Source organism: Monodon monoceros, unplaced genomic scaffold (assembly GCF_005190385.1).
Source record: "Monodon monoceros isolate NGI ecotype Baffin Bay Population unplaced genomic scaffold, NGI_Narwhal_1 Super_Scaffold_17, whole genome shotgun sequence".
NCBI lineage: Eukaryota > Metazoa > Chordata > Mammalia > Artiodactyla > Monodontidae > Monodon > Monodon monoceros.
Genome location: NW_021703773.1, coordinates 1901987 through 1973907, shown reverse-complemented (window position 1 = coordinate 1973907; position 71921 = coordinate 1901987). Strand labels below are relative to the sequence as shown.

The following is a 71921-nucleotide window of genomic DNA, read 5'->3' as shown; positions in this document are numbered from 1 at the left end:
GAGAGTCCGCCTGCCGATGCAGGGGACACGGGTTCGTGCCCCGGTCCAGGAAGATCCCACATGCCGCAGAGCGGCTGGGCCCGTGAGCCATGGCCGCTGAGCCTGCGCGTCCGGAGCCTGTGCTCCGCAACGGGAGAGGCCACAACAGTGAGAGGCCCATGTACCACAAAAAAATAAATTAATTATATAAATAAATAAATAAAATAGGGAAACTGAAGCTTAGGAAGATTGAGGGGCTTGCCAAGCTCTGGGAACAGAGCTGGGTCCCAAGTCCAGAGAGTGACTAACTAGGTTAGTGTAAGAAAATCGTTCTCAGTCTAATCAATTCTGGTCACACTGACAACACTGACTTCTAAAACAGAGGGTTGATGTCGCTCCCTTGACCTTGCAGATCCCACGGGGAGGAGCCATCTCTGGGGCCAGCGGAGACTGGACTCTGTTCAGTCTCTCCAAAACTACAACACCACTTTCTGAGACTGAGTCAGCAGGGAAAATCCTCCATTCTTCCTTCCTCTCAACATGTCTCTATATGTTCTCTTCTCTTGGCCTTTTTTCCCACAAGAAGAATTACCTCCTCCTGTCTGCTTGGATCTCGTGGCCCTTCCTAGCGCTCCCATATCGCTCCATCAATCTTGCCCTTCTCTTCTGTCTTCGGTTTCTTCTTCCCTTCAGTCCACAAATATGCTCAACTCTTCCTACCCTAAAAGAACTTCTCCCCTTGATCCTACTACTCTCTCCAGATGCCATTACTACTTCCTTTTCCTGACGAGAAGAGTGCCTGTGACTGCTGGAGCAGGGGCAGCCCTGCTCTACTGTGAGATGTCATCTGGGTGGCGGGAAGATGGTGCTAAAGGGGAAGCACCCAGAGGCCAGGACACTCATTCAACACTACCTTCTGACTCCACCCATACTTGGCTTTGACCTTCACCCCTCTTTATACTTTTCTGCAGTGGGTGGGCGGTCTCCTAGAAGCTAACGCCTACCACCCACTCATTCCTTTAGCGTCTGGCTTCTGCCTACACCAGTCTTTCATTAGTGTCATTACTAGTCTCAGAAACATCAGCACAGGTTCTTTGGAACCACTACACCATGTTGCTTCTCCAAGTAATTCATGGTTTGGTAGGAAAAACACACTACGTCAGTTGGGAGTTCATCTCACTGCAAGTAATGGAGTATCATCAACAGTGTCTTCAATTTATTGCTTACTTAACAGAGGTGAGCTGTTTGGGGCTGGTTTAGCAGTTCAGCAACATCATCAAGGACCCAGGCCCTTTCAGACATGCTCAGTATATTGACATTTTGTCCTCATGCTTGTTGGTTACTAGTCACAAGGTGGCTGCAGTTGAGCCAAGTATCATGGCCTCACACTGCATTCAAAAGCAGGAAGCAGCAAGGAAGGAAGTGGGAAGAAAAGGACTTTCCCTTTAGTAGGGAGAAAAACATTTTCACAGAAGCCCCCCAATAGTTTCACTAGCCAGAACTGAGACGTGGCTGTCGGTCTCAGCTTCCCTTTTTTCTCGGGTCTCCTAAATCAGAGCATTTCTCTGATCTCTTCAGGCAAACTTAAAAGGTCCTCTGCGTACCCACTGTACCTCTCGGGTACCTTGATGACAAAATTTAATGCTTTTATGTCTTTGTTTAAGTGCCTTTCTTCCTCACTGAACCCCACCTTTCATCTTTTCATCCCCAGGTTCCGATACCTTATAAGTACTTTTCACATGCATTTTTGAATGAATGAGTGGGTGAAGAGGCTCTATCTCAAGTCCCTGCTTTTTTCTTTTCTGCCCACTCTTTTCCTACTCTTGGTGTCAGCCCTGATACGTCTTCCAGACTGGAGTCTTGCATTTTCAACTCCTCCTGGAACTGGGAGTCTCAAATTCAACATATGTAAAATGGAACTTATCATCTTCCATCAAAAATAAATCCTCTGAAATGGAGATAATATTTTGGAAATCTGTCGGCTGCTTTTCTCCATTACAATCCCTCATGTGTGGTTTCTGACCACTCATTTCCCCTCTGGAGGGTTTGGCTTGCTGTAGGAGGAATGCAAAGTGGAGGTGGCTAATAGCTTTAGAGGTCCTGAGCAGTCTTTCAAAAACAATCATTTATTATGGAAAATTCTAAGCACATGCAAAAGTAGACAGAAGAGGATAGTAAGTCTTCGCATACTCATCACCCAGCTTCAACAGTTATAAACTCATGATCAATTGTGCTCATCTATAACTTACCTATTACCATCCTAAAAAAAAAATCATTAAATATCCAACCAGTATTCAAATTTTCCTGATTGTCCTGTAAGGGAGAATAATTAGCCACCTCAAAATGTGTCTCTTGGGCTTGAGAATTATTTTTGGGCTAATTGTTTTTAAGAAACAAAAGGCTCAGGAAGAGTTTTATCTACTCCCCTTAACTGAGGAATTTTGATAAAGGGTCTGTTCAGGAAGAAGTATCACCATAGAAAACTAAAGTATAATAAGGATGAGGCGTGGTAGCCTGGGGGAAATCAAAGTCCTCTCTGTGTCCCATTGTCTCTGTGTGGCCCGCAAACATTTGTTTGCCAAACGTTTGCTCTTCCTCCTATAAACTGCCTTCCTTCTCTTTGAAGTCCCAAGCCCCTACCCGCTTCTCCTTCTCTCAGATGGCACATAAACCTCAATTGCCTATCTTGTCCTGGAGCCCCATTCTTATGGACCCCCCCCATACTTATGTAATTAAGTTTATTTTCTCCTGCTAATGTCTCATGTCAATCTAATTCTAAGACCAGCCAGAAGAACCTAGAAGGGTAGAGGGAAAGTATTTCCCCCCCCACCTCCCGCCGGTGATCCTTGATTGTTTTACAGTTTGTATGAATTGTGATGCAATTAAGACCCACACATTGCAATTGATTGATGTCTCTTATTTTAAAAAACCTATTGGTTCCCTCTCATCACCCTTTTTTCCCCTTATGGTTTCTTTGTTGAAGAAACATGAAGTTTCTGGTTTTTCTGATCATCCCCCTAAGGGGTGGATTGACACATTCCTCTGTCTTCTGCATTTCCTATAAGTCGGAGGTTAAAGCTATGGCTTGTTCAGATTGAGGTGGACTTTTTGGGCAAAGAGGCACACTCGTTCAGTGATGTCAGCAAATGTTTGTGATCATTGCATAGAACCATTAATTATGTGTTGCCAAATTATGACATCCTATCCTTTCTTCTTCATTTATTTGATAGACTACTTCTTTAAAGAGCTTTCCCCCATCAACTATTTGCTTACGATGAGTTACAATTTGATCAGGAAAGGCCACATAAATGAACTCTCCTCCTGGTTCCATTTAGCAGGAAATGGTATTTAGATGCAAAAATCTGGTAATAGGAGTGCTCACTCTTTGTGGAATGATCATTGTTCCTAGGTCTTTTCAGTGGATAGAATTAAGAAACACATTTTTAAAAGACAAAATGCATCCTGAATTTGTATTTATACATCTGAACTAAAATCAGGATGACTTTTTTTTTTTCTTAATCTTGTCAGTCTTACATCTGTGTCTTCTTTTTCCCATGCCCAAATCCTGATTCTCAATGACATCACTATAATTACTGGTTTTGAAACCAAGTAGGACCCTGTGGGGCCCTCCTGGGTGCAAATCCTTTCCATGTTCCTACATTTCTTGTTTGTAGGAAAGAGGCTTCGTTCAGCTTCCTTGACCTTTCCTGAGTTCCAAAGGGCAGATTCAAACAATTGCTAATCAGGGAAGGGAGGGGATGCAGAAACAAAGGAGGAGCAGTCAGGAAACCACTGTGCAGAAGATGGCAGAGTAGGAGGACGCGAGTTCGTGTCTCCTCACAAATAGGGCACCTACCAGGCACTGGTGGGGGACCTTGGACACCTAAGGGGACAAAGGAACCCCTGTGTGACCAGGTAGGACATGGTGGGGGGAGAAGAACTGGAGGCAGGATGGGACTGGCACCCCTGAGGGGTGGCTGGGGGAGGGGGTGGTTCCCACACTTGGAGAGGCCCACGCACAGTGAGGGGATCTGCGGGGACCAGGAGAGACCTTCGGGGAATCGGAAGATAGGAAGGGAATGGGGCCAGTGTTTCCCCAGCCCGCTCAGGCCCTGGTGAGCCTGCTGGGGTCCCAGGCCTAAACCTCTGCCCTCCAAAGCCCCCTCCAGCCTTGCTGAGCCTAAGCCCCTACCCACCATCTTACTAGGACGTTTTCCAGCCGAGTGGGTCTGGAGCCTAGGCCCCATCCCCTGCCTAAGGCCCGCCCTGCCTAAGCCCCACCCTCCCTTCACAGCCAAGGCCTTTCCTGGCCCTTATTTATTTATTTGCTGTTGTGGTTCTGTTTTGCCTTGTTGTTTCATTTATATTTTTTTCTAATATAATTTTTACTTATCTAGTTTTATTTTATTTTTTATTCTTTGCTATTGTTCTGCTCTTTTTTTTTTTTTGGACTCACTGTGCAGCTTGCAGAATCTTGGCTCCCAGGCCAGGGGTCAGGCCTGATCTCCTGTGGTGGGAACACCGAGTCCAAACCACTGGACTAACAGAACCTCAAACCCCAGGGAACAGTAATCAGAGTGAGGTCTCCCAGAGGTCCTCATCTCGGCACCAATACCTGGCTCTACCCAACCACCTGCAAACTCCAGTGCTGAACACCTCAGGCCAAACAACCAGCAAGACAGGAACACAGCCCCACCCAGCAAAAAAAGTGAAATGACAAAAAAATATGTTACAGATGAAGGAGCAAGGTAAAAACCTATAGGACCAAATAAATGAAGAGGAAATAGGCAATCTACCGAAAAAGAATTCAGAATAACAAAGATGATCCAAAATCTCGGAAACTGAACGGAGGCATGGAATAAGAAAATACAAGAAATGTTTAACAAGGACCTAGAAGAACTAAAGAACAAACAAACAGTGATGAACAACACAATAACTGAAATGAAAAATACACTAGAAGGAATCAATAGCAGAATAACAGAAGCAGAACAAGTAGGTGAGCTGGAAGATAGAATGGTGGAATTAACTTCCAAGGAGCAGAATAAAGAAAAAATAATGAAAAGAATTGAGGACAGTCTCAGAGACCACTGGGACAACATTATATGCACCAACATTCGAATTATAGGGATCCCAGAAGAAGAAGAGAAAGAGAAAGAGTCTGAGAAAATGCTTGAAGAGATTATAGTTGAAGACTTCCCTAACATGGGAAAGGAAATAGCCACCCAAGTCCAGGAAGTGCAGAGGGCCCATACAGGATAACCACAAGGAGAAACACACCAAGACACATATTAATCAAATTAACAAAAATTAAATACAAGGAGAAAATATTAAAAGCAGCAAGGGAAAAGCAACAGATAACATACAAGGGAATCTCCATAAGGTTGTCAGCTGATTTTTCAGCAGAAACTCTGCAGGCCAGGAGGGAGTGACAGGACATATTTAAAGTGATGAAAGGGAAAATCCTACAACCAAGATTACTCTACCCAGCAAGGATCTCATTCAGATTTGACAGAGAAATCAAAAGCTTTACAGACAAGAAAAAGCTAAGAGAATTCAGCACCACCAAAGCAGCTTTAGGACAAATGACAAAGGAACTTCTCTAGCCGGGAAACACAAGAGAAGAAAAAGACCCACAAAAACAAACCCAAAACAATTAAGAAAATGGTAATAGGAACCTACATATTGATAATTACCTTGAATGTAAATGGATTAAATGCCCCAACCAAAATACACAGACTGGCTGAATGCATACAAAGACAAGACCTGTATATATGCTGTCTACAAGAGACCCACTTCAGACCTAGGGACACATACAGACTGAAAGGGAGGGAATGGAAAAAGATATTCCATGCAAATGAAAATCAAAAGAAAGTTGGAGTAGCAATACTCATATCAGTTAAAATAGACTTTAAAATAAAGACTGTTACAAGAGATAAGGAAGGAAACTACATGATGATCAAGGGATCAATCCAAGAAGGAGATAAAACAATTATAAATATTTATTCACCCAACATAGGAGCACCTCAATACATAAGGCAAATGCTAACAGCCATAAAAGGGGAAATCAACAGTAATACAATAATAGTGAGGGACTTTAACACCCCACTTACACCAATGAACAGGTCATCCAGACAGAAAATAAGTAAGGAAACACAAGCTTTAAATGACACAATAGGGGCTTCCCTGGTGGCACAGTGGTTGAGAGTCCACCTGCTGATGCAGGGGACGCGGGTTCATGCCCTGGTCTGGGAGGATCCCACATGCCGCAGAGCAGCTAGGCCCGTGAGCCATGGCCACTGAGCCTGCACGTCCAGAGCCTGTGCTCCACAGCAGGAGAGGCCAAAACAGTGAGAGGCCCCCGTACCCCAAAAAAAAAAAAAAAAAAAAAAAAAAAGAAGTAAATGACACAATAGACCAGATAGATTTAATTCATATGTATAGAACAATCCACCTGAAAGATTGAATACAGAATACACTTTCTTCTCAAGTGCACACAGAACATTCTACAGGATAGATCACATCTTGGGTCACAAATCAAGCCTTGGATAATTTAAGAAAAATGAAATCGTATCAAGCATCTTTTCCAACCACAACACTATGAGATTAGAAGTCAATCACAGGAAAAAAAAACTGTAAAAATCATAAACACATGGAAGCTAAACAGTGCACTGCTGAATAACCAATAGATCACTGAATAAATCAAAGAGAAAAAAAAATACCTAGAAACAAATGACAATGAAAACATGATGACCCAAAACCTATGGGAAGCAGCAAAAACAGTTCTAAGAGGGAAGTTTACAGCAATTCAATCTCACCTCAAGAAACAAGAAAAATCTCAAATAAACAATCTAACTTTATACCTAAAGCAACTAGAGAAAGAAGAAGAAGAAGAACAACAACAAAACCCCAAAGTTAGTAAAAGGAAAGAAATCATAAAGATCAGAGCAGAAATAAATGAAATAGAAATGAAGAAAACAATAGCAAAGATTAAAGTTGGTTCTTTGATAAGGTAAACAAATTTGATAAACCTTTAGCCAGACTCATCAAGAAAAAAAGGGAGAGGATGCAAATCAATAAAAAAGGAGAAACGAAAAGGAGAAATTACAACTGACATCACAGAAATACAAAGGAGTATAAAGACCACTACGAGCAACTATATGCCAATAAAATGGACAACTTCTTGGAAAGGTACAACTTTCCAAGACTGAACCAGGAAGAATAAGAAAATATAAACAGACCAATCACAAATAATGAAATTGAAACTGTAATTTAAAATCTTCCAACAAACAAAAGTCCAGGACCAGATGACTTCACAGGTGAATCCTATCAAACGTTTAGAGAAGAGCTAACACCCATCCTTCTCAAACTCTACCAAAAAATTACAAAGGGAGGAACATTCCCAAACTCATTCTACGAGGCCACCATCACCCTGATACCGAAACCAGACAAAGATATCACAAAAAAAGAAACTTACAGACCTATATCACTGATCAAGACAGGTGCAAAAATCCTCAACAAAACACTAGCAAACAGAATCCAACAACACATTACAAGGATCATACACCATGATCAAGTGCGATTTATCCCAGGGATGCAAGGATTCTTTGATATATGCAAATCAATCAATGTTATACACCATATTAACAAACTGAAGAATAAAAACCATACGATCATCTCAATAGATGCGGAAAAAGCTTTTGACAAAATTCAACAACGATTTATGATAAAAAGTCTCCAGAAAGTGGGCATAGAGGGAACCTACCTCAACATAATAATAATATATGACAAACACACAGCAAACATCATTCTCCATGGTGAAAAACTGAAAGCATTTTCTCTAAGATCAGGAACAAGACAAGGATGTCCACTCTCACCACTTTTATTCAACATAGTTTTGGAAGTCCTAGCCACGGCAATCAGAGAAGAAAAAGAAACAAAAGGAATACAATTTGGAAAAGAAGACGTAAAACTGTCACTGCTTGCAGATGGCATAATACTATGCACACAAAATCCTAAAGATGCCACCAGAAAACTGCTAGCGCTAATCAATGAATTTGATAAAGTTGCAGGATACAAAATTAACGCACAGAAATCTCTTGCATTCCTATACACTAACAACGAAAGATCAGAAAGAGAAATTAAGGAAACAATCACATTTACCATTGCAACAAAAAGAATAAAATACCTAGGAATAAACCTACCAAAGGAGGCAAAAGACCTATACTCAGAAAACTATAAAACACTGATGAAAGAAATCAAAGATAACACAAACAGATTGAGAAATATACCATGTTCTTGGATGGGAAGAATAAATATTGTGAAAATGACTATACAACCCAAAGCAATCTACAGATTTAGTGCAATCCCTACCAAATTACCAATGGCATTTTTCACAGAATCAAAACAAAAGATTTTACAGTTTGTATGGAAATAAAAAAGACACCAAATAGCCAAAGCAATCTTGAGAAAGACATATGAAGCTGGAGGAATCAGGCTCCCTGACTTCAGACTATATTGCAAAGCTACAGTAATCAAGAGAGTATGGTATTGGCACAAAAACAGAAATATAGATCAATGGTACACAATAGAAAGCCCAGGGATAAACCCACACACGTATGGTCAGTCACCTAATCTATGACAAAGGAGGCAAGAACATACAAAGGAAGCAAGAACATACAATGGAGAAAAGACAGTCTCTTCGATAAGTGGTGCTGGGAAAACTGGACAGTTACATGGAAAAGAATGAAATAAGAACACTCCCTAACACCATACACACAAAAAAAACTCAAAATGGATTAAAGACCTAAATGTAAGACCAGACACTATAAAACTCTTAGTGGAAAACATAGGAAGAACACTCTTTGACATAAATCACAGCAAGATCTCTTTTGACCCACCTCCTAGAGTAATGGAAATAAAAACAAAAATAAACAAATGGAACCTAATGAAACTTAAAAGCTTTTGCACAACAAAGGAAACCATAAACAAGACAAAAAGACAACCCTCAGAATGGGAGAAAATATTTGCAAACAAAGCAGTGGACAAAGGATTAATCTCCAAAATATATAAACAGCTCATGCAGCTCAATATCAAAAAAACCCAACCCAATCAAAAAAATGGGTGGAAGACCTAAATAGATATTTGTCCAAAGAAGACATACAGATGGCCAAGAGGCACATGTAAAGATCCTCAACATCAGTAATTATTAGAGAAATGCAAATGAAAACTACAATGAGGTATCACCTCACACTGGTCAGAATGGCCACTAGCAAAAAATCTACAAACAGTAAATGCTGGAGAGGGTGTGGAGAAAAGGGAACCCCCTTGCACTGTTGGTGGGAATGTAAATTGATACAGCCACTATGGAGATTCCTTAAAAAACTAAAAATATAACTACCATATGACCCAGCAATCCCACTACTGGACATATACCTTGAGAAAACCATAATTCAAAAAGACACCTGTACCCCAATATTCACTGCAGCACTATTTACAATAGCCAGGTCTTGGAAGCAACCTAAATGCTCATTGACAGACGAATGGATAAAGAAGATGTGGCACATATATACAATGGAATACTACAAAAAGGAATCAAGCTGGGTCATTTGTAGAGATGTGGATGGACCTAAAGTCTGTCATATAGAGTGAAGTAAGCCAGAAAGAGAAAAACAAATATTGTATATTAATGCATGTATGTGGAATCTAGAAAAATGGTACAGATGAACTTATTTCCAGGGCAGGGATAGAGTCACAGACGTAGAGAATGGATGTGTGGACACAGTGGGGGATGGGGAGGGTGGGATGAATTGGGAGATTAGGTTTGACATAAATACAGTACCATGTGTAAAATAGATAGCTAGTGGAATCCGATGACCTAGATGTGTGGGATGGGGGGGTGGGAGGGAGGTCCAAGAGGGAGGGGATATATGTATACATATAGCTGATTCATTTTGTTGTACAGCAGAAACTAACACAACATTGTAAAGCAATTATACTCCAATTAAAAAAAAAAAAGGAAACAACTGTGCAGTGATAAAGCAGGGTCCTGGTTCCTCCTCAAGGGCTATAACAATATCTTTGAGTTCTTCTGCAGGAACTAAAGTCCCCACCCAGGTGGAGGATGGTAACTTCAGACTGAGCACAGGAGTCCTGGAGCACCGCCCTGTTACCTCACCACCAATCAATCAGAAGAAAGTTTGCACACAGTGCAAGATAACAAAGATTCTGACCCTCTCCTCAAACGTTACTGTGATTAAGTTTCCCTTTCTCCCTTTAAAAACTTTCATGGTAGAGCACAGTCTTCGGAGTTGGTTCTTGGACATGAGTTCAACTTCTTCCTAGGGTGCTGGCCTCCTAAATAAAGCAAGCTTTCCTTCCAACCAACTCCTGTCTCTTGAGTATTGGCTTTTGAACAGCAAGCAGCTGAACCTGAGTTCGGTAACAGTTTGCTTCATCTCACAATTCATTGACAACAATCTCAAAATAATAATACCAATACCATTATCAATAATATGATTACTGGACTTCCCTGGTGGCACAGTGGTTAAGAATCTGCCTGCCAATGCAGGGGACATGAGTTTGATCCCTGGTCTGGGAAGATCCCACATGTCACGGAGCAACTAAGCCTGTGGGCCACAACTACTGAAGCCCACGCACCTAGAGCCCATGCACCGCAATGAAGAGTAGCTACCACTCAACCTGACTAGAGAAAGCCCGTATGCAGCAATGAAGACCCAACACATCCAAAAATAAATAAATAAATATATTTTAAAAAGAAATATGATTACTCAATGCAGGTTTTGGGTGTGGATTTTTTTGGGGGGGTACTTTGTCATCAGGATCTATCTGACTACAGATGTACAGTCAAATTACTGTGAATTAAAGTCCCTTGAACTATCTCATCTCTGTGCATTATGCCACCAACTCACTATACAGTTGGATTCATTTCTTTCCATTTTTAGAATATTTCTCTTTTCCTTTTTAAATTTAATTTTGTTTTATAATTATACAAAATATTTACTTGGTTTCAAAATCAAATCTACCAGACGAGGTATAGTCAGAGAAGTCTAGCTTCCACACCTGTTCTTTCAACCCCATTCTCTTTTCTCCCTATCAGTAACCTTTTTTTCCCTCTCTTTATGGTTTATCTTTCCATTTTTAAAAACACAAGTTTAGATATATTTATAGAAAGAATATGTGTGTGTATATTCACATCCCTCCCCTTTATCATATAAATGATATATTAATGTTTCTCCACTTATTGATATAATCCAGAAAAAACTATGCAGTAGTAGTATATAGAAACATTTCTTTTTTCTTTTTTTCATTTGAATACCTCCTCATTTTGTAAATGTAAGTAGTTCAACCAGATCCCGATCCCTGTTGACAGACAGTTGCTTTGTTACCAAACTTTTGTTAATCTGTGCTGCATGAATAGCCCAGTGAATGCGTCTTTTCATAGTCATGCTACACTGTCTTTGGGACAAATACCTAAAAGCAGGAAAGCCAGTTCAGTGAATAAAAGCATATGTAGGGCTTCCCTGGTGGCGCAGTGGTTGAGAGTCTGCCTGCCAATGCAGGGGACACGGGTTCGTGCCCCGGTCTGGGAGGATCCCACATGTCGCGGAGCGGCTGGGCCTGTGAGCCGTGGCCGCTGAGCCTGCCCGTCCAGAGCCTGTGCTCCGCAACGGGAGAGACCACAACAGTGAGAGGCCCGCGTACAGCAAAAAAAAAAAAAAAAAAAGCATATGTAATTTTCATAGATATTTCCAAGCTTCCCTCCATAGGAATTATACATTGCTGGTGGGAATTTTGCATTCCCACCAGCAATGTATCAGAATGCTTGTTTCCCCACAGCTTGGCCAACAGCATATGTGGTCAAACATTTTGCCTTTTGTCAACCTGCTAGGTGAGAAATAGTATCTCAATGAGTTTTCATTTGCATTTTTCTTATTGTAGGCAAGGTTGAGAATCTTTTCATATGGGTAAGGCCCATTTGGATTTTATTTTCTGTGACTTCTCCATTTCTCTAGTCCATGTTTCTATAGATTTTTTGGCCTTTTTCTTTTTTAATTTAGAAGCTATTTTTATATCAGGGATAATAACACTTTGTCTATAGTATTTTTTCCTGGTTTGTTATAATTTGCTTATGGTATTTTTTGCCATGCAAACTTTTTTTTATGTAATCAGATTTACTAATCTTTTCTTTCATTGTTTCTGGATTTTAAGCTTTAGGAAAGTTTTCTCATTTTTCAAGTTACAGAGGAATTCACCCATGTTTTCTTCAAGTAGCTGTAGGGCTTAATTTTTCACATTTAAATCTCTGATTCATTTGGAACTTATGTCAGTATACCATGTGAAGAAGGGATCTAATTTCATCTTTTTCCACATGGCCATCCAGGTATCCTTAAACCACCTATTGACACTTCGATTTCTCCCCCATTGACTTGAAAGGCCTCCTTCATTAGAAACTGTCACAGACAAATGGATCTTTTTCTAGATGTTCTAGTCTGTTCCTTGGTCTGTGTGTCTATTTCTGTGCTGATACCACACTGATCCAGTTACAGGGTTTTATAATATTTTCCTGTTTCCCCCATTGTTCTTTTTCAGGGGCTTCCTGACTATTTTTGCTTTTATGTTTTAGTGAATAAACAAACTATTCATTCTTTTTATAGTTTATATGGTCATAAATTTTATAATCAGTTTAACCTTCATGAGATTATCAAGAGTCCTGGCAATGCAGCCAGTTCCAACACCCCATACCTACATGACTCTCAGAGGAAAGGCAGCTGGGGGATGGGGTGGGGTGGGGGTGGGGAACTGAGCATTTGCCCCAGACAGCGAATCATCCAAAGACACTAAGACTCCACCTGGCAAGCTGGAAGTCCAGGTGTCCTTTCCAGAACTTTCCAGAAGGTGAGGTCTCACGATTGGTTATGGAGAAATAAAGAGGATACATTTTGTTTATGCTTGAGCACAGGAGGGCAAGTAAATGTTGGTGCTGCGCCTCTTCCTCTTGATTTTCTCGCTTCTCTTTTTTTTTGTCGTTTGTTTTTTTTGCGGTACGCGGGCCTCTCACTGCTGTGGCCTCTCCCGTTGCGGAGCACAGGCTCTGGACGCGCAGGCTCAGCGGCCATGGCTCACGGGCCCAGCCGCTCCACGGCATGTGGGATCCTCCTGGACCGGGGCACAAACCCGCGACCCGTGCATCGGCAGGCGGACTCAACCACTGAGCCACCAGGGAAGCCCTCTTGCTTCTCTTAATAGCATAAGCATCCTCCTCCTCCTCCGGATTGGAACCTCGGGTTGTCTTTGCCCCCCTTCTTCCCATGCTTCATCCCATCAGTCACCCAGGACTGTAGGTCCCACCTTCACAGTGTCTTCACGTTTTCCAGGATAACAGATCAGCAGGACCTCAAGGCTCTAACCACTGGCACCCAGCTGTCATTGTCAAAAGAAACACATGCTTTCCAGAGCCAGCTCTGTGTATACACATACACACGGGCTTCTAACCAATTAATTTTAACCAATTAACTTTAAGGAACAAAGGACACCACTCCCCTTATGGTCTCACCTGTCCACTGTGTGACATAAATGTCGATGTTGCTCGTTGTGTGATTTTATTTGTTACTTATTTATTTGTTTTTGGCCGGACCATGCTGGCTTGTGGGATCTTAGTTCCCCCACCAGAGATTGAAGCCAGGCCAGCAGTGAAAGCGCTGAGTCCTAACCACTGGACTGCCAGGGATTCCCCATCCTATGATTTTAGAGCAAAGCAGTGTGCCCTGCCCAGAGTCGGGTCACTCACAATCGAAAATCCATTTTCTGTGGGCTGCAGATAGCTGTCTCTTTAAGAAACACACGTGCTGTATACACGTACATATATATGTATACAGATATATAAACATCTGTATACATATTCAGAGATGAAAACCTAGTGTGTGTGTTGTGGTTTTTTTTTTGCGGTACGCGGGCCTCTCACTGTTGTGGCCTCTCCCGTTGCGGAACACAGGCTCCGGACGCGCAGGCTCAGCGGCCATGGCTCACGGGCCCAGCCGCTCCGCGGCACGTGGGATCCTCCTGGACCGGGGCACGAACCCGCATCCCCTGCATTGGCAGGCGGACTCTCAACCACTGTGCCACCAGGGAAGCCCCCTAGTGTGTTTTATCTAGGAACATTTTTAGAATCTAAAAATACTCTCAGAGTCTACTCTTATGTATGTGTCAAGAGTAGTGTGCACCAAAACCCATGTGCATGCCTTGTTAGTCATAGTACCTCAAACTGCAAACAGCCTAAATGCCCATCAGTGAGAGGATGGATGAATAAATCAGAGTACGTTCCTTCAGTGGAATTCTGTGGGACAGTAAAGAGACCGGACTAGCGATAAACGCATCGATTTGGACGATGGCAGACATGAACATGGACCAAAGAAGCAGACTCCCCGCTCCCCAGAAAAAAGAGTACATATGCATAGTTCCCTTTTTGTGAAGTTCAAGACAGGTAAAACCATGTATGATGATAAAATCAGAATAATCCTTGTGGGAGGGGGTGTAGTCTGGGAAGTGGCAGTAGGGAACCTCCGGTGGTTGGAGATGCTCTGCATCTTCACCTGGGTTGTGGTCACCTGAGTGTGTAGCTGTGCAAAGATTCACTGAGTTGTGTATTTAGTATTTGTATACCTTCCTTGATGTATGTTACCCTTTCACTTATAAAATCTCAGAGAACCTTCCCTCCCGAATCCTCCAAGACTGCAAACTTCTCTAAAACTCCCTGATCCCCAAATATCTGGCGCAGGGAAAGCCGTGTTCTTACTCTGCCGTAAGCCCCCCATCTAAGTGTGTTCGATGTGATGGCGCCCCCTGGAGCACAAAACAGATCCAGTTGAAAGGGAATTTCTCAGCCTCTTATTTCCCATGTGAGTGAGGGAAATCTAGCTCAGTTTATGGATCATAAGTTGGAACACGACAGAGTGAGATCAGAACTCCCATCAGGAAAACAGAAGTTCTCACGTCAAAGCACACAGCCGGCTTCACAGGCAGCTCTAAATTTCTTGAGGGTGGGAGTTATCATCTAATCCTTGTTTTATCCTTTGTGCCTTCAGCACTGGCTTCCCTGAACAGAGTAGAAAATCAGAATGAATGAATGCATGAATGATGCGTAGTGGACGGAGGGGTGGATGAAACCTTACATCCTCAGTAAAACAGCTTAATGATCCTTCCTAAATGTGTGTTTTCTTGGTGGTAGGTCCTCCTCGTGGTAGGTCCTTCTCAGGGCTTCATGATTAGAACAAGCCTCTCTCATCCCCTCCCCTCCAATTTGTGTCTTTGATGAAATATAATTATATCTAAGTGGTATTTTTCTCAGTGTTCCTCCTTGTTGGAATTTGTCCTGTTCTCATGATTTGTGTCCCATGGTGAAATTTTCCAGTGATAAGGGCTGGCTTATAATTTCACATTTTCTTCTCATGGGAATTGGCAACATTAAGAGTCAAGTTAGTTTGAAATACACATACAAAAAAATATGGATACCTGGGTTTTCACCAAAGGCTTAATATAAAAATCAAACTGCCAAGCTTTTCCACCTGAGAAGAGTGAAGTTCTCTTTGAGAGCCAGCCCGTGCCAGCCTGGGACCTGGGCAAGTCAAGGGCCCTCCACCCAGGGGAGGGCTGTGGGATGACTGGGAGTATCTTCCAGGCTGGTGAAAGCTCAGCCTGGGACAGTGGAAGGGAACTGTTTGGTGCAAGGCTGCTGCTGTGTCCCTAGAGTTTGTTAGAACAAGAGTTGTTGTTTTAAAATTGTATTTTATTGAAGAATAGCTGATTTACAATGTTGTGTGAATTTATGCTGTACAGCAAAGTGATTCAGTTATACATAAATATATATATACATTTTTTATATTCTTTTCCATTATGGTTTATCACAGGATATTGAATATAGTTCTCTGTTTATCCATTCTATATATAATAGTTTGCATCTGCTAATCCCAAACTCCCAATCCATTCCTCCCCTACCTTCCTCCCCCTTGGCAACCACAAGTCAGAACAGGAGTGTTTTTGAAGATACGCTTGTCCACTTAAGTACTGCTGATGTCCTTAGGCCACAGGCTGAGGAAGGAAGACCCGTGGGTACCTACTCTTTGCCACTTCCTAGAACATCTAGAACGTTCTTTCACTTTATCTGACACCTATCCTTAACCCTCCAGAGAACTGGACTCTTACTGCATGTTGGATCAGAACCAGAACTTGCCCTCAGCACATTGACTGTTGGGGCAGGACCCCCATTGTTGTGGGGTTTTCCTGCACACTGTAGGGTGTTTTGTAGCATCCCTGGCTTCTACCCATTGGAGGTCCCAGTACGACAACTGAGATGGCCCCCAGTTGAGAAGCATTGGATTAAACTGACCAGATATGAGGGCCTATACTCAAAACCCAGGAACAGGCTCCCACTTGTCTCTGCCCCAAACTTCCAACACCTTCTACTGCTAAGCCCCTGGGAAGGGGGCAGTAAAGCATGAACCCCATGACTCCATGATAGCCGTTGGGTGGGGTAGGGATAGAGGCTGTCAGATATAAGAAGGTAACAAAATGCAAATTTTATGACAATATTTGGTGTCCAGGAACTCTTCTGCCTGGAGCCAGGCCACAGAGGACTCACACAGGATTGCAGAGCTGGTGAGATCAAGAAGTGCATTTAACCAAACTTTCTGAATCAAATCTAAGAGCTATAGCATCTCCTTTGTGGTCACTCTAATGTAGAAGGAATCGAACATGAAATCTCCCTAATTAAATGCTTTCTGTGATTCATTTCCTGGATTCAGAGATGACCCTGCATGTCTGCAATGCCTGGGTAGCCCGAGAGCCACAGTGGGTGTGGCAGCATGGGCTGGGAGACGGCCCTCGCCTGTGCCGCTGCCCCTTCCACGGCCACGATGGCAGCTCTCACTGCTGCTCCGTGCCCCCATCTCATCTTGCCACAGTGACTGTGGGGACTTGACTCTGTCTGACCCCAAATCCTTTCTCCTTTTTAGAAAGGACCCTGCTAGTTCCTTAGCTACAGAGGGGGCAAAGGACCAGGCCGGATGCATCATAATACCTCACCCCTGGCCACAGTGATCCTCGGCCAAAATCCTTTTTTGACATCTTCAAAGTTGGGAGAGAAGCCTCCTCTCCCCTCTGGTCAGGGACTGTTGAAAGGCACACGTGAGGCTGAGTGTCCCACGTGCTATATTGTCCATCACGCGGAGAAACCCGTCTCCATCGGGAGGACCAAAGCATCACCTGGGGAAAGGACGTCCTGCTGACTTTGAGCCCTGGTCCTGGCTTCCACGCTGCCCAGTCCTGACCCCAGGCTTCCTGCATATGCAGAGCCTCATCTGAGTCCATAAGATCCCCAGGGTCACTCCAGCAAGTGCCCCCTGCTTTTATTCTAAGCAGGTGTGAGCTGTAGTCTCGTCCATTGTAACCAAGAAAGTGCTGGTGATTCTAGACTGGAAACGCCATCAAGGACAGGACCCTGTCTCACCATTTTTGTTATCACTCACAGTTTCTATCACGGATGGATCTCAGAACTGGTTTTCAAGGGACACTTGTTGATTAATTCTGAATGTTCTAGTCTGAACAGTGGCAATTTGTAAACAACAGTCTTCACGTGGTTGAATAAGCCAGACATTTACCTGCTTTACTATCCCCAAACCAACATGGCCTCGCCTTGCCTGAGAGGAACTGTGCTCGCAGTTAAGGACAGCCTGTCTGTGGCAGGTGACCCTGCTCATCTCCGAGGTGACTTGGCTGACATCCTGGACATGGTGACCTTCCTCCCTTCATGAGGGTCATTCTGAGGCTGGTTAGTCTAAGAGGACAATCTTTAAAGCATGGAAGGACTGTTGCATCATGGGTATATCTGCCTATATTCCATGGATAATATTACTTTTTAACACCTATATTAGTATTTAATTAGCAGTTAATACATACATTATATACACATATAATTATGTCTAGTTAGATGGCACATGGAAATCGAGAACTCATTCCACGACCCTCAAGTTCCAATTATTTGAATGTTTCTCATATCACTCATGGGGGCCAAAAAGCTTGTGTTGGTGGGTGGTCTCTGTGGTCCAGCTTCTTCATCTGTTGAGACCATTTCTCCACTGTTGGGGTTTTTGCCGCCAGCCCTTTAGGGACAGAAGACTTGACATTTCCAGTCTCATCCTTCAGTGGTCGGTTGAGTCCTCTGACCACTCCAGAATCCACAACTCACAAAAAAGTAAAAAAAAAAAAAAAAAAAAAATCAACCATGAAGAAGAAGGACAATCTCTGTTTTCTTTTCTATGAGTTGCCATCTTTGTTTTTCGGATATTTATGTCTTAACTTCTTATTTAATGCAAGGGAGAAGCAATTCTAAGATCTGTGCCTCTGAGCTGCAAGAAATTATAAATTGTTGTCAGCAGTTGCAAAGAAAATAAGTATTACCTTAGACTCCCATATTATCATGCCTTATTCATCCTTTTATAAACCAAAGTGCAGTTGCTTTGTCATTTTGGAAAAAGATGGGTGGGGTTTAAGAAGCTCCCAAGGACTCACCCAAACTTCAGGTTTAAAACCTGATTAAGTGAGTTCGTTCTGGCTCTTGGGTCAGAAAAGATTTGAGTAGTTTTGAGAGGGACACGCTGCCTTGTGGGTAAGATGATTATCCTATAAGATGGAGGGTTGGATAGAAGCTGTTGAATACTAAGGAATGCACAGATATGGGAACAGAATAGAAGAAGAAAAGTAAGTAGGGAGAGTAAAGGCAAAGGGAGTAGATGAAAGAAGTCTCATCACAACATAGGTCAGAATGTTTCTATTTCAAAGTACATTTATACTTTCTCCTGCATTAAGTTCCCATTAAGGATTTTTTTAAATGGCAATTTCTCAAATTTCCTTAATCATGTAGCTTAAGCTCCACAGTCCAGCATGGCTACTATCAAAAAAACAAACAAACAAACAGAAAATAACAAGGGTTGGTGAGGATGCGGAAAAACTGGAACCCTTGCGCACTACAGATGGGAGTGTAAAATGGTGCAGCCACTGTGAAACACAGTATAAAGGGTTCTCAAAAAATTAAAAACAGAAACACCATATGATCCAGCAATTCCACCTCTGGGTATACACTCAAAAGAACTGAAAGCAGAGACTCAAAGAAATATTTGCACACCTATGTTCATAGCAGCATTTTTCACAATAGGCAGAAATGACCCAAGTGTCCGTCAATGGATGAATAGATAAGGAAAACATTGTCTATACAGCCAATGGAATATTATTCAGCCTTAAAAAGGAAAGAAATTCTGACACACGCTACAACATGGATGGACCTCGAGAGCTCTGTGTTAAGTGAAATAAGCTAGTCACAAAAAGACAAATGCAAATATAAGCTCTATCATTCTGCCTATATGAGGTACCTAGAATCATCAGATTCAGAGAGAGAAAGTAGAAGGGTGGTTGGCAAGGCTGGGATGGGGGGAACGGGGAGTTACAGTTTAATGGGTACAGTGTTTCAGTTTTGCAAGACGAAAAAAGTTCTCGAGATGGAGGTGGGTGGTGGTGATGATTGCACAGCACTGTGAATGTACTTAACATGACCAAACTGTACACTTAAAAATGGTTATGACAGTAAATGTTATGTTGTGTGTATCTCACCACAATTTTTTTAAAAGCCCACAGCTCACGTTCCCCTTCTGGAGTCCAGGGTCCCAACTGCCAGATCTCCACGCATCACCCTGAAATGCAACAGGTAACACCTGGGACCTTGTTGGAAACGCAAATAATCGGTCCCACCCCAGACCTCCTGAGTCAGGAACTCGAGCCCTGGCATTATAGTTGTAACAAGCTTGCAGGGTGACTCTGATGTCCCTCAAGTCTGGGAACCGCTGCCCGAGGGTGATAGATGTGGGGCAGTCAGAAGGGATATGTTTGAGATTCAGAATATGTCTTGAAGGTGGAGAAAATACAACTGGGTGGTAGGTTGGACGCAGAGTAGAGAAGAGGGATCAACAGGCAGAGGCTGAATAGATTTGAGTGAATGAATGTCTTTTAAAACTGTTCTGCTGAGGGGGAAGGGTAAGCTGTGACAAAGTGAGAGAGAGACATGGACATATATACACTACCAAACGTAAAATAGATAGCTAGTGGGAAGCAGCCGCATAGCACAGGGAGATCAGCTCGGTGCTTTGTGACCACCTGGATGGGTGGGATGGGGAGGGTGGGAGGGAGATGCAAGAGGGAGGAGATATGGGAACATATGTATATGTATAACTGATTCCCTTTGTTATAAAGCAGAAACTAACACACCATTGTAAAGCAATTATACTCCAATAAAGACGTAAAAAAAAAAAAAACAACAACTGTTCTGCTCTTAATTTTTCTTTGTTTCACTAGAGTCAGAAAGAAAAAGTAAAAGTCTGCTTTCTCAAAGCATCAGGTTGGAGAACAGGAAACAAGCTAGGATGGTTGGTATATAATCTTTAGAAATCCACGCGAGGTAGGCCTTATCCAAATGTGTACTTAACTGCACACACGGCAATTATGTAGCAGGTAAGTGGTCGAGTCATACATTTGCTTACTTATAGGCTTGGTGACGTCACACACAAAACCCACACTCACAACACACCCCAGAGAGCTCTGAGCGTGCCTCTCTTCTTTCTTTTTATACTGATGTCAGAGGGGGAGTGAGGTAGACCATGGCCCGAGACTGAGGGGTTTCTGGGACCAGGGACTTTCAGTTTGAAAACTGGGACAGTCCCGGGCAAATCGGGATGGTTGGTCCCCCTACTTATAACCCAGACTCATAGAATTTCAAACCCAAAAGGAGAGTTCTTCTGGTCTGTGGTTCAACACGCTGGCTATAGATGAGAAACACCTGGAGAGCTTAAACAATATAGGATTCCTGGGCCTCACCGTAGACCAGTTAAAATCAGTATCCCTGGGCACAGTACCAGGCAGCAGTATTTGCAAAAAGCTCCCCAAGGGACCATTAAGAACAACTAATCTAATCCAACATCTTGACCCAATAGAGGAGGAATCTGACGCCACAAAAAGTTATTTGTTCACCATCACACAATTAATTAGGGGCAAACTCAGGGTTCCTGACGTAGGGCCAGTGTTCTGCACCCACACACAGCACTTTCTAGATAATAACTGGTGAGTTACCTGCAATGAGCCCCGCCCAGGGCAATTAACTAGGCAACTCATTCCCACACCCTCTGTCTGGGCCTCAGTAAAGCCGACCCCGCTGAGCGGCCAGCTGTGTACTCACGGCTGAGATCCAACACGCTCTTCTCTTGCTGCCTTCCAACTTTCCTCCCTCCCAGCTGCTCCTGAAGGATTCAGACCCAGCCCCTACTCCTGGCCCAGGGATGCCCTCTGCCCCTGGTTACAGATTTGGCCTCCGCAGTTCTGACCCCGGCATTCTCTCCCTTCAGCCTCCAGAGGTCCCTCAGCGCATTTGCTTTGGGCACCTGGGACCAGTCACCTGGGTCCAGGGACCACCTGGCGGCACCTCCACCAGCAGCGGCGAAGATGAAGCTCCTTTAACTACAGAGCTGACTTTGTAGAACAAGCAAAAGCCACAGCAGCCTGTTTCTCCTGCCTGGGGGAGCCTGGCTGGCTGACCACTTGCTCCACAGCCTGAAACAAGCCCCACTGCTGAGGACGCAGAGCCTAGAAGGAAATAACATCTCTGACCGGTGAAGGCCCTAGCAAACCGGGCCAGGAAGGGCTCAGCTGTTACCCTGACCAGGAAAAGGCCCCGGAAAATGACAACAGTGAAGGAAGTTCATGTCACTCAAAGAGGATGACGTAAACCCTCAGAAAAGAAACAAGCCAACAAAAAAAAAGAACAAGTAAAGGATGAAATTGGCAGTGTTGAAGGAGATTTCTAGGTCCAAGATGGGGCCTCTCCTGCCCGGCGTGCCATGGCACATATAACTTTCGTGTCCCTGTAAAGGCCCACGTGACCTGGATTTTCAGGGTAAATGCAGTCAGCTGTCCCCACCCACCACGCCAACTCTGGGCTTCTCATCCCAAACCAGGTTGACCCTGGGGCCCCCAACAACCCGATGTTTTCCATTTTTCTCTTCCTTGTTTTTTATTCTTTATCCTATAAAAGCTTCCTGCCTTCTGCCCAGATTTCCAAAAGAAGACCGTCCACTTCATGAAGTGTCAAGTGTTTGTATCACCTCAACTGTCTTCTAAAGTCATTTTCTTAGCAGAAAAACAATGAGAAGCCCACCCTCAGCCCGGGGGTTCCTCCCCCCTCCCCGTGTCACAGCCGGCTTCCTGAGGACACGGTGCTTTTAGGGCCGCTGGGGCTTTGGGCCCTCACTGCCCCGCCTCCTCGTTTGCGGTGGTTTAATGTGGTTTGTTCCCCTGTCATCAAGTGTTTTCTACTGGTCCTTGTGGTGCCTTAACTTGGAAGAGGATGCCGGTCGGTGGTCTGTGGTCTGTAAACCACGCGGGCCCCATTCCAGACCCACCGAACCAGAACTGCCAGGGAAAGCATCCCGGAATTCGTGTTTCTCAAAAGCTCCCGGAATGACTGGGATGCACAGGTATGTTTGGGAAACGCTGGCGTGATAGATACGTTGAGAGATGGTTTCTTTCTGTTTAACCCACCCCCCCCTTCCTGGACAAACGCCAGGGTTCCAACGGTGGGCGCTTCCCGCTCCAGGGCTTGGCTCACTCCACGGGCGCGCGGGGTACCAACTCATCCCCTGAGCGAGTTCTCCGGGCTGAGTCCGGAGCGCCCTTCTTTTGAGAGCTGTGCGTGGGTGGGTGGAGCTGTCGCGCCAACACCCCACTGCCTTCGAGTGCTTAGTTTTGGATTCAGACAGCCTTTAAATTTTTTTATTTTATTTTTAAAGTTAAATTTTAAGGAACAACGTCTAAAGCGTACTTCCTTTAAAAAGGGGCCTGTCGGCCTTAGCTTGCAGTCTGATCGACGGTCCAACAGGGGGCGCCCAAGCCCCGCACCGCACCGTGCGCGACGCTGGCTCCCCGCTGGTCCTGGTCTCTGTGCTGCGCCACCTGGGGGACCGCAAAGCTTTCCAGGAGCCCTTGGCTCTCATCCTTCGATCTCAGGAAAAAAATTGACACGTAAAAACCATGATTTTCAAATCGCTACGGATAATGAGGAATGTTACTACTGGGAGTATGTCATACAGGTGCAGAGGAAGAAAAAGGGTTGACACTTTGCCCCTCCCAGGGTCTTGGACTTAGTAAGTTTTAAACCAAATTAAAGAATTAATTTATGTTAACTTATTAAAGTTAACGTAAATTAGCTTCTTTATAAGTTTTAAGTCAAATTAGGAATTCTCTTTAGAGTGAAATTTTAGCTATCAAAGGAGAGGTTATTTTGGAGGGCATGAGATTTTTCAAGTTCAGGCACTGAGATTTCAGGCCTTCTGACTCCGGAGTCAGTCACCCATCCCTCCCACACAACATCCCCACTGCTGGTGGGTGCACATCGGAAACTCGAGCGGAGTGGCACTGGCTAGACGTGGGCAGACAGGCTGCAGGAATGACCGAGGGTGCAGGGAGGGCCCACAGAAGAGGGCTGGGACCTCTTTGATGGGTGACGGGGCAGGAATGGCACGGATGGGCCTTCAGAAGGCAGGTTGCGTGTCCTCTCCTCTCCCGTTTCTCCATGAGCTGGTACAGTCTGCCTGGGGCATCATACATGATTCTGGCCCGATTCTGCCCGTGCGACCCGAGACAATGACTCCACCTCCCTGGGCCTCAGTTTTCTCGCCTGTAAAATGGTGTTGGTGCAGAGGGGTTAGCCATCGAGTGTAAATGTTTCATAGCAGAAAGCTTCCTAAGACATTTTTTTCTGATCTAAGCTCCTTGCCCTTTAATTTTTCTCATAAAACCTCCTTTCTGGACCCTGGGTCTCCCAGCTCCCCCTGGATGAACATATTTAACTGTCTTAAAACACATTGCCCTAAACAAAGACAGTGTCCCAGACGTCATTCTTACAGGGACTCTCAGACTCAGTGCTGTGTAATTGTATTTTTTGTGATAAAGGCAACTCATTAATTGAACACCTCAGTATAATTTAGTGTTTCTAACTTTGTAAGATTTTTTGGTAGAATAAAATCTTAAATAAGAAAGACATGTAACAGAGAAGAACAAACCTGAAATATACATGATGGCGCATTCTCAAGACTCTGACCTTCAAAGGGTCAGAGACCCTTTGAAGAGTTTTTATTCACATAGAGGTAAGAAGTTGCAGAACAGAGAATAACATTTGTCTTGTTAGAGGTTTACAGGAACATCATGACCTGACTTACAGGGACAGCAGCAAGAACAAAGGATTCCAGCACCAAGAAGTTTACAACAACTAACCACGCCCCCTCCCCTTTTAGTATAAAAGAAGCCTGAATTCTAGTTCGGGTAAGATGGTTCTTTGGGACACTAGTCCACACCATCTCCTCTGTCTGCTGGCTTTCAGAGTAAAGTTGCTAGTCCTTGACCCAACATCTCATCTCTCAATTTACTGGCTTGTCATGTGGTGAGCAGTATGAGCTTGAACTCAGTAACAGACATATTTTGTCCCAATTTACAGAGATGTGGTCACTTTCAGCTATTCTACCTTGTCCGTATGGGCCCAACATCCCAGGCTTTATAGCTTTTTCTGGCTCTTGATTCTATCCCTCACAGTGGATGACGAGCTGGTACAGTTTAGTATTGGAAGAGACCTTGGAAATCAAGCTGATCCTCTTATTTTTGTGTTATTTACAAAACTGATAAGCATATCTTCCATGCCTTTAAGAAAATACTTGAGAGATTTAAATGTGTCAGAGCCATGCTGCCATAGGGGAGACCACTGCTGGAGACCTCCTTCCAGGCTGACATCATTTATTAACCAACACTCTTGTTTGTGGTTGCTCAACTAGCCTTGAGTTTACTTATTTGTACTATGGAAGCGTCTACAATTCTTTTTGTCTACATAAAGATCAGGAAATACTTTCTCAAAGTTCTGTTCTCAAAGTCGATATCAGAACATTCTCCTTTTTAATGGTGTCAAATTTTATATTATAGTCAGTAACAGTTCAGCTGAAGGCTAAACTTGTATACAAACTAGATAGCAACTATGCGATTGTGTGTGCATGTGTGTGTGTGTGTGCACACACGCATACCCACAGGGGCATGTGCACTGGAGGGAAATAGACCAACACCTTGGTGGTGGTTAGATTAGGAAGATGGATTATAAATCTTCTTAAAATTTACTGTTAAGATTATACTACTCTTAACATTTAAAAAATACTAATCATAACTTTTTAAACCATCAAGTGAAAGTACATCTGTTTCCCGGCACCTTCAGTTTTTTTTGTGACTCTCACGATGTCTGTCCTGGAAGTGGTCTGGGCAGTGTTCCCGAGTCCTCAGAAGGAGCAAGCTCACTCCCCACGGGGAGCGTGTTTGGTCAGTGATGGATGAGCAGCGGTTTTTCTCGAGCTCCCGGGATGCAAACGTGTCCCGTGTTGACGATGGAGACCTTCTGATTATTCTGCGTTGGTGGACCCACTCCGGCACTCCAGGCAGTCACCTAGCTGATGTTTATCATTGGTTATAGAGCAGGTGAGGGAAAGAGCACACACTGGCTCAGAACAGGATGATTTGGGGGATATGAATTTGTTTTGTTCTCTGGAATTTTCTTTCCCCTACATTTCCCAAGAAAGGAGCTAGGACTCCTTATGTTTGTAGAGACCAAAGGCAGAAGCCCCTTAAAGACAACCTCTCTTCCTATTTGTTTGATGTCCGCTTTCACCAAGAGTCTAAACTCACTGAAGAGATTATTTGAGGTTTCTAGAGCTGGATGGAGATGAAGTGAGTGTCTTTTCAGGGGGAAAGGGGGCTGTAAAGGGAGATAGGCCAGAAATTCCCAGAGACTGGCTGGTCCCTCCAGCAGCGGGGACCAGCCACTGGGGAATCCTGTCACCCAGACTTCCTGACCAGGAAAGGGTAGCAGAATGTGGCCGGCCACTGACCCTCTGCTCTGGTCAAGACGGACTTGAGGCTACAGGCCTGCTTGTGTTTGGGGGTGCCACAAAAGCCTTCCCAATTCTTTTGCTACCCTAGGCAAGGGACTGGAATTCCTGTAATGACAGAGTCAGAATTTCCTGCTAGCTCAGTGGAATGGCAAGCTCCATTTTATTTGATTTATTGAAAATAAAGAAAGGTGATACTTCCTGCACCCTTGGGTTAGTGGCTAATTAATTCCTGAGACAGTTGTGAATTCACTGCAGGCCTGGAACGCAATTCAGATGGATAGGAAATCAATGTCTAATTGTTTCCTTCCTCTTCGTTCTGAAGCATTCACAAGTGATAGGCGCTGGGGATGCCACAGAGAGAGGATAAGAGGACACAGCCCATCCTCAGGAGCCCGTGGTCTGGGGAGGGGACAGCCGCATGGTGTGAGGGGGTCTCTGAGGGAGGAGCGAAGAAGGGGTCGGAGGAGGGGATGCAGTCCTGCCTCCCCCTCCTTGGCCAGGGCTGTTTTGATTCTGTGCTGGTACCTTGCTGAGCATCACCTTGGAAGTTGCTAATGCACACAGTGGGGACTTGAATGAGATACAGGGAAATTTTAAATTGGATTAAATGAGTGTAGCTCAGGTCGGTTGTCGGTGCCCGGAGTGTGTTGCTCCAGAACTGGGGCCCCATCAGGTGACTCTGCCCCCACCCTGGGCCCTCTTCTCTTGCCAGCCCTAACTTTCTCTTGCCAAATTTGCATTTCTTGAGGGCCTCTGTGTGTGGACAGCACTGAACTAGGTGAGAATTGGACCAACTGTGAACAAGATGAATCCAAGGGTGGTGAACAAGATGACACTCCGACTGTCCTTTCTCCTGTGGAGGGTCCGCTGGACCTGCCGCCTCCAGGAAACCACAGAGGATGCTCTGACCTTAAAGCACATGAGAACTGCTAGATGAGGGCCCTAAAGGACATAGTCATTATTCCTTTTTAAAACTGAGGTGCAATTGACATATGACATTATGTTGGTTTCAGGAGCACAACATAAGGATTTGATATTTGTATACATTGTGAAATGACCACCACAGTAAGTCTAGTTAACACCCATCACCACACATGGTTACAAAATTTTTTTTCTGTGATGAGAACTTTTAAGATCTACTCTTTAAGCAGCTTTCAAATATGCAATACAGTATTGTTAACTCTAGTCACCATGCTGCACATTATATCCCCAGGGCTTGTTTTTATAACTGGGAGTCTGTACCTTTTGACCCCCTCGTGTTCACTATTCTGAAGCTCCAAGTCCAAAATGAAGGATGATGGAGGAACACTGCGTAGGAGAAACTTTCACCAGCTTCCATGTTGCATGTTTTCATATGTGGTTTTTCCCTTTCACACAGCTCTCCAACCATGAGAAAACTAGCTCAGAACATTCAGAAGTTGTCTGGGTTCATCTTCTCTCCATTGCCCTGCATCTCTTTGCGAGAGAGTGAATTAATAAGTCAGGAGTTAGGACCCAGAGATATTTCTCAGACTTAAAGGATCTGACAGCCGACTAGAAATCAATGAGGTGTGCTTTCAGAGACGTCGCGCTGACGTGAGCTGGTTCAACCCTATTTTACCCTCTCCAGGTGTCCACTTTCCCCGGGTTCCGCTCTGAACTTTGAAGCACTGCATTTTCTTGTCCCTTCCGATGGAAATACCCTCTTGTTACAAAGGAAGGAATTATCGTTCTCAAGCTGACATCATGATGCTGGCAGACTTTATCCTGCTGCTCAGCGCCCTCCGTGTCACCAGCTCAGGTAAGCTCAAGCTAAAATAAATGAAAACTTGATCATTGTTAGTGCTGATAATGTTAGAATTACAAAATGTAATGTGTAGGTATCTTTAGGATAACCTCTAAAATGTGGCTCCGATGAGTAAGTCTTTGAAATCTGTATATTGCTAAAGAAATCATATCTATGAATTCCATAATGTTTATGCTTTTGTCATTTATTGCGTTATTCCTTTTGAATTGTTATCAGCTTGGTACAAAGATATAAAAGCAGGGAAAATCTTACCAAATGCACTGAATGGTACTCAGAATTGTTAAAATATTTAGTATAGGAATTGACTATATCAACATTTTAATATCCTATCTATTAACAATCACTATATCTGTGTGCAGATAATTATCCAAAATATCATGTAGACATAGAAATATTTTCATAAATTTGTGTATGTAGGTATATTTAGTATGTATGTACAACAGAATTAAATGAAATATATATCAAACGTCTATGAACCTGTGTGAGTCTTCTGTGACTATTATCCACCAGAAAATAGAGGAATTCTTAATAAAGAATGGGGGCAAATAAAAGGAGAGAGAGAGTGAAAAGGAAAGAGGGAGAAAATAACTGAAAAGTTTAGGGAAAAATGGTCATTGTCACCTGCCAGTTTTCTGGGTTTTGGAATCATTTCACTTTTCCTGTAACTTAAGAACAGAACGCTCTTCCATGACACCAGAAACCATATAGAGCCAGGAGCCAGATGGTGAGAAAACAGTGTTATTTCTTTAGCAATTTGTATTTATTTGTCACTAGTATTTTTGCCACATCTGATTATTGTAATTTTCAGATAGAGAACCAGAGGCACTGAGATAGATTTGCCCAAGTCCTGAAATAAATCCTGGAATTAAAAGTCATAAGGCTGCGAGGCATACACACCTGAATGTCATTATATCTTCAAAAATGTAGCCTTTGCTACGTACCTGGGGCTCAGAAACACGCAGTCACTTCTAAGTGCAGAGAGTGGCAAACCCACTTTCAAATATCATTAAATTTGGTCTCTGCAAAGTCTTAAGTGCAACTTGCCAATCGTAAAAATAATAATCAACTTCTGTGTGTTTTAACATGCAATTAATCATGAAAATAATAATCAGTCTCTGTACAATTAATGTCTGGTGTTTTTCTGCCTTAATTACGAGAGCATTCTATTTCCTATGAAAGAATTGATTCCTACCATTCTGCCCACAGAGAAACCACCCCCTGGTTAGCAGGGGCAGTTAGCGCGAACCCTCTGGCTCACCTCTGACCCCTCCTCTGTGCGTTGTAAGTTACACAGAAAGTTGGAATCGGAGGAGGGCCTGATCACACTTCTTCCCCGTGTGGGCTGCAAGAGTTTGGGAATGTAGACTGAGCTGTATACATCCATCACTGATCTATAACAAATCCATGTAGTAACCGGCAGTAACTCTGGAATTTGTCAGTGGTTCTAGATCCACTGGAGCCGATTGCTAGTTTTAGATCTGCACCACCTTTCCTTAAGTTCTTTAACTTGGCTACTCATTGTAAAGAAAATAGTTTCTTTTTGTTACACAAGACTACCTTTTTCAAATTACAAGGGACAAGCCCTCATCTCTGCATTTCTGGTTTTGGTGGCAGGATCATTGTCATGGCCACGCTTTGTGTCTGCTCCCAGAAATAGGGACTGTGTCTTCTTCATCTTCCCATCACTCTTACCACCTGATGACGTGTGTTATTCATTCAAAAAATATTTATTGAAGATCTACCATATTGTAGTAATCGTTCCAGTATGTGGGATGCAAGGAGGAATAAAACAAGGTTGTTTTAAGAAATTTCATGCTAGCAGGAAGCCATGAAATATTTGTTATTTGAGTCCACCCTGAGGGCTAGCTCTGCGTGTCGGCAGAAGAGGCTATTTGTGGTATGATTTTTTTTGGACGAGGTGATGATAATGAAAGGCAAACCCCAAATATACCAAAAAGTGTCAAACAAAAAATACGCCTCTCCCAACCATACTTGCTGAGGTTTGAAATTCTTCAATTACTTCTTTACTCTCCTAGCTGAGGATAAACAATGGTATTGTTTTCAATAAAGTCGTAAATAATCATGGGAAGTTTCATCCATTAAGTTTTTTTTATTGAAGTAGTGTTGTTTTATAATATTATGTAACTTATAGATGTACAATATAGTGATTCACAATTTTTAAAGGTTATAATCCATTTATAGCTACTATAAAATGTTGGCTATATTCCCCGTGTTGTACAATATATCCTTGTAGCTTATTTTATACCTAGTAGTTTATTCATCTTAATCCCCTCCCCCATGATACCCCTCCCCCCTCCCCACTGGTGACCACTAGTTTGTTCTCTATATCTGTGAGTCTGCTTCTTTTTTTGTTATATTCATTAGTTTATTGTATTTTTATCATCTATTAAGTTTTATCAATTATTTATACTTTGGTGTAAGAGAGTTTGCCAAAATTTTGCTGAAAGCAGTTGTTGACATGGGGGTGAGGAGAGAGCAGAGGGTCTGAGCACCTGAAGAAAGGTAAGGACACAGGAGCACGAAGAATAAAGAGACCAGAAACTCAAGTCGTGGGTTCCAAAGAAAAATTTGTCTCAAGCTGTTTCTGGGCGCCCCATCCAAATCTGTCGTGATTCTACTCACTGGGGTCGAGAGAGCCCTAAGCTCCTCCCAGGGAGTGTCTAGTCCCGGGGTAGCTTTGGTCACCATTACCTGGACGCCTTCTCTGCTGCAGCCAGGTGTGAAGGGCTGTTCTCGAATCAAGGGCGCATCTCAATCTTGAGCTCTCTGTGTATCTTTGGAACAGCAGATATGGCATTAAGAGGTCACGTTTGTGGCTGTCTCATGGACGTAAAGAACCTAGAAGCACTGGGCGTGTGAGTGGCTGGACCTTCCCCATCACTGCTCCCTATTTTCACTGGGAGAGGTTAAAGGTCTTACTTGAGATCACACAGCCTGGAATCAGGACCAGATCTCTCGTCTCTGGGTCTGAGTCCAGGGCCTCTCAACGTTGAATAAATATTCATTGGACTCTCGTTCTAACGAGTGATGAGTTTGGCAGGAGACTCGGTGTCCTGAGCCAAGATCAGCGCACCCTCCTGCAGCTCTGCCCCAGCCCAGTTCCACGTGGAGGAAATCACTAGAATCAGGCAGGGCACTGCATCTCTGTCTGTCTGTCCGTCTGTACACATTTGCTGTCTGTCTCTCCCTCTTCTTGCCCTCTGCCTGCGGGGCCGCTTGTCTGGTCCCAAGGGAAATATTTTGACAAAGAAAAATGAGACAAAGATTAAGTAGGGATGGGACTGCCCTGGTGGTCCAGTGGTTAGGACTCTGTGCTCTGACTGCTGAGGGCACTGGTTCAATCCCTCTTTGGAGATCTAAGATCCTCCAAGCAGCACAGCACGGAAGCAAAAAAAGATTAAAAAATTAAGTAGGCAGAAGAGAAGAAAGGGGGAGAAAGATGTTTCAGGAAGAAACAAAAATTCCTTTTTTACCAAAAGAGATGGTGAAAAGCATCTCTAACAGGCAGCACACATCCTCTGAAGATGTGCGTTAAACCTAGTGTGTGTTGTGTGTGTGTGTTTTGCAGAGGGACTGCAGGGAAATGCGGGGAGACCCTTGTCTGGTCTGAAGCAGGGTGGCTCTGCTCTGTGACCGTAAAGCACTGGACGTCCCCCTCCCCAGAGAGTGACCCCAGACCAGTGCCTGTTCAAGAGTCCCCCCAACCAACCCCGCAGCAAAGCAGCCTGCCAGGTGCCACCTGCAGCAGAGGGAGATTCCAGGGAGGCGGGGTGGGCGATTACAGAACACCCTCAGCAGGGTCGAGTGTCTCCCCTTGACCAAACAAATACTACCCGGGACCTGGTTTTAGAGCACCATTCTTCCCCGTGATAGACAGCTTGAAGCAACAGTTTGGAGAATACAGTGCTAACAACACAGCAGCAGAAAGAGCAGTAACAACCAATATGTGTTCATAGAAGTGAATTGGAACAGTTTTTATGTGGCAGTAAGACCATGGTGGAGGGAACAGTGTTTTTCCTCCTCAATCCTCAGTGAACTTCATGGGACGGTGGAAAGATGGCAGCTTGGGATTCAGAAGACCAGACCACACCCCCATTCGCTGGGTGACCCCTCGCAGGTCCCCTGGGTCTGCACCCATAAAATGAGGGGCTCACATCACCATAAAAGTCCCTTCTGGCTCTGTCATCTTCACGTCTTTATCATTTCTCTTTTCTTCCTCTTTAATTAATGCTGAAATTATTTACGAGTACAAATGTCCTCCCGTCCCTCCCCTAGGAAGCTGACTTTGGGGACTGCAAACCCCCATGGCAGAGGCGGGTGGGAGCCTCACTCATCTTCCAAGAGCAGTTTCCTGACTTGTCAATGAATCATTGAGATGTATCTTAGAATAGTGGTCTTGTCTAATTAAGCTGAAATAGAAGTCCATTAGCAAAAATTTGGTTTACACACAACTTTTCAGGAATCCACTTTTTTCTTTTCTTAATGTATTTTTTAAATTTTACTGAAGTATAGTTGGTTTACAATGTTTTGTTAATTTCTGTTGCACAGCAAAGTGATTCAGTTATACATGTATATATTCTTTTTCATGTTCTTTTCCACTATGGTTTATCCCAGGATATTGAATATAGTTCCCTGTGCTCTACAGTAGGACCTTGTTGTTTATCCATCCTATATCTCATAGTTTGCATCTGCTAACCCCAAACTCCCACTCCACCCCTCCCCTACCCACCCACCTTGGCAACCACAAGTCTGTTCTCTATCTATGTCTGTGAGTCTGTTTCTGTTTTGTAGATATGTTCATTTGTGTCATATTTTAGAAGGACTCCATTTATTTCTTAAGAGACCACTTGTCCTGGAAATCCTGAGAACATCTGTGGCTCCACATCCTCTGGAGCCGTGAGCCGGTCTCCCGTGCATAGAAAGTGCCATTATAGCCTTTTGTGCATTTATTCATTCATTTGCTCATTCACTTAAAGTCATCTAATGTTTACTGAGGCCTTAGCCTCAAAGAATCAACATGGAAGCCCTTGCCCTTCCTCATAACATTCTATTTTACAAGAAGAACAAACCAGAAGCAGTTCTGGGCCTGTCTCTACATCTGCTCCAATAACATCAGTGACTTCAGCTTCTATTTTGGGAAAGATATTAGGCAGAAAACATTCAACCTTTGGCCTTTTTCTTTTCTTTTTTGGTAAGGTCTGTTTTAGGCAATGCAGATTTGTACTAGCCAGCTCAGGCCACCATAACAAAATACCACAGACTGGGTGACTTAACAGAAATTTATTTTCTCACAGTTCTGGAGGCTAGAAGTCCATGATCTAGGTGCCAGCAAACTCGGTTTCTGGTGAGGGCTCTCTTCCTGGCTTGTAAACTGCTGCCTCCTGGCTGTGTCCTCACATGGCCTTTCCTCTGTGCTTGCTTGGGGAGAGATCTCTGGTTTCTCTTCCTCTTCTTATGAGGACCGCAATCCTATTGGACTAGGGCCCCACCCTGATGACCTGATTGAACCTTAATTGCCTCTTTTGAGGCCCTGTCTCCAAATGCAGTCACGCTGGGGGTTAGGGCTTCAACATATGGATTTGAAGGGACACACATCCAGTCTGTAAGAGCCAGTACAGAGCTAGGCCTTTTCCTCCTTGACTCAGATGGCAGCTCACCCTCTGACATGGGCAACAGGGTCAAAACAAACACACGGGTCTCTGAGAGCAGATCTGCTTGCTTCCCTCTGGACGCTGGTGAGGGGGTGGCAGGGGCTGGGGAGGTCAGGTCATAGTCTTAGGAGATCCTTCCCAACATGCAACTCCCACTGCCTCCAAACTGACAGTAAAGTTATCCTGCCAGGAAGGAAGGTCCAAGGTGCAGTCTCAGGATCCTTCTCACATGTCCAAAATGATGATAATGCAGGGCTGTCCCAGATAATAAGCCCATGGTGTGTGCATGTGTGTGTGTGTGTGTGTGTGTGTGTGTTATGTGTATGGGGTGTGTGTGTGTGGTGTGTAGTGTGTGGTGTGTGTGTGGTATGTGGTGTGTTGTATGTGGTGTGTGGGTGTGTGTGTATTATGTGTGTGGTGTGTGTGTGGTGTGTAGTGTGTGGTGTGTGTGTGGTGTGTAGTGTGTGGTGTATTGTATGTGGTGTGTGTGGTGTGTGTTGTATGTGGTGTGTGTGTTGTATGTGGTGTGTGTGTGTGTGCGTGTATTATGTGTATGGTGTGTGTGTGGTGTGTAGTGTGTGTGTGGTGTGTAATGTGTGGTGTGTGTGTGGTGTGTAATGTGTGGTGTGTGTGTGGTGTGTTGTATGTGGTGTGTGTGGTGTGTGTGTGTGTTTAGACATCGTGCAGTTGTCCTCAGCCTTCCTGGTGTACCTCCACCACCTCAGTGACTTGTTCTCATGGGCTGAGCTGGGACACAGGGATTTAGGAAGGTCACAGCGTCCTGGCTGTAGGGGAGCCACGAGGGGAGGGTTTAAGCTGGCGCCGTTTAGCATCTGTACAGGGAAGAAGGTCGAGTAGCTGGTAGGCAGGTACTTGCAGGCCCAGCGCAGAGCTCAGCACACAGCGTTTTCCTCCTTAGGGGAGGGGCTGCCTGCGCAGGGACGGGGACGGCGGGCGTGGGGGACAGCCGCGGCCCCCCTGCTTCTCCTTCTCCTGGGGGGTCCGGCTCCAGCCCAAACTCTCCAAGGCTACTCGGCAAACACATGCCAACTAACTGCGCTGCTATCAGCTCGGCAGCCACTGTGCCGGCACTGTCCTGAGCGCTGGCATGCTGTGGGGGAGCCAGACAATAAACAGGAGCACACACAGCACCATCAAGAGCGCCGATGCGGGATAAGGTACCCACATTTAAAGGTACAGTGTATGAAGTACATACGCAGTGTGCGGAAGGATCCTTAGATGGTGTAACCTCAGTGACCTCTTCAGGAGGAGACGTCAGCAAGGCAGGGCTCCCTAGGGCAGGAGCTTCCCGGGCAAGTTCTGAAAAGTGCAGACGGGCTGAGGCCTGGGGACGAGGGGCAAGGCCAGAGTGGGAGAGGGTGGGCACCCTCTAGGGCCTGGGAGGCCACGGTAAGAACTGGGGGTGTTTTTCTAAGTTTGAGGGGAAACCATGGGGGTGATTTGAGCAGGAAATTGACATAATCCTCTTCTGCTTTTAAGCAACGGTCTAGCTGCTGGAAAATGGACTATAAAAGGGGCAAGAGTGAAGCGATTAGGAGGCAGCACACGAAGCCAAGAGGGAGATGATGGAGTCTGAGATCAGGGTGGCACCCCTGGAGGAGCTGGAAGCCATCAGAGCTGCCGTACTGCTTAGGAAGCTAAGCCCAGGTGTGGGTAGGGAATTCGGGAAGTTCAGCCTATTCCCTCAAAGGCTTCGGGGAATTTCAGTTCCCTATCCTCCCACTGCCCACATTTCCAGGAAGGTTTTGGGGCCTGTACAGAGGGCTGTCCTGGCTGCCACCTGCTGACCTGCTTCTTGATGCCTCTCTGCTGGCTAAGAGTAGTTGAAGTATCGAAGTCTGAGAACCGTTAGGCTTTTGAGTAAATAAGCACAGACGTAAGGTTACATCTCTACCACTCCTCAGCATCTTCATCTTCACCAGCTTTCTAGAGCAGAAGAGAAAGGGTGGAGGCAGCCGCGGCACGCGGCGCCTTGTATCTGCGCCCTGCTCACCCCAGGAGGAGCATTCTGAATTACATTTTGAATCATGGCTCCCCAGTAAAGTGAAGGTCTCATGCACATGTGGAGCATGTGTGCGATTTTGCTTTTCTTCCCACTAAGACTCTCTGGGTTTTCATTGGGTAAACGTGGGGGTGTGTCTTGCATGTGACCTTGCCAGCCACGTGCGTCTCTCAGTGGGAAGAAGAGGTTTTCTGTGGGAAAGCGGATGGTGCAGAATGAGTCATTGTAGGATTTCAGAGGGTGCTGGACAGAGGAAAAAAGGGGCCATATTTAAAACAACAAAGAGCTTCCTGGTTTGAAATTGATAGCATAGTACTGAAAAGAAACAAAACTTACCTCTAGACCACGTTCCTAAACCATTTCTTCAACTTGAGTGTTAAAGCTTGAAATTAGGGTGTTTCTTAGGCTTTTGTACACTTGGGGAGGAAAAGAGTTGTTGTTAGAACCTGGTTCTTGGCCAGGGAAGCTCTTCCTAAGGGAGGACTTCCCCAGGAGGAAGGGAGGGAACCGGCGGGGCATGTGGTAGGTGTTCTGTGAACATCTGCTGAACGTATGGAAAATGGCCTGGCTCTCCCTTCATTGGTTCATTCATTAAGTAGACATCAAATGAGCTACTGCTGTGCCCGGACACCGTGCTAGGTGCTGGATGAACATCACCAAATAGCACAGATACTGTGCCTGCCATCGTGGCACCCAAGGGGAGGACAGACAGGGACAAATGCATGACAAATTGTGATCAGGGATGTGAAGGGGCCAGACCAGGTGCAGTGATGGACAGTGCAAGCAGGCAGAGGCCACCTCCATCAGGAGGTGTTGACCTCTTGATGAGAAAGCCCTGTAAGAAGGCAAAGCTCTGGGTAAAGTATAGACTCTACTTTTAATTATTTTTTTCTTCCAGTTTTATTGGGATGTAATTGACATGTAGCCCTGTGGAAATTTAGGAGGCACAGCATAATGATCTGACTTACATGCGTCATGAAAGGATTTTACCACAATAAGTTTAGTGACCATCCATCACCTCATACAGATACAACATTAAAGAAGTAGAATGAGAGTCTACCTTGAGCGGTGCGTTTGGGGAGGGAGCTGGGGTGGGTAAGGAGAGTGTTTAGAGAGAACCCTTGTAGCCTCAACCCTGCCTCTGCTGAATCAGGCTGTTTAGAAATACACGATGTCCCGCTGGAGAATGTGGGCCCAGCCGTCCCGCCTCCCCGGTTAATTCGGGTCCCCTCATGTCTTACAGCTGCTGCAGGATTCAGGTCCATAGCCGAAGAAGAAGATGCACTGCTCAGACATTTATTCCAAGGTTACCAGAAATGGGTTCGCCCTGTATTACAATCTAATGACACCATAAAAGTATATTTTGGGTTGAAAATATCTCAGCTGGTAGATGTGGTGAGTAATCTTCGGCCCTCAGCTGCAGAGAACATGCATTCCTTCACCCATTCTCGAGGCTAAAATTTGATTTTGTTTTCTTTCCACATGTCTGCCATTTCAGTTTTAAAAATAAAACCTGCCCCAAGAAGCCAGTGAAATGACCCGTGGAAAGAATGAGAACGTCATTTTCATTGCAACACTGTTGGTGGGGTGTGGGTGGCGTGGAGGAGGGACTTTTTCCTCTGGGGGGGGTGGGATGTGCCTGCTAGGAGGGCATCACCCTTGGCAGTTCTGCTGGAGCCCCCAAGGTGAGCATCAGGGTGAGGGGCCGGGCTGCAGAGGTGGGGCTGAGCCAGGGCTGGCAGGGCTGCTTGCGGGGAGGGACAACAGATGGTGACAGCACCAGAGTGAGTGCCTGGGTGACCCCATCCCCTCCCAGATCCCCTCAGGACCCCATACCTTTCCCTGACACACCACACCTTAACGTTCTCTACTAATTTTCCTGTCGGGCTCACATTTCTGCCATGATGTCCCTGGGGAAATCCATGAACTTCAACAACCCCGATTCTGCAGAATCATTCTGCTGTGGTCCCCAAAGTCACAGAATAATCCTCCATTGCCCAAATCTCCACCCCACTACAAGTGCACGCACACATCCCCCGCCAGCTGACTCATCGCCCAGGATTCCTTCTAGAAAATCATGCAAAGCCCATCTCCCATTTAGCTAATACTTCATTCTACTTCACACCCTTACCATGCCTTTGGTTATGCAATTTTATATAAATATCACCACAGTGAACTACTACTTGCTCTAATTATTATTTTTCATTTTAAGTAAAATATGCATAATGCTTTAGGGTCTCAATGCCATTTAACTGCTCTTCAGTTGAGAATCCTTTTCACTTTGGACCCCTCAAAGTTAAGACTCAGGAAGTCTCGGACAAAAAGAAAAATCCAACACACAGTTTCACTTAATTTTTTTAGTTTCTGCTTTATAACAAAGTGAATCAGTTATACATATACATACATATATCCCCATATCTCTTCCCTCTTGCGTCTCCCTCCCTCCCACCCTCCCTATCCCATCCCTCCAGGCGGTCACAAAGCACCGAGCTGATTTCCCTGTGCTATGCGGCTGCTTCCCACTAGCTATCTACCTTACGTTTGGTAGTGTATATATGTCCACGCCACTCTCTCACTTTGTCACAGCTTACCCTTCCCCCTCCTCATATCCTCAAGTCCATTCTCTAGTAGGTCTGTGTCTTTATTCCTGTCTTACCCCTAGGTTCTTCATGACATTTTTTTTCCTTAAATTCCATATATATGTGTTAGCATACGGTATTTGTCTTTCTCTTTCTGACTTACTTCACTCTGTATGACAGACTCTAGGTCTATCCACCTCATTACAAATAGCTCAATTTCGTTTCTTTTTATGGCTGAGTAATATTCCATTGTATATATGTGCCACATCTTCTTTATCCATTCATCCGATGATGGACACTTAGGTTGTTTCCATCTCCGGGCTATTGTAAATAGAGCTGCAATGAACATTTTGGTACATGACTCTTTTTGAATTTTGGTTTTCTCAGGGTATATGCCCAGTAGTGGGATTGCTGGGTCATATGGTAGTTCTATATGTAGTTTTTTAAGGAACCTCCATACTGTTCTCCATAGTGGCTGTACCAATTCACATTCCCACCAGCAGTGCAAGAGGGTTCCCTTTTCTCCACACCCTCTCCAGCATTTATTGTGTCTAGATTTTTTGATGATAGCCATTCTGACCGGTATGAGATGATATCTCATTGTAGTTTTGATTTGCATTTCTCTAATGATTAATGATGTTGAGCATCCTTTCATGTGTTTGTTGGCATTCTGCATATCTTCTTTGGAGAAATGTCTATCTAGGTCTTTTGCCCATTTTTGGATTGAGTTGTTTGTTTTTTTGTTATTGAGCTACATGGGCTGCTTGTAAATTTTGGAGACTAATCCTTTGTCGGTTGCTTCATTTGCAAATATTTTCTCCCATTCTGAGGGTTGTCTTTTGGTCTTGTTTATGGTTTCCTCTGCTGTAGTTTCACTTAATTTGAATTTAATTTTCATTCTCTTAGGATGAAAAGAATCAGCTGATGACAACAAACGTGTGGCTCAAACAGGTAACTGTCAGTCCGAGGACTGTAGCTCCCCCCAGTTGTTCCCATTCTTTTCTACTGAGAAAGGCTCCCGTTGAAAAATAATTATTTTAAAGAGCATATTGAGTTCTTCAGAGAGATATTTGGGAGTGTTTGGGGAAGGGTTTATTCTTTTGTATTCTCTTCTGCACGAGTCAGAGGTCAGTCTGGAGGCTCATAGGCACACCTTGCTCTGTCTTCTTGCTTCTGGAGTGGGCAGGTAGGAGAGTGACTCTGACACTGAGTCCAGGGCACTGGTCCCTGGGCTACTTGCAGAAAGGGGGGAAAGGTGTCAGGGTGCAACTTACCCTCATTTAAGCTACCACAACTGGATAAGAAAATCAGGGATGTTAAATTCTCCCTCTTCACCCCTGGTCCTCCCTGGGATGACCCTTCCCCTAATGTTTTTCCCTAGAAAGAGAAAACAGGGAATGACAGAGGCCACTCACCACCAACTTCAGGACAAGGTGAAGCCCAAGTCAAAATGATGAACCTCCGTCTTCCTAATATGACTAGAAAAGCATGTGAATTGTTTTCAGCTCCTAGCTTGACCATAGCCTGTTTCCTGCTCTTTCTGGAGTTGCCAGGAAATAATTACCATTCAAGTTTGCATATGTCATGTAAAGGAGAAAATATTGGCACTTCCTTGATAGGAGGTGAGAAGGTTGATTTAATTGCTTATTTTTTATTTTTGTTAGCAATTATTGGGTTTTTTACGGGATGTTGCCTCATCTCCCAGAGATTTAAAATCTTCCCAGTGGGGATATGTTAATTATCTCACTTAATTTTAATGTACAAACATAATATTTTTCACTTGTTTATGTTGAAATGAAGTAGTTATCTATTCAGGTTTAGTAGACTTGTTCAGGTCTTTCTGCTAATGGTTTGTTTATAAGGAACAATGGATAAAAGAGACTGTAAGGACATTCCCTAGACTTCATCTGGTGTCATCAAATTTCTCCTACCCAAAAACTTTGATCAGAGTTGGATAATCATTATAAATTTTACTAGTTTCTAGTTCTCTGAGTCTTTTCTTGGTAGGTATGTTAGCATGTTATGAAATGGATCTGCATATTTTTTTACTTGCAAATAAAAATGTCCAGGAGAAAATAATAAGCTAGGAATGTAGATATAAAAATACAATTTAAATAAATGTATTTTTCGATATACCTATCTCATTCCTCAGAACTTATCCTACTTTTGCACTTTCTAAAGTGGAATTTGGAGGTATTTTGAGTTCATAAAAATCAGCAAGAAGTCCTGTATTTGAGCTTTCAGGGAAGAGAAGAAAAACTTTTCTGTTAAAGTGTAAATAGGCTTGGGAATTTGGCAAAAATAAAACAAACGAGCAGACTCTCACTGATTCACACACACCTCCTCCAGCTGCCCCTTGAGGCTAAGCTCTTACGCTTAAAACAGTGGTCCAGGACCCTTGGCCTTTGAGATAGTAAGGATTTCTCACTTTTCTTGTGATTTTGGAAATAGGGAGTCATTTCAGCCAAAGAGAACAATGTCAGACACGAAGGGAAGAAACCACTGCTCCTTGGTTTCTAGCTGTACTTTGGAAATGACCTCTCGCAAACCTATGCCCCAGAATCACGGTGGCCTGGTGGGAGCCTCCAGGGCAAGACAGAACCAACACCTGAAAACCCCCAACACCCAAAACAGAGCAAGAGAAATCTCCAGAGGGAGGTGGGGGCTTGCAAGCTGACACTTAGAAAAGCCAGCTGGGGACTTTGGTTCCCATGTCATAGAAGTAACGAGAGTAACATGGTTTCATTGCATTAATTTGCAATGGGTTGTCATCGCTCTTATCCATTTACATTTCTCAACCTCTCTGAATTAGCAGAGCAGGTATCATTACCCCCGTTACCAGAGACTGAAGAGTCTGCCTCACCTGGCTGGAACCAGCTTTCCCCAGTTAGGGCCTTGTCTGCACATCCAGCTTCGCACAAAACATCAAGGCCTGTTTCTAAATTAGAGGAGGATCCAAAATGGGAGAAACCACCGAGAATATTAGGAAACTATTCCACTCACACACGTTGGATTTGGAGCGGGAACGTCACAATAGGTATTAATCAATAAGGGCTATGTTGTGGCGCAAACAATATGGCAACAAAAAAGAAAGGAGAATCTATGGCCTGGGTGGCAGGCAGGGAAGGCTGCATGGAAGAGGAGGCTTTGGAGCTCCACTGTAATGTTACTTTTATACTTTTTTTAAAGCTTTTTAAAACTAAAAAAGGTAAAAGAAAGGACAGAAGGGATGATAAAAAGAAGATAAAATTGATGTTTAAAAAAAAACTACTGGGCTTCCCTGGTGGCGCAGTGGTTGAGAATCCGCCTGCCGATGCATGTGACACAGGGTCGTGCCCCGGTCCGGGAAGATCCCACATGCCGCGGAACGGCTGGGCCCGTGAGCCATGGCCGCTGGGCCTGCGTGTCCGGAGCCTGTGCTCCGCAACGGGAGAGGCCACAGCAGTGAGAGGCCCGCATACCGCAAAAAAAAAAAAAAAACACTACCATTTTAGTGTTTTACACAGATGTCAGTTTCAGAGTAGCCAACAACAATACTGAGATTTATTGAGCACCTGCCAAGTGCCCAGTCACTCTGCCGCTTGTGTCACAGGAATGAATGCATTCAATTCTCACAGCCACCTCCTAAGACAGGCTTGTTATTATTCCCACCTTGCAGATGAGAAGACTGAGGATTGGAGGACTGGAGTGACTTGCCTCGGGTTACACACTGTCAGGTGCAGCCTGGCTTGTATAAAGAAACCACATTCTTCTTCAAACTGGAGGGAGCTGACGGGAGACGTCTGGCGCTCCTCTCAGGGCTGTCCCTGTAGAGTCCGGTTCCTAATCCTGGCCTTCTAAGGCTTCGATTCCTCAACCTCTGGGATGTCTCATGGAGTTGGTCTAGAAAGACATGTGGGACAGAATGAGGCTAGGGTTCGCTCCACCTTCCATTCATTCCGCAGGGTTTACTGAGAGGCTGCTAAGGGCCAGGTACTCTGCTAGATCCTGGATGTACAGAGCACAAAATAGCCCTGCTTCAAGGAGAGGATCTGGTGTTAGTTGTGTAAAAAATAACTACTGTAATATAAACACCATAAGGAAAGTATATACATAAGGAACTTGGTCATTACAATAATGACAATGAAATAGGGAGTAAATCAGGGAAGGCTTCCGAGGGGAGGAGACATTTAAACTGGCTCTTGCAGGATCAGTAGAAGTTCTACAAGCCATAAAAGTGGAGAAGTTGTGACCCACCTGAATAGGCTTCTCAATAACACGACTTCCCAAAGCTCTCACACCAGAGCAAACCTATAGGAAACTCTTTCCAATCATCCCTGTCTACCTCAGTCAAAATAAAGACAAAAATGACCAAACCTTCCTGTTTTGTGATTGCCCTCTCAGACACTGAAAAATGCTCCCTAGTTCATTTCCACAGAGAGAATAAAATTCTACCTACTTGGACCAAAAGCATGTCTCCTGGTAGCATATGCAACTGAGATGCTTGGTTTTTTTTGTTTGTTTGTTTACCCAATTCCTCTGCTGTGTCTTCTATTTCCTTCATTCTTGTCTGATATATCTAGACATTTCTCTTCTATCCTCTCAACCACAGACCTTTACAAGCACAAATTTAGTGACATCCTGAAAAAGTCCTCTACGTGGAGCTATTTTTATGTTACTGATTTTATTTTGCAAACTCATTTGTCTTCCTCCTTTGTACTTCCAGAGAGTAATCAAGACCATATAAATCATAAATAGATTATTAACTCACTAAAACTCCGTGAGAAATACTCACTTCCCTAGCCGCTCAGGTTCTGCTTCGTCGTTGTCAAGGTTAGGAAAACTGCACCGTAGGTACCCAAAAAGGGATGAAAGATGAAAATATCCCTTCTTTAATGACAGGAGGGTTGGCCCTTTGCCTAGATGTTATCGTGTGAATAATCTGACGACAGATGTCAAGTATATTCACTCAACTAGCACTTCCTGAGCACCTACTACATGCCAGGGACGGTGGAGGGCACTGGGCTTGCACCGCTGGAGGCATACTCCAATGAACCAGTAAGATTCACTGTCGCTGAGAGCCGGCTGCTATCCTAGCCCCATGATGACCCCAGGGGAAACAAAGCTTCCTTAATCTCTGCCCAGGCCAACACCTTAGACTGGTGTTGTTTCTCCAACAGCTGATTCCTGTTTTAGATCAACAAAAAGTTCAGAAACATGATGAAGACCTCATTGGATAAATCCCTGCAGCTGGCTTGCAGGAGAAAACCAAGAAGCTGGTTTATTTCATAACAAACCCAAGGAAAGGACGGCCTCGCCGTAAGGTCTGGGCCATGTTCCCAAAGCCTTCCACAACCTGTAATGGCACTTGTACATCTAGGAATTTACCTCAGACCTCCCTCACCATCTTATTTTCCTTCCTTTTCTACAGCCTCACTCTGACCTTAGCAGAGGAGACCCGTGTGGTCTTCTGATTCACGTGGATTCAAGCAGAGTGAGTCAGGAATCCAAAGTCTCGCTGTATAAACTTGAGCAGGTCACTTCCCCTCTCTGACCCTCAGTCTCTTCATCTAGCAAATAGAGACAATGCCTAGCTCACAGTGTCGCTGGGAGGTTAAACGGGATTGTGTGCATGAATGTGACTCCTACGTGGTCTGGCACATAGTGGGGACTCAATACATGTCATTTCCTGGTGCCACCTTTGGAGGCTTTCTCATCCTTAATGACAAAGCCCATTTCTTGGCCTCGACAACTCATAGATATTATGGGAATATGAGACATATAAGATGTCATGTTGCTGTCTTTAAAGTGAATCAACATTAATTCAGTTTTAGGAATTTCACACCTGACTTTGAGATAACTGAAGATCCCAAGGGTGTCCCAGAGGTTGCCAATCACCAGCAAGGAATATTTGTTCCTTACTATCTTTTGGTCTTGGGATTAAGAATTACTAATTATTATAATAATATTTTTTCTAATTATTAAGAATAATTAGAAGAATTTATTTATTATAAAGAAGTCATGACATAGTTTAAAAAAGTCTTATGATTTAGGTTTAAATGAAATTTGGTAATATCTCGACACTTATGGGTGATATTTCAGGTAATATATGTAAGAAAAGACAGTTTTAAGGGAATATATGTGATATGGATTTGAAGTTGCACTTTTCAGAATTAAGAGAGCTAGACTGGGAGTATGTTTCCATTTTTTTTCTCAATCAGAGATTAACTTTGGTATTTGGCCCTGACCTACCCTGCGCTCCCCTGTTTCCTATAATAACAAGCTCTCAAGCCCGGGACTGCTGCAAAGTGGAGCTGATGTTTGTACAGGGCTTTGGGAATCTTGGCCAGGACATGCTCCATGAACACTGGATATTGTTTCTAATCTACTGCTTTAAGAAGGCGGAGACAGGAGATCAATCTCCAAATGCCTCCACGGTTTCAGAGAGAGCAGGGAAGTGACCAGAAAGCCTCACAGCTCCTTAGAGAGCAGGACCGGGGATTTGGGCTCTTAATCCTCACCTTGACCCAGCTGACCCTAAGACGAGCAGTGGCCCTGGGTTGTGGGGCTCAGCCAGCATCATGGTGGACCACAACCTGCTGGGAATTCTGTGAGCCGCTCTGATGGGCACATCCGGGGGGAGAGCATCTCCGATTCCCCAGGTCTAGCATCAGAAGGACCCCAAGATGGTGAGGAAGGTCTCCCTTAACCCCGCAGAGGAGCACAGCTAGTAAAGAACAGTGCAGGGGGCTCCCCTGGTGGCGCAGTGGTTGGGAGTCCGCCTGCCGATGCTGGGGACACGGGTTCGTGCCGCGGTCTGGGAAGATCCCACATGCCGCGGGGCAGCTGGGTCCATGAGCCATAGCCGCTGAGCCTGCGCGTCCAGAGCCTGTGCTCCACAACGGGAGAGGCCACAGCAGGGAGAGGCCCGCGTACCGCAAAAAAAAAAAAAAAAAGAACAGTGCAGGGGTGGAACTCTAATTCAGTGCTGCCTCCCTCTTTCTCTCTCTCTCTCAGGTACCCCCAAGTAAGCGGCAATGACCACGAGTCCCACGTGCCCCTTTTCCTTTACTGGTCAAGAGCACACCCTGAATCCACTGGAGCTGTCTTTATATCCTCCTCGAGGATTGAGACGTGTCCCTCATTCATCCATCCACTCACGTCTGCTGTTCATCCTGCAACAGCGTCCACAGCAGACCTGCCCTCCACAGCACCCACTGCCCCTTCCTACCCTCTGCTTCAGCTGCAATGTCGTCAAATCCGAACCTCCTTCCCTGTCCACTCACTGTCCTGCATCTTCACACCCAAACCGCGCCCTTCATGGCAATAACCACAGGGTGTGGTGACGGTTTGCCAGTTAGTTTACTCGTTCTTGTCTGAGACAGCCCCAGGCCAGGAGGGCAAGGCGGCTCTGCTCAGTGCTGGTATAAGCCTCGCATATTTGTGGAATGAATTAATTCCCCCCAAATTGTGAGCATCCTAAAGCACTGTCTCTGTGCTGTCTCTGGCCACAGCTGTTCATCTTGCTGTCCGGTGAGCGAGACAAATCTTTCTGACTGAACAGTCTCTCCCTCTGGGGCTTGGCCCACTTCCCCGAGCACAGTCTGTGTGGCCGGTGTGCGTTTGCTGGGATGTGCCCCCAGAATGTGAGCTCCCCGGCTTCCTCCTTGGCTGTACAGCCGGGCTTAGGTAAAGACGGGCAGTGCCTGCAGAAGAGAGAAGACTGAATTCCAGAAGCAGGCAATTTGAGTTCCAGATCTTTAGGTTCCAAGCGGAGGAATTGTGGGTTTGGGCTCCTAACTGTGCTCGCTTAACACTGATTTTTAAAGACGGAGCCAGAGTGTAAGAGCCCAGCTCCTGCCAGTCTGCCCGAGTGCACGTCTGTCCCCGGGGCGCATCGCCTGTGGGCCTGCAGCTCGCTCCCTGCTCGGGATCTATTTTTATATATAGAAATATACTTTCCATATATATAAAGAACTAAAAACTCAGCAATAAGAAAACAGACAACCCATTTAAAAAATGTGCAAAAGATTTAGCAACCACTTCACCAAATAAAATGTATGGATGGCAAGTAAGCACATGAAGAAATGCTCAACATCATTTAGTCATTAGGAAAATGCATAGTAAAAACCATAATGAGATACTACTTTACAACTATTATAATATAGTTAAACATTTAAATGTGACAAAACCCAGTACTAGCGATGAGGCCAAGCAGCTGGAATGCTCATGCATTGCTAGTGGGAATGCAAAATGATTCAGTCTCTCCGGTATGTATCATATGAAGTTAAACGTACACTTACTCTATGACCCAGCCGTCCCACTCCTAGGTATTTACCCAGGAGAGAACAAAGAATGGTTTTCACCCAAAAAATTACAAAATGTTTATAGTGGCTTTATTTATAATCATTAAAAACTGAAAAGAATCCAGATATTTTACCTGGTGAATGGATAAAAAGAATTGTGGTATACTCATACAGTGGAATACTTCTCACTAATATAAAAATGAACAAACTACTAATACAACCTAGAAGAATCCAAAATGTATTCTGATAAGTAAAAGAAATCAGGATGGAATGGCTACCTATTGTATGATTCCATTATATGACATTCTGGAAAAGGCAAAATTATAGGATCAGAAATAGAGCAGTGGTTGCCAGGGACTGGGGTTATGGGAGTGGTTGATTACAAAGGGGCAGCCCGAGGAAAATTTGGGGGCAGCAGAGCTATTCTGGTATCTTTATGGCATTAGTGATTATCCAACTGTTTGCCCGTAGAACTGTAGAGTGACCTTTATTGTAAGGAAAATTTGAAAATGTAAAAGTGAAAACAAACCATAAATGTTGCTCTGAGTTCCCTTCAGCATTTCTGGGATTTAGGCTTGCTGCCAGTAGTAGAAATCTCCTTAGCAGGAGACAAATAATTCATAGGAAGGAAATTATATTTGCTTTTCAAAATGGGCAGAGGAAGAGGAAGGAAGAGAGAAGCTTGTGAGTACCAAGTAAGCATGATAAATGCTTTATTAGTTTGGGTTCTTAAACTGTCAGTCTTCATATGCATGGTTTTCCATAAGTAGTCATGCAATTTTTTTTAATCCTTTAGAGCATAGACTTTTAAAGACCCATATCTTTTAAAATTTGTTTTTCAAGGATTAAGCCTCACAAATATTGCCTAAGAGAGACGATGTCTCATCTGGTGTGTATAGTTCCGTCCTTTTCCAGGCATCATGCATATTTCAATATTTTACCATCTAGTGAATCATCTATCTGCTGACTCCTGATTTTTTAATGACAGTTGGCACCACTGGGCTCCAGGAAGCCTCACACTGGGCATACCCTCCCAACTTCCTGAAATGTCATTTAATATTGTCCTATATCATTCCTCAACTGTCCACATGACCGACAGTGGAATAATTAATTTTCAGGTCAGATTTCATAAGATTCTAGATCCTAAATCTTTTTAAGTCCACTTCTGCTGTAACTGGGTCATCCATACATCATCCTTCGTAATTCAATCAATTAACGGTCAGTTTTGTTAATCTGGATCCATCAACCCCTGTAAAACATGCTAAATGATTACATTCTATTACAAGGAAAAATACACAAGCATCTGGAGGCTAACAACATTAGGAATATAATTTAAAACTGGATTTGGTACTCGCAAAATAAATTCAGATTAGAGCTTAAAAGGAGATTCTTGGGAAATATTTTTTCATTGGATAAAAGTTATAATGTCCTCAAGAGTAGTCAGCAGATACTGGAAGTTTCATATTAGCATGTTGCATGCATCTTTGTCCAAGACTCTTGATTGATATTCAAAATCATTTCTCTCAATACAATTATCATGAGATTACAATATCACTGGACCAACTCTCCGAGAATAAACTGAGTTAGAGCTGTCTTTGCTTTTCTTTTGCTCCTTAGGAGAAAATAGGTCATGAATCAGCGGTGTTTGCTGCTGAGCCTCTAGATTGTGAGGTAGATACGGCAATTTTGGAAATCCCAGACTGGACAAGTGTGAGAGTCTGGGCACCATCAAAGACCAGGCTGGCTCAAACTGTATCTTGACCTGCCCTGAGTCACGGAGAGGGTCATAAGGTCTAAAGTGGATGAATTTCCCTTTTAAAATAAAACACTGGATTAGTAAACTAACATAAACTTGAAGATTCCAAACTCTAATACCTTGAATTTTCAGAACAAAATTACAGTATATTAATTTCACACAGGAATGGACAGACCACAAATTACGCTGGAATCCAGATGAATACGGTGGAATTCATTCAATTAAAGTTCCGTCAGAATCTCTCTGGCTTCCTGACATAGTTCTCTTTGAAAAGTAAGTATCACAGTAGAAAAGTGCACTGGTCGGATTAGGAGTAGAAATAGAAAAGCCTGGGCTTCCCTGGTGGCGCAGTGGTTGAGAATCTGCCTGCTAATGCAGGGGATACGGGTTCGAGCCCTGGTCTGGGAGGATCCCACATGCCGTGGAGCAACTGGGCCCGTGAGCCACAACTACTGAGCCTGCGCGTCTGGAGCCTGCGCTCTGCGACAAGAGAGACTGCGATAGTGAGAGGCCCGCACACCGCGATGAAGAGTGGCCCCCGCTTGCCACAACTAGAGAAAACCCTCACACAGAAACGAAGACCCAACACAGCAAAAATAAATAAATTAACTAGTTAAAAAGAAAAAAAAAAGAAATAGAAAAACCTGATTGTGCCAAAATAATTAAGAGAAAGGTACAACTTTAACGAGAAAATTATTCCTTTGGGAAATATTGTTTGACCCTATGGTAGGAAAGTCATAAAATACAAATAGTTCAACGGTGGGAAAAACAAAAAAACAGTTAATATGTGTTCAACTAACCATCAGGTGAACCATTTTTCGACAGCGCCGACGGACGGTTCGAAGGCTCGCTCATGACCAAGGCCATCGTGAAATCCGACGGGACCGTGGTGTGGACGCCTCCCGCCAGTTACAAAAGCTCCTGCACTATGGACGTCACCTTCTTCCCATTCGACAGGCAGAACTGCTCCATGAAGTTCGGATCCTGGACTTACGACGGGACCATGGTTGACCTCGTCCTGATAGACGAGAACGTGGACAGAAAAGACTTCTTCGACAACGGAGAGTGGGAGATCCTCAACGCCAAGGGCACAGCGGGGAGCTGGAGAGACGGTGCGTACCGGTACCCATTCATCACCTACTCCTTCGTGCTGCGCCGCCTGCCCCTGTTCTACACCCTCTTCCTCATCATCCCCTGCCTGGGGCTGTCCTTTCTGACAGTGCTTGTCTTCTACTTGCCTTCTGACGAGGGGGAGAAGCTCTCCTTATCCACGTCCGTCTTGGTTTCCCTGACAGTGTTTCTCCTGGTGATTGAAGAAATCATCCCGTCCTCCTCCAAGGTCATCCCGCTCATTGGCGAGTACCTCCTGTTCATCATGGTCTTTGTCACCCTGTCCATCATCGTCACCGTGTTTGTCATCAACGTCCACCACAGATCTCCCTCCACTTACCACCCCATGGCCCCCTGGGTTAAGCGGCTATTTCTGCAAAAACTTCCTAAATTACTTTGCATGAAAGACCACGTGGATGGCTACTCTTTCCCGGATAAAGAGGAGAGTAAACCGGCAGTGGGAGGTAAAGTCCTCGAAAAAAGGAAACAAAAGCAGATTAGCGATGGAGAAAAAGCTCTGGTCACTTTCCTGGAAAAGGCTGCGGATTCCATCAGATACATTTCCAGCCACGTGAAGAAAGAGCATTTCATCAGTCAGGTGAGGGGACCGCCGCAAGCCAGGACTGAGATTTTAATGTCTGTTTACAGCAAATGCGTCCTTGTTTAACATGTGACCTTATTAGCTCTCTGCTTGACACACGTAAAACTTAAAACAAGCCCTGACACAAAATAGAGACTTCAGTGTGGATTTTCAGGGAGAAGTTCACAAAAACAGAATGAGCAAAAGAGGAGCAACTATAGTTAAGCACTATTTCTTATAAGTAGACTTAATTCTATCTAAAATAATTCAATTCTACATTTTAAGTTGGTTGTCCTGGTCTCTGGTCATTTATCTCTCACTTTTAGTGGGATGATGGATATCTCTATTCAGCATATTTGGAAAAAAGAAAACAGAAAGAATCAATTTCTAAATTTATACAAAAACATGGTGTAACAACAAGTATTTAGTTCACAGATTTAAACAGATTTATTTTTTAAAATGTGACGAGGGTGTGGATTTCAGACTCAAAACCGTCCTGCATGCAGATGCTACCCATGTTCATTATGACTTGAGAAAAGCTACTTAACCTGAACTTCAGTTTTCTGAAACCTCCCTTGAAGGGTTACTGTGAGGAATTAGTGACATCAAGTATAAAACGTGCACTGTGTGCCCAGCGCACGTGGTCTCATGATTATGTAAGCAGTCAATAAATGTGAATCCTCGGGCTTCCCTGGTGGCGCAGTGGTTGAGAGTCCGCCTGCCAATGCAGGGGAGACGGGTTCGTGCCCCGGTCCGGGAAGATCCCTACATGCCGTGGAACGGCTGGGCCCGTGAGCCATGGCCGCTGAGCCTGCGCGTCCGGAGCCTGTGCTCCACAACGGGAGGGGCCACAACAGTGAGAGGCCCGCGTACCGCAAAAAAAAAAAAAAAAACAACAAGCAAACAAACAAAAAAATAAATGTTAATCCTCATCTTTCTTCTCCCCGTCTTCCCTCCCTCCTCTACATGGTCCTTCCCCCGTGGAAGGAAAATATTATTTGACATATAAATACTCAGCACAAAAACAGGTCTGTTGCTTAAAATGAGTTAATACTTACACCAGTTTATAGGGTTCAATTATTTTACTCTAAAATCAGTAAAAATTAGTGCCAGGATCCTGATCTCATAAACAAACTTATGAAAGAATAGGGTTTTTTAGAAATATCCTCTACTTTTCATGTAGACACTGCCTAGTATCTCTCCTCTCTTAACAATTTGTCTTTTTTTTCATCCACTGAAAAAATTTTTAAACAGCACTAGAAAAAATGCTGCTATAGAAAAAACATTACAGCTATCCTTAAGGGTTTTTTGTTTGTTTCTTTCTTTATATCTTTTAGAAATTCTTTTTTTAATTTTATTTTGATTGAAGTATAGTTGATTCACAATGTTGTGTTAATTTCTGCTGTACAGCAGAGTGACTCAGTTATACATACATATACATTCTTTTTCATATTCTTTTCCATTATGGTTTATCACAGTATGTTGAATATAGTTCCTGGTGCCTTTTAGAAATTCTAATACAAAAATTTAAATAGCTTTTTTAAAAATTATAAAAGTAACACATCATCAGTATAGGGAATTTGGAAAATACAAAACATTTAAGATGATTCACATTGTTAATAATCCCCCACTTAAGTTTGAAACTTTTAACATTTTCACCTGTCTTCTTCGTGGTTTTCCCCAAGGTTTTATTTCTAAACCTCTATGTGCACAAAATACATTCAAGCTCTGCATCAGCTTCTATGTTCCTTCCAGAACGGCAGGCGTCCTGCTTGGCTCCATCTTTACCAAATCCCCACGTACTGGAAATGGGACACTTATTTTCCCTTGAAAGATTGCTGGCCCCGTCTCTGAGGCTCCCCCCGACCCCCGCCGACCCTGCAGCTTGTCCTGCTCTGAACTTTCCCTCACTGGCCACTGCCCAGTCTCCCCAGCCTCCCTTCCTCCAGAGGGACTTGGTCTCCTCTCTCCCTCACCAGTTCCTGTCATCTCCTCCAGGAGTGTCCATTGTAGACCCACCCACCTGGGGAGTGGAGGAAAAGAGGTCCTGAGTCAAGTGACCACAAAAATTCTTAATTTATAAATTTGTAATTTATTTCCTATGTCATATCAGGAAGCATCCCAGTAAGAGATGCTGGCTTTTTATTTGGGTAAAAATCAGGCTTTTCCCATTTCAATCAGTAACGTTTACAAACGCATCAATGATTCTGTTCTTTCAATTTTACATCCTCAACGGTGATGAAAGTGTTTTCCCATGAACTTGAATTATGGGCTGTTTTCTTGGGCACGGTCAGTGAGGTCCCAGGAAGCCTGTATTGCAGGGGATGTGTCAGGTGCGTTTGGAAAACTGCAGGGCTGTAAATCTGAATAGGACTCTTCCTGAAGTCCATTGAAATGAATTCAGAGCAGCTGCCCCGCATCCTGAATGGGAGGTGTCTTTTTCTCTTTTTGCAGGTGGTGCAAGACTGGAAGTTCGCAGCTCAAGTTCTCGACCGGATCTTCCTCTGGCTCTTTCTGATCGCATCTGTCACCGGCTCAGTGCTGATTTTCACCCCTGCTTTGAAGATGTGGCTACACAGTTACCATTAGGAAGAAGTCTCCAGAGCAATCTAAACCGCACACATAAAGACAGAATTATACCCTAGAACTGACATCCAGCCCCCACGTGTATACAGCATTCAGGCGCACGTGCTTATCAGGAGGCCCCGAGTGTAGACGGCGTCTTGTGTCATCCTCAGGGAGGTTGAACCTTGGTTGCCGTGACAGTGAGTTGAGTTTACATCAGGCAGACCCTCCTCAGACCCCTGCCTTGGCTTCTGCAGACATTCAGGGAGGAATCGTGTGTCCAGCCCTGAGGTCACCAGCCAAGACACACTAGGACTGTTTCAGTGGCCAAGACACACTAGGACTGTGGCAGTGGCCCACGAAGAGTTCCAGGAAGAGGTGTGGGCAGACCCAGGTCTTTTCCTAGAAAACTGAAATTCTGAACATGCTCTGATAATGGTTTTTTATGTCCCTTCATCTAATCTAATCCATTTCAGCTGCACTCTCCAGGATTTCCATTCTGTTTCTTTTCTTTTCCTCCTTCTCCTTCTCCTTATTCGTATTCTTCTCTTCTTCTTTTTCTGAGAACATTTAAGTTCACTCTCTTAGCAAATTTCAGTTGTACAAAGCAGTGTTATCAACTGTAGTCACGTTTTACATGAGATCCTCTGACCTTATTCGTGTTATAACTCAAAATGTATACCCTTTTACCAACCTCTCCCTATTTCCCCGCCCCCTATAGCTCCTGGCAACCACTTCTCTACTCTCTGTTTCTATGAGTTCAACTTCTTTTTCTTTTCTTTTTTTTTAGATTCCACTTATAAGTGAGATCATGCAGTATTTGTCTTTCTGTATCTGGCTTACTTCACTAAGCATCATGCCCTCTGGGTTCATCTGTGTTGTCAAAAATGACAGGACATTTGCTGTCCTGTCAGCAAACGGTTGAATTATATTCAGCTGAATTCATTATGGCTGAATTATATTCCATTGCATATATATCACATTTTCTTTATCCATTTATCTATCGACAGACGCTTAAGTTGTTTCCATGTCTTGGGTATTGTAAATAATGCTGCAGTGAACATAGAGCTACAGATATCTCGTCAAGAGAATTATTTCGTTTCCAGAAGTGGCATTGCTGGATCGTATGGTAGTTCTAGTTTTCATTTCTTGAGGACTCTCCATACTGATTTCCATAGTAGCTGCACCAATTTCCATTCCCACCAGCAGTGCACAAGGGGTCCCTTCCTCCACACCTTCATCAGCACTTGTTATCTCTTGTCTTTTCTATGACAACCATCCTAATAAGCATGAGGTGATACCTCATTGTGGTTTTGATTTGCATCCCCTGGTGTTGAGCACCTTTTCATCTACCTGCTGGCCACCTGATTGTCTTCCTTGGAAACATATCTATTCAGATCCTTTGCCCATTTTTTAATTGAGTTACTTGGTTTTTTGCTACTGAGTTGTCTGAGTTCCTTGCATATTTTGAAGAGAAGCCTCTTAGCGAATATATGGTTTGCAGATATCTTCTCCCATTCTATAGGTTACCTTTTCATGCTGATGGTTTCCTTTGCTGTGCAGTCGTTTCTTAGTTTGATGTAGTCCCACTTGTTTATTGTGCTTTTACTGCCTTTGCTTTTGGTGTCAGATCCAAAGAAACCATCACCAAGACTCTTCCCATTCTGTCTGCATGTGTCTCCCTGCCCTCTGGGAGCACCTCATTCCCCCACCCACCCCGACTCCCTCTCTGAGACTCATGGGGAGAGGCTGACAGTCTTCTCTCTCGATGACGCCAAATCCTGGATTTTAGCTTGAAATAATTGTTCTCCTTTCCCAGTTCTAAATCCAAACCTTCTCTGGATTATTTTGTGCGAGGCATGTTTCGTATAAACTCTTTGCAGCTGAGACTTTTAAAAACCCAATTTAAGTATTTAACCTTTTCACATAAATTGTTACCACCAATATGTTTAGCCTTATTTATGCCATTTTGTTTGTGTTTTCTGTATAATGTTTTCTTGTTCTTTCTTATTTTGCTCCTTTTCAGCCTTGACTGAATTTGTCTGTTTCTTCTTCTTCTCTAATGATTTGAAAGGTATGCACCCTTTTCTACTAATTTATTAATAAACACATACAAACTTCTTTTACCAGTGTTGAGAATTAACACCTGTCCCCTACCCTCTAAACAAAACAGGATGCTAAATCACCTTCACTTCCCCTCTTTCTTTATCACCTTTTATATTTTCTCTAAATCATCCAGAATTTAGCTCCAAATTATTAATTTTTATATTATGTGTCTCTTTCTTCTGAATAATGTCTTGACAATACATTTTGTCCACAACCATATTCTAAACAATTAATCATTTTATTCATTTCTTGGTTTACCGGGTTTTTTTTTTTTGTTTGTTTTTTTTGCGGTACACGGGCCTCTCACTGTTGTGGCCTCTCCCATTGCGGGGCACAGGCTCCGGACGCACAGGCTCAGTGGCCATGGCTCACGGGCCCAGCTGCTCCGTGGCATGTGGGATCTTCCCAGACCGGGGCACGAACCCGTGTCCCCTGCATTGGCAGGCGGACTCTCAGCCACTGCGTCACCAGGGAAGCCCTACCAGTTTTTTTTAATCCTAAATTTTCCAATTTTTTTTTATCCTATTTTTCTCTTTTGCTGATGCATTTCATTATTTCAGAGGAATCCATCTCTAAGCCATTCTTTTAGAAAGTTTTGAGTGTGGTAACCTTTCTGAATTGCTGCATTTCTGCAATTGTAGTTCATTCTGCCCTCACAGAATAGGTTGGCTGGGCCTGGAATTCTGAGTTCAAAATCATTTTCCCTCAGAACTTTGAAGACATTATTCTACAGTATCCCCCATTATAGATGAGAACCATGGTGAGGGATGCTTCTTATTCTCATTGCTACAGATTCCTGTTTTTTCCTTAAACTTCTTAAGCTTAAGCTTCTCTCTTCATCTTTGGACTTTAGAAATGTCACCTGTATGCTGTATGTGTCTAAGTGTAAGACTTTCTCTCTCCTTGTCTTGGCACGAGGTGACTGTCTTTCTTCAACTCATGCAAATTTTCTTGTCCTCTTTCATTATTTCCTGTCTTCCATTCTTCCTCCCCTTTCTTTCTTTCTTTTTTTTTTTTTTTTGCGGTACACGGGCCTCTTACTGTTGTGGCCTCTCCCGTTGCGGAGCACAGGCTCTGGACGCGCAGGCTCAGCGGCCATGGTTACCGGGCCCAGCCGCTCCGCGGCATGTGGGATCTTCCCGGACCGGGGCACGAACCCGCGTCCCCTGCATCGGCAGGCGGACTCTCAACCACTGTGCCACCAGGGAAGCCCCTCCCCTCTCTTTTTGAAATTTCTAACAGAAGGGTTTTAATATTCCTAGATGTCTTCCACATTTATTAACTTATTAACTTTTCTCTCGTACTTCTTATTTCTTTAACTCTTTCCATTGTCAGTTTGATGTTACAGCTGACTAATTTGCTTTTCAGTTATTGTTTAGTCTTCTATTCAGCCCACCTACCCAGGTGGGGGATTTGTTTGTCTGTGGATAAATCATGTATTTGATTTCCAACAACTCTAATTCTTCTTTTTGGATGTCATACCCTCTGGAATATATATTAGGGGAATAGTTACTTTAAAGTCTTCTTCTAAGGACTTCCCTGGTGGCACAGTGGCTAAGAGTCCACCTGCCAATGCAGCTGACACAGGTTCGAGCCCTGGTCCAGGAAGATCCCACATGCCGCAGAGCAACTAAGCCTGTGCGCCACAACTACTGAGCCCATGAGCCACAACTACTGAGCCCGAGTGCTGCAACTACTGAAGCCCGCACACCTAAAGCCCATGCTCTGCAACAAGAGAAGCCAGCGCAATGAGGAGACCGCACACCGCAACGAAGAGTAGCCCCCATCACCGCAACTAGAGAAAGCCCGCATGCGGCAATGAAGACCCAACGCAGCCAAAAAAAAAAAAAGTCTTAAAAAAAAAAAAGACTTCTTCTACTGTCTGCAATAACAATTTTTCTGTAGCGGTTAATTCTTCTGCTGATTTTTGATGCTTTTTGTGGTCATTTTATTCAAATGTTTGGTGAGTTTTGATATTGTTTACTCTCCTGACAGTGAAAAACATTTCTAATTACAGGAAACCTAGCTTCAGTCACTTTCCTTTACTGTCTAGTGTCCAAGCAAGCATTTCTCTAGGGTGTGCGTGTAGTTCATCTTCTACATTTGGGACACCCCTTCCTTCACGGTAGCTGTAAGTGATCTCGGGCACTGCCCTAATTCTCTGATCTGGTGCCCACTCTAGTTCTCCATGTGTCAGAATGACCACATCAGTGGGGACAGACTGCAGAAGCCACTGTGAGGGTGGAGAACCACAGCAGCTTGTCCTCCGCCCTTCACTCATCTCCCCATATAGAATCTTAGGGTTATAGCGGGGTTTGCTAGAAAAAAATAATTTCTTTGGTGGTCCCAACTCTCCTGCATGGGACCACAAATTCCACTGCTCTGTTAGGTTTTTCCATAAATCTGATCTCATCTGTCCTACATATTTCAGCCATCCCCACCGATCCAGTCTATGAAGATACCACAGCCAACTTTCCAGCACTCCTACGGATTCGTTTTCGTTTCACATTTCTTCTGAAATATCAGTAGGATTTGGAGGACAAAAAAATAAGAAGAAGAAGAAGAAGGAAACACATCAGCCAGTCACTTATACTAAACCTTTTTTCTAAATCCCAACCCCTATAGACATGTTCAATTGTCGATGGCAAATGGACACTGAAAAATCACCCAGAGTGGGATCACACCATGAGAAGAGTGAGGTCTATTTTAAGGACTGAATGATCTTGACTTTGCAGCTTGGTAGGTGCTGGACATGGGTGGGGACTAGAAAGATGATTCTGCTGGGAATAGAATTGCAAATTTATTGGCCAAAAAAAAGTGAGGCGTGTCTTGAAGGTAATGATCCATGTGTGTTGTCAGACATGGCAGGAGGACAACATCCACTCTCGTGGGGCTCTGCACGCGTGGCTGTTTCAGTCTCCTGGACCTTTGCTGAAGTCTCCAAACTGCCCTTCCTGCTTCCAGGCAGATCGCCATCCTGTTCGCACCAACCAGCCCTTCTCCTTCATACCTGTCTCTCCTTCCCTGTGCCCTTGACTCCTCCTCCTGGAAATGCTTCCTTTAATTACCCTCCTGTCTTGTGCAGCTTCCTTTCCTACAAAGTACCCAGATCTGCTCTATTCTTAGAACAAAGCACAGAACCATAGTGAACAGAAATGATAGAATTTTTTCAAATAGCCTGGACTGTTTTTTAAATTTATCCCATTCAAATCACCCTCAAAAGAAATTCTAAATTCAAAAAAAAAGAAAAGAAAAGAAATCATATTCATATATTATAGGTGTTTAAATAATATTTAATGTGGTCAATGCATTTGTTTTCAATAGATACCAAATTTTGTTCTATAGAATTGTATTTTTATGTGCTCACATTATGGAACAACGGGGCTCCTCGTATGGTCCACATAGTCATTACTTTTCTGCATATTTTGCTGAATTTTTAAAGGGAGGCAACATGGCAAAGCAGAATCCAGGGCACTAGGACTCTTGGGTTCTAGACCAGCCATTACCTAGCTGTGTGAACTGTGGGGTCTTCGGTGAGTCACTTGCACTCTCTGGGCTTTAGTTTCCTTGTCAATAGCAAGAGGTTATGACTCCAGAGGTTATGCTTTTGAAGACCTCTCCTGCCCCCAAATTCTATACTTTAGAGATTAAATACTGGACCTTTCACAATTTTAAACCACACAACTTGTAATTGTAACTTTGTTCCTTTGGGGAAACATAATCTGCTTTATTGCTGCTTTAGGACAGGATTTGCTGGGCTACACTGTGATGAAAATCAAGGATTCCCTGCCTTAAACCCCTGACGGGATTACGGACTCAAAGGGCAAATCAGTGTTCTTCCTTTTATTGAGAACACTATTGACTTAACTCATTACTTAACTTTGTTTAGCTCATTAGTTTGCTGGGTAAATGGCAGTACTGATCTTGGAAAGATGTATTTCGAGTTGAATTCATTGTTAAATTATGAAAAATGCCACGTGAAACACTTTCCACGTCAAGCCTCTTTCTGACCAGACACAAATACAGCAAAGGTCAAGCATTTCTATGTGTGCACAAAGCTTAAGCCTCGTCCCAGCTAGACTGGGAGGGGATAACGGTCTCAAGTGTGGGGAAAGATAAACATTTATATAGCAGGATCACCCCAAGGAGTAACTACAAAACCTAACTTTAAAGCAAAGCAATTTTACATTCAAATGTTTAGCAAGACAAATCTGTGGGCAAAATGTTCCAGCTAACTCCAACCAGTGGATGTTGGAAGACGCATACAACTTTGCATCCCACGTGTGAGCGCACAGGACGCACATGCGGGCACACACACAGGTGTGGAACACACACATGTGGGCACACACAGCTGAGGGCACACAGAGAGCTGCCCTCAATTGTTCTCACCCTTCAGCTCCCTGCTCACACCCCCTCCTCATGAAGTCCTCACGGAACACGCAGCCCCTCGGGGCCCCCGTCTCTGAGAGCCTGTGGTGTTTTCGGTCTCTGATATATACGTAGTTTACAACATAATTGTTCTCTATTGCTTTGTTCTGTGAATTTTACTTCCTCAGCTGTACTGTAGCATATCCACCATTACATCCCCAGCAGCATCTAAGAGAGTTGACTACGTGGTCCAGGCTTAAATCATATTTGTTCGTTGATTAAACCAGTATCACAAAGTTTGGATTGGGTTATTTGTCTAAAATGAGGACAAATTTGTATTCTTGCTCAGTTCCACCCAATATTTCCAGCTCTGTGTGTGTGCACGTGTAATTTTCAGTATGCCCCTTGAAGAACCATTTTCTTACATTAAAAGAATTCTAAAATACTATGATCACACTTAGAAGAATCAATAACTCCATATTCAAGTTTCCCCAACTATCTCAAGAATAGCCTAAATTAAGAGTTAGCTTGTCTAAAGTAGGATTCAATCCATAGTGCTATGCCTCTTAAATCTATTTTAATTTCTTTCTTGTCACTAACTTGTTGAAAGGAGGAGATCAGTTTTCCCCAAGAATGTCTCATTTTCAGGTTGTCTTGTTACTTGCTTCTGGTGTCCTTTAGCTTGTCCCCCTGTGTCCTGTATTTCCTGTAAATTGGAAGTTACAACTATAATCTAGTTCAATATTGTTGGCAGAATACATCGTAGATGGTGATGTGTAGTTTCTATTTACCATACAAGGGGACATGCTATGGGGCTATCTCATCATTAGTGTTAAGACTAATCCCTGGATTAAGGTGATCTGTCCACCTTAATCCACTGGTAATTTTAGAAGTGTAGCCTGTGGCCATAACACACAGCAAAGTTACAGAGACTCTTACCTGTGACCTTGGTCCTTTTAAAAATGGTCTCTAACTAGCTACATTAGAACACTGTAGTTTCCAAAGAGTAATATCTTTATGCTGGGTTGGATTTTTTTGGTTGTGTCATAATTCTTTCTTGGAAGCACCTACTAGTACATATTAATGTGAATTTGTTTACTTAATAGCCATGGTGACTACCATTTATGTTTAACCTGACATATACTCCTTCTTTGTATTAAGACTTTCTGTTCAGTATGTCAATAAAATAGTAGTGAAAATAAAAGTAACGTTATTTCTTTGGTCCATAGACAATCTTGGTTTTAGGCAAACTAGCCGAGAGCAGCAGTATTTCCACTGGTGTGCATTGTCACACCCCTCGGGGCAGGCAGAATAGCGGCGCTAGGGCATAGCAGCCTGGCCTGCTGCAGGATTAGACGTGCCCCTGAACACTCAGGGGGATCTCCGCCAGGCCAGAAGAGTGCAGTATCCACAGGGAGGTCGAAAGGAAGAGTACACGTTGTGAAGGTTGACTCAGGCAATCTTCCAAACAGCCCTGTGTGGAAAGCACTATCAACATCCTTGCTTACAGATGGAGTCCTCTCCACCTGCAAAACTCTATCCTCAGGGGGGAATACAGTGGGGAAGGAGCCTTACTGCTTCTCCAGGAGGATGGGTGCTTCTGCACCAAGGACCCAGTGAGGGTGCAATGTGTGAGGTGTGTGGTGGGTGTGATACGTGTGGCGTGGGTGGTGGGCTTGGTGTGTGTGTAATGTGTGTGTGTATGGTGTGTGTAGAGGGTGTGGAGTGCGTGGTGAGTGTGGTGTGTGCTGGGTGTGGTGTGTGGCTGCCCTCAACAAGCCCACAGAGTGTGGGTCTTCACAGGCCTGTGCTCCAAACTGACCACCCTTGAGAGGGTCAGACTTTCCTTTGGGAGTTATGGGTATCTTGTTTGGGACAATTCTACACTGACCTGCCCCTCACACTGCAGGAGGCTTACATCCCTAGCCCCAGACCCTAAGTGACAATAGCGCCCCAGTCATTGTGACAACCCAAGATACCCTTTTAGACGTTTCCAAACACCAGCTGGAAATTGTGTGTGTGTGTGTGTGTGTGTGTGTGTGCGCGTGTGTGTGTGTGCGTGTGTAAGGGGTACAATAGCAGCTCTGGCTGAAAACTGATGCTGCTGCTAAAGAGTTCAGATGAGAGTTCCCAAGTCAAAAGTGGGGATGGGCGAGGGGAGATGCCCCTGTTCTTATCTCGCTGTGCCCTCACTACACCCAAGAGGCACACCCTAGGCCTCGGGGCAGGTTGGGGCCAGTGGGACAGCCCGTGTAGACCTCTCTAGGCCCTCAGATGGAGCTCCGTGGTCCCGGGGTCCACCTCCTCCCCCCACCCCGACCCCAGCACTTCCCTGCCTCTGACTCTGCCCCTCCTGCCTGACCTTGCCGGACGGAAGGGATCAAGCCCTGGTTTGTTTAGCCAAAAGCTGCCAACTCACGGCCCTGCAGGCAGGAGTTTTTGTTTAGCTGACACCAAGACTTTATTTTCGCTTCTTAATTTGGTTGCCGCGTTTTAAAACTTGGAGATTCTATATAAAAAGCTGGATTTTCAGTGTATCTTGAAAAATCAGAAGATCAAGCGCTCAAGCCCACATTCAGCATGACGGCAAGGGCCCGGGGCCCAGTGGGGGGCAAATCAGCCTCTCTGCAGCGAGCAGACCCTGCATGATGGGCCCTCTTTGGTCAGTCTCTTTATGCTTCCGCATCTGCTAACGTCCAGCTTTTCTCCTCTGCCCCCGCTCTGCTACCTCAGCCAGGGGAAGCAGGAACAGATGGGGCAGCGAGGGAGAGAAATGCTTCCACTCTGACCTGGGACTTATATTCCCAAGAATGTCTGCAGTTCAACTCAGCAATGACTGATCTCGTTCTGAAGACTCACATATAGCCCACAAAAGTTATTTGCATCCCCTACACCGGCTAAAATAAACTTTGACACTAATAGTCCTGACCTTCCTAAACTGAGAGAGCACTTGCTGCTTCATCTCTCTAACCTCGTTTACATTTAGAAACTTTTTTCCTTCCGATTACTGACAGCGAAAGGTGCTTTCCCTGGCCTTTGGGAGGACATGCGGATGGGAAGGGAGGAGATGGGCCAAATCAGTTGATTTTCTGTCGTTTTCGATTCCCATCTCATGAGAGAGACTAAATCATCCAGGGGCAGAGAAATGGTTTAAGAGTCAGGAGACGTGGGTTTCAGAGTTGAATTTGTTAGCTACGTGATCATGGGCAAGCCACTCTACCTCTTGCGATTAAAAAAAGAGTTGCGCTACATAATCTATGAGTTCCGTTCCATCTCTCAAAGTCATTGATTCTACAGACCTGATACACAAAGACATCTCCATGCTGTGATGCCTCTTTTATTCAAATGCTTATTTCTTTAAAATATATGTTGTTAGTTTGTCACTGCCCCTGAGGATCACCAAGCAACTTCTGGAAAGCTGGGCTGGAAGGCTGATGTCCGTTCATGCACAAAAGAATATGCTAAGAAGTCAGGATCCTGGCTTCCTGCCCCTGGCTGGGAGCACTTTCCTCTCATCTTCCTGTTCTGCAGTTCTTAAAAGTCTTATTTTTATATCTGATAAGGGGTTAATATCCAGTATATATAGAACACCTACAATTCAACAACAAGGAAACAAATAACCCAATCTTAAAAAGGGCAATGGACTTGAATACACATTTCTCCAAAGAAGATATACAAGTGGCCAATAAGTACATGAAAAGATGCTCACCGTCACTCATCGTTAGGGAAAAGCAAATCAAAACCACAAGATATTATCTTACACCCATTAGGATGGCTACCATCAAAAAACTAACACGTGTTGATAAGGGTGTGGAGAAGATGAAGCCCCTGCTCACTGTTAGTGAGAAGTAAAATGGTGCAGCTGCGGTGGGAAACAGTGTGACAGTTCCTCAAAAAAATTAAAAAGTTATTGCTTAATGGGTTCAGAGCTTCAGTTTTGCAAGATGAAAAGAGTTCCGGGGATGGACGGTGCTCATGATTGTGAACAATGCGAATATACTTAATACCACTGAACCGCACACTTAAAAAGGGTTACGATGGTACATTTTGTCATGTGTATTTACCACCATGAAAACTTTTAAACAATGACTTGAAATAGTGATTTGGCTTAATAGAAAAAAAAAGTATCAAGAAACAAGCAACCCTCTGTAAAGACAGATAAAATAGAGGTGCTACAATCACATGACATGAAGAGAGTAAAAATACTTTAAAACAGAGTAACTTGTGCCTGGGGTACTACAACCGGCCTTAAGCTCCAGGATGAGGTAGATAAGGAAGAATTAGCACATGGTAATGAGACAGGTTAGGAGCTGGGACCTGGGACCCTTTGCTGCAGGGCTTTCACCTGGACAAACGTCTCCTTGAGCAAAAAAATACAAAGAAACTATAAGGGAGTAAAAATAACTGCGTATATGTGCAGTTGGGGCAAATTATGGACAACAAGATACAAAAAGACCAAAAAAAACCCCAACTGCCACTTCCGATGAGTTGGGAGCAAAAGCAGGGTGTCGGGAGCAAAAGCAGGGTACTGTGCCTGCCCCCTGCTCTCAACACCACCTAAGGGGTGGGCAGACCACCTACGCCCCCCTTCCTGCCCAACCCCTGGACACACCCCTACCCTCGCCCCATATAAGGAACTAGCTCGCCCCCCTCGGTGAGTGAGCAAGGGAAGCCGTTACTTGTTTTCGTTCCTTTTGCTCCTGCCGCCTCGGGAGCCCCAATAAAGCCTTGCCTGAGTTTCTTGTCTGGCCTCTTATCAATTTCTATTGATTAAGGGAAGGTCAAGAACCCTGGTTAGTATCAGTAATAGAAGTTGTAGGGTATCAACACAATGGAGATTATGCAACCACAAAAATTATACTTCAAGACTGCGTAACATCTCGGAGAAATGCTGCTGACATGATATTGAGAAAAGAGCAAAATACAAAACCGAAAGGTAAAACTGAGGTGTCAAATTATGTGTGCATTTAGACAAGGACTAGAATGGAAAAGGCAAAGTGAAATTAGTTCCTGTGTTAGGGTAGATTTTTCTTCTACTTTAAAATGCATCTTTAAAAATGTTACAATAAGTGTATACAAAAAATAAGAAGATAATAAACGAGGGTTGAATAAAACAGAATACCCAAGGTACTCCCTCTCAGAAAAGGAATTGCCCTAAAAGGTACAAGATCACCATTTCCTACAGAAGAAACACTTTTATTTTCAGTCTCAGTTACAAAGAGCAAATGGAAACTGCTGATGAGAAGAGACACCTTTTGGACCCACGGCAAAGGGTGCTTCAGGTCTGTCCGGCCAGACCACGTCATGCTTTATTTTCATTGCTCTGGTTACATTCCCCACATGATACCTGGTCCTGGAGATCTCTGTGTTTATGACTTTTCCTACAAAGCTCCAAGTGCATGGACAGAACCTATTTCTGTGACTGTGGCAATGTCACCACTCAAGTCTCTTGCCAGATGAATGATAATTAAATATGGGGGGTGGGGGAGGGAAAGACTGGGAGTTTGGGGTTAGCAGATGCAAACTAGTATATATAGGATGGATAAACAAGGTCCTACTGTGTGGCACAGGGAACTATATTCAGTATCCTGTGATAAACCAAAATGGAAAGAATATGAAGAAGAATGCATATATATGCATAACTGAGTCACTTGTCTGTACAGCAGAAATTAACACAACATTGTAAATCAACTCTACTTCAGTAAGATTTTTTAGAAGGGGAGTAAATACAGCCTGTTGGTTAGACTGACTACCTGCTGTTACTTTTTTACTAAATAATGCATCAAATAATGCTGCAGTGTGTGCTCTACATCACAGAGATGTGCAGGAGAAAGCAAGCATACGCGAGTTCACAGGTGCTGCAGAGGTCAGCATGTCCAAGGTCCAGAGTTTCACGCCTGGCAGGTGTCATTATACTGAGAAGCCCATAAACTGGAGAAGCAAAAGAACCTCTTAGCATGGCTTGACTTTGATTCCACGGTTTGCTGTTCTGTGGGTCGGTCACGTCCCCGGAAGCCAAACGTGTACAGACAAGAGAAGCCTGCAGGTGCTGCCAGCTCTGGGCTCCAGTGTCAGATCCCAGACACTGGGATCATAAAGTACTCCTCTGTGCCCCAAGGGAGGGCATCCAGGCTCCTGGTTGGCAATAAAGTCCCCTTTTTCCATCTAGATGGGGACTTGGTGCGAAGCTTTCTATCCCTTTCCTTGTGGTGGGGGAAACATGGAACAAACACAGTGTCTTGTAAGTTTCTGAAGATAAAGGGAAAATCCATCTTACGAGTGTCCTGTGTTCCCCAGGAGTGGCTGGAGAAACAGCCCTGCAGTTCCAAACACGCAGGTGATTATAAACACCCACAGGAACACCCTGTCCACTACCATGGCCACGTATTTCCAGTCGTCCTCTACCTGAAAGACAAAAGTCAAGGAGCTGTAAAAAAAAATCAAAACCGTGGGAGATAAGCTTTGTCTCATAAATAAGCTGCTTCCTTTTCACAGAAGATTTCCTGGCAATTTTAAAGCAAATATCCCCGTGATTCTGGTTAACCCGTGTCTCCTCTGTAGCACACAGAGAACTTCCATTTGTCTGCAGAGGGTGGGTACGTGCGCTCCGTCAGTCCTGGGACAGCGGGCTGCAGGGTGAGCACGCTTATGTGGGCACACAGGACCTCTCCTGACTGCAGGCAGCACCCCAGAAAGAGCTGCTCGGAGAGCTCCACTTCTGCGTTGACTGGGAAAAAAATGCATAACCTAACAGTTGAGAATTATGTTTTATTCAGTGGATTTTCTGAGGAATTCAAGCCCGGGAGGCAGCCTCTCAGGTCGCTCTGAGGGACTGCCCTGAAGAGGTAAGGGAAAAAAAAGTCAGGGCATAGAGGAGGTTTTGCAACAAAGACCAGGTAGTCGGAACATCAAAAGATTAGTTGTAGAGCATTTTGTTGCATTTGTCTGCAAGAGTAATCCTTTGATGTTCTGACCACCTGGATTTTGTTGCAAAACCTCCTACATATCCTGGTTCCCCCCATCCCATCTCCTGAGGTAAGCCATAATGGAAAAGAATACCCAAAAAATGTATATATGTGTATAACTGAGTCACTTTGCTAGGCAGCAGAAATTAGTACAACATTGTAAATCAACTATACTTCAATTTTAAAAACGTTTAAAAAAAAGATTACTGTTAATTAAAGAAAACCAGACATCTCAAGTTAAGGAATTTAGCGCTTTTCTATGTATGGGAAGAGGCAAGAGTCTGGGTTCGCGGAAATCATTCCTTTGATATGCAACTTAGCTCTCTAGGGCCAGCATCCTTCTTTCCTCCACCCTGAATCCCCTCAGGGTGCACAGCTGGGGGTGACTGCAGTGGTTGATGGCTTGACGGGTGCAACGTCCTTCGTTTATTGATAGGGCAGGAGATATTTCTCATCCACTCTTGTCATGGACACCACAGGACAGTCTGACTCCTTGGCAAGTCTGGGAAATGGGTTTGAGGCGGGGGGTGTAGGATGTGCGATGTGATGGGCCCCCCCCCATCAGGAATAGGTGACCCTCTAGAACTCGGGATCACGCTGGTCAGGGAGAGCTCGTTACATCTCTCATGTCCTTCCTGTTCCCGACCTCCAAGAGCCCTACCTGGTGGTGATCAAGTCAGCAGCAACTGTCCCCTAGTTTGACAAAGGTGTCACCACAGAGGGGCGTCCTAGGCTCACCTGGCCCTGATGTACCCCGTCCCTGACCTGTGTGACATGCAGCCCATGTCCGCCTCAGCACCAATGGGTGGACTTCAGGCCTGCAATGTCCTTTCATTAGGAGATAAGGATGATGGCTACTGCCATCAGGTCAGACCCAGACCCCCGGCGGCAGGAGTTTTCAGAGGCCCCCAGCTAGTCATCCTGATGGTATGGAAAATTGGCATAAAGTTCTTGAGCTCTCTCTCTCTGGAGGATGAGGAGGTCCGAGCTGCTATAGTTAGACTCTGGGCTGCAGAAGCAGACTGTGTTGATGCTAAAAATAACCCTGAGGTTCATTCAATCAGCACCTGGATCCCCGTCAAGTGGAGTAAGTAGGACTGGAGCTGCCGGAGGCTCACGCCACCTTCCTCCCAGGCTCCCAGACTGTGACCAGCCCTGCAGGCTTTCCTCCTGCCCCTCAGCCGGCTTTTCCCTCTCCCACCCTTCCTTACGCAGGGGCTCTCAGTTTAATAAACCAAGGCTGCCCTGAGTGTTTATTTTAACCAGATTTTACTTGAGTTGACATTTCTGGAGGCAGAGATTTGCTCTGAGGCTACACCTTACCCCACCCCCTCCGCAGGGCGGTTTACCCATAACTGCATCATCACAGGGCTGGCTTTTAGGGCACCACTCCCTGACCGTCTTGCAAACAGAACTCACATTGGAGATCTGACATGTCTATGCAGGGCCCCCAGGCCTGCTGCGGGTGAACAGGCTAGAAGACCCATACATTTACCTCCTTTGTTTCATTTTGGTTCTTCATGTTTTCTGCTATGAATTGAACACTGTCAACTACAACTTCGACTTCAGGTGAGGGCTCCAAATTTTCAGTCGTCCATTGTAAAGGCTGATGACCTAACCGTCTCTTGCTGGTGGCGATCTCACTGGACTTACGACAGTGGCAGCATTCTTTAAGAAGTTTGGGCTCTCTGCGACGATCGAACTTGACTTTGGCTGGCCTACCAGAGAAGCCTTCGGGGTTTTTGTCATATCTTGTCCCCTTCCTCTTGTCCAGAGGCCTCCTCACCATCAGGATCTGGGGTAACAGCCGGAGGAAGACTGCCTTCACCCACGTGGGCATGGTATGTGTGGTCAGGGTGTGATAGTGGGTGTTCAACACAAACACCGTCACCACGATGGACAAGGTGATGAAGATCATGGTGAACAGCAGGTACTTGCCCACCAAGGGGATCACGAGAGACGTAGATGGGATGGTTTCTGTGATCACCAGCAAAAACACTGTCAGGGAAAGCAGAACTGAAATGCAAAGCATCACTTTTTCACCACAGTCAGAAGGAAGGTAGAAAACCAACACAGTTAGAAATGAAACAAAGAGACAGGGGATGATCAGATTAATGGTGTAAAACATCGGCAACCTTCTAATGCAAAAAGAATAGGTTATGTCTGTGTATATCTCTTCACAACAGTTGTATTTTATGTCATGCTTGTAGCCAGAAGCATCGACAATTTCCCATTCACTGTTTTCCCAAAATTCATCCATGTCCACTTTAGAGCCAATGATTAGAAGATCAATTTCAGCTTTGTCATAGGTCCAGGAACCAAATTTCAGGGAACAATTTTGATGATCGAAAGGGAAAAAAGTGATATCCATAGGACAGGAGCTCTTAAAAATAGCTGGTGGAGTCCAGGTTATCATGCCATCATATTTAAGAAGAGCTTTTGTCTTGCCTTTGACTTGGAAGTTGCCGACAGCACTGCAAAGTAAACCAGACACCATTAGTAACACCCTCTGTGCTTTGGGTCAGTCTGTACCAAAGGCAACTTTGGAAAGAGACTGGCTGTCAGATGCCCATACTTGCTGTAGAGAACAATGTCAGGCTTCCAGATCTTCTCCACAGGAACGCGAAGAGTCTCAATGCCATCGTATTCCACTGGGTCCCAGCGCAATTTATAATCATTCCACATCTAAAGGGAATAGAAGTCAGTTTTTAAAAATTCTTGACTTTCTTCCAATGTTAATTCTATGTTGGTTCAACAACTTTTTGAAAATTTTCTTATTTAAAGAGTTGGTTTCCTACCAAAAGTTGGAAGATTAAATCCATGGGGAACAAGGTAGCTGAGCTGATTTGGGGTAAATATAGATATTAGATAAGTATCTATTGATTATTAATTAGCTAGCCAAGTTTACAGGCTCAGCTTCCATATTCCATGGACTATGTTCAATCTCTAGTAGCAATCCATTTCTAGTATTAAAAAGATAATTCAAGTGTATGATGATGGGTTTGTTACAAAATCTGCATAAAAGATTGAGACAGGAAGGAAGAACAAGATGGTATGACTGATAAAACCAGACGGTGGGAATCTAACCCAGAGCAGGATCAAAGAGTGGTCAAGAATCTGGCTCTGGAGCTCGAGATTCAGACAAAAATAGGAGACTTGAGAGCAGAAACCACCGAAGCAGAGTCAGAGAGAACTCTGTCACTAAGTTCTGCAGCATGAAGCTTGCACCCAGCCAGCCGTTACCAGATTGAACTTTGGGCTTTGGAGCTAGTTAATATTTTATGCTCTATCATAAGCTGGAGATGCAAAGAGGGAATGCTAGTGGCTTTTATCCATTTGATGTTGTTAAACTGACACACAAGTGTGACACAATTCCAAGAGAAGAACGTGTGACATAGACACGTACGTGACGTAGCCACAGATTGGTTTCCATGATCTGGTTTACTTCATCCTGGGAAGAAGAAACAATATTTTTTATCCTCAAATATACTTGCTAATAGAAGTGAATCTTAGAGCAAAAATTACAACTAAAAATAGCCAATCTGAGTTATTCATGCTAACGGAGGGAAAAAAAGCAGACTGAAAAGGCAATTTATAAAAGGCCAAAAATACAATATTTCCACACTGGTCCCAACCCTGTTGACTTTGAAATGTGGCTTTATGACTGTCTTTCAAATCTGATTGAAGTCCCACTTCTGTGAAGCCTTTCTGACCACTGCAGCCCATAAACATTTCTGATCCCATAAAAGGAAAGAAGGGAGAGAAGAGAGAGTGGGAGGGAGGGAGGGGAAGTCCTGCAGATGGCGATGGGTATCATTGCTTTTGCCATCTTCTTCCTCAGCTGTGCCCCAGCACCCTCTAGGTCCTGAGTCCTGAGCCCCACTGCCCCTCAAGGTGTCAGCCTCAGCTCACCATGGAGTCCTCCAGCTGGAACCTGCCACTCCCCAGAGCACTGCTCCCACACACACCTCTGCCGATTGCTTCAATCATTCATTAACAAGTATTTATGGAGTACCTACTGTGCGCTCTGTAAATGCTGGGGCTACAGAAGTAATCAGGATGGAAAATATCCCTACCTACATGTGCCTAAGCTATTAGCTGGGGAGACAGAAAATCAATAATACACACATGGTATAACGTAAGATAGTGATAAGTCCCATGCAAAAAAATAAAGAGGGATTGAGTGGTGTGTGTGTCTGCACACACACGCACACACGTCTCTTTTAGACAGGGTGATCCAGGAAGGTTTGTCCGAGGAGGTGGTTTAAGCCGGTACCTAAACGACCTGCAAAGAGCCCTGGGTCTCTTGAACAGAAGCGTTCCAGGAGGACGTGCCAGATATAATGCGTTCCTATCAACTACCACCCCTCAGTGGAGCAGCCACTGAAGACACATCCAGAGCCTCCAACAGTCTCAGAGCACAACGCTTGGAGGCTATTGATGGTCACACAGTGGCCGGCAGTGGGTTCCCAAAACTTACCAACCTTGTTTCCCCAGACACGTGAGCACCTTCCAGAGTAAACACCTCACACTGGCTGAGGAAGCTGTGGCCAGGGCTGGACACCAGCCCACTCTGGTTTGCTGCTCTGCAGTTCTCCATGCCCCCCAGAAAACGCTACCTGGAGATCTCACCAGCTTCCTCCTTCAAAGGGATTTGTGTCAAGTCATGATAAGCCCCAGGGTTTTAAAAGGTCAACAAAAGGAGTCACATTCATGGTTTTCTATTGGTCAGGGCAAGCAAAGAAATGGACTATTACTTATCCATGACTTTACAATTACCCAAGTCTAAGGACAGTGTCTTCTGCTCATACCTTGTGACCAGCAGATTCACGCAGGGGCCATGTCAATAAATCCATTAGCTGTCAGTCAGGAATGGACTAGCTCTAGCAGTCCAGAAATGTCTTGGAGGTAACAGTCATAAGCATCTTCCAACAACTGCTTCCTCTCCGTCCACTAATACACTGTTTAGAGAACTAGTGCACACTATGAGCTAGAACGCTGTATTCTGAGAATTAAAATCAGTTGGCAATATCATCCCGACAGTATTCCTGCCTCCCCATCTATACTTCCACAGCCTGGTGAACCTCCATGTGGTGTGGACCTGCTTCATGGTGGATGGACACCCTCAGAGGTGTCAGCCAAGTTTATGGGTCAGGACCGGGTCTGGAAAGTCGCATTCTCCATCCAATGCCAGACTGCACCTATGGTCATGGGAACTGCTGTCAGACAGCCCAGCTGAAGGAGACCAGAGACCCACAGTACAACCCCACGTTCCTGGGACCATCACCCTGCGTCTCCTTCTTGGGAAAATAAAGTAGTTGACACCTGGTTCAATTAAAGGATTGGAGTTACAATTTCAAATGGACTAGATTCTGGAGCAGAAGCAACAGACTCAGAGACTGAGATCAGAAAGGCCAGGTGGGCTACATTCTGAAAGCCTTCATGTTTGTCATGTCAGATATGCCAGGCCATCGAAAACACTGGGCAGGGGCTTTGTCCTGGCCCCATGAGGGGGACAGTGGGAATACAGTTACCCTGAAGATCATCCACTCATTAGACTTTGTGGCCAAGTTCATTCTATGCAGCAGCAGACACCCTTCCATGTAGAGCTCTCTGGTGCTCTAAGGCCAAGCCTGAGGCCCAAACAGCAGCAGACGGCCTACAGTCTTCTAGAAGGGAGTTGGTAATTGTGCATCTGGGCTGTACTGCATCACAGTCACTCCCAGACCTCACCATGGCTCAGTGACAACAATGAATATGGCCCATAGGGACTTCTGGTGCCCCACATGAGGACAGGTAGACTCTAATACACCAATAAGAATTGCTATATTAACACTGGACAAAGCAGATGCAGAGGAAAAAAATTACTAAAGACAAAGAGGGACATTACATAATGAAAGAAGGATCAATCCACCAGGAAGACACAATGATCCTGACCATATATGCACCAAACAGCAGAGTCTCAAATTATATGGAACAAAAACTGATAGAGCTGAAAGAAAAAACAGACAAATCCCCAATTACAGTTAGAGACTTCAATATCCCTCTCTCAGCGACCAATAGGACTCAGTAAACTCGACAGAATCAGCAGAAATAGGGAAAATCTGAACAACATAA

The 71921-nt window shown here is 44.3% G+C and overlaps 2 protein-coding genes across 3 annotated transcripts in view; one reads left to right on the top strand and one right to left on the bottom strand.

Moving 5' to 3' along the window:
* The first annotated feature begins 27737 nt into the window (after positions 1–27737).
* CHRNB3 (cholinergic receptor nicotinic beta 3 subunit) lies at positions 27738–52389 on the top strand. Its single transcript, XM_029226517.1, has 6 exons — positions 27738–27789; positions 36734–36885; positions 38976–39020; positions 48274–48383; positions 48936–49818; positions 52255–52389. Exons 1-6 carry the CDS (start codon positions 27738–27740, stop codon positions 52387–52389), a joined length of 1377 nt encoding a protein of 458 aa, XP_029082350.1.
* A 12723-nt stretch (positions 52390–65112) lies between these two features.
* Positions 65113–71921, bottom strand: part of CHRNA6 (cholinergic receptor nicotinic alpha 6 subunit) — a 14705-nt gene continuing 7896 nt past the window's right edge. Inside the window, exons 3-6 of one of the 2 annotated variants that reach the window (XM_029226522.1) lie at positions 69211–69255; positions 68380–68489; positions 67300–68278; positions 65113–65244 (exon numbers count right to left, since the gene is read on the bottom strand). In XM_029226522.1, the coding sequence (XP_029082355.1) occupies positions 65113–65244; positions 67300–68278; positions 68380–68489; positions 69211–69255 (1266 nt within the window). The remainder of the gene's footprint in view (positions 65245–67299; positions 68279–68379; positions 68490–69210; positions 69256–71921) is intronic. The other variant, XM_029226523.1, reaches the window with a different exon arrangement.

What these genes read in the sequence shown, in the direction of transcription:
- CHRNB3 (XM_029226517.1), top strand. Translation starts at nt 27,738, where the DNA reads ATGCTGGCAGACTTTATCCTGCTGCTCAGCGCCCTCCGTGTCACCAGC. An exon ending in TATCTCAGCTGGTAGATGTG is followed by an intron (nt 36,886 to 38,975) that starts GTGAGTAATCTT and finishes TCATTCTCTTAG; the next exon opens with GATGAAAAGAATCAGCTGAT. An exon ending in CAAACGTGTGGCTCAAACAG is followed by an intron (nt 39,021 to 48,273) that starts GTAACTGTCAGT and finishes AATTTCACACAG; the next exon opens with GAATGGACAGACCACAAATT.